The sequence below is a fragment of the Pseudophryne corroboree genome, chromosome 9 (assembly GCF_028390025.1).
Source record: "Pseudophryne corroboree isolate aPseCor3 chromosome 9, aPseCor3.hap2, whole genome shotgun sequence".
NCBI lineage: Eukaryota > Metazoa > Chordata > Amphibia > Anura > Myobatrachidae > Pseudophryne > Pseudophryne corroboree.
The window spans coordinates 381966403-382038491 of record NC_086452.1 but is presented as its reverse complement, the minus strand read 5'-3'; the positions used below and the strand labels follow the sequence as shown (position 1 = coordinate 382038491).

At 46.8% G+C, this 72089-nt stretch overlaps 1 protein-coding gene across 1 annotated transcript; it reads right to left on the bottom strand.

Moving 5' to 3' along the window:
• Positions 1-24542: 24542 nt before the first annotated feature.
• LOC134957059 (uncharacterized) lies at positions 24543-60950 on the bottom strand. The gene is made up of 4 exons (XM_063938826.1): positions 60846-60950; positions 56216-56343; positions 38817-39616; positions 24543-24987 (listed from the first exon to the last, which is right to left on the bottom strand). The coding sequence occupies exons 3-4, from the start codon at positions 39591-39593 to the stop codon at positions 24685-24687; spliced, it is 1080 nt and encodes a 359-aa protein (XP_063794896.1). The 5' UTR covers positions 39594-39616; positions 56216-56343; positions 60846-60950; the 3' UTR covers positions 24543-24684.
• Positions 60951-72089: the final 11139 nt, after the last annotated feature.

The window sequence follows — 72089 nt, the reverse complement described above, 5'->3', positions numbered from 1 at the left end:
CCTCACCATTCAGTATCAACGGGCAGATGCTAGGTTTTTTTAGATTTCCTAAAATCTATCACAACCTCCTTAGTTTTCTTACCGTTTAATAAGAAGTTATTTTTTACCCCCCACTCAGCGAGTCTTCTCACTTCCTCTCTATAACTACTCTCATCTCTGCCAGTTATCAAACCCACTAAAGTGGTATCATCCGCAAACTTTATCACAGAGATTGTTTCCGAATTAGACTCACAGCTGGAGGTATACAAGGAATATAAGAAGGGGCTTAGAACACAACCCTGCGGAACTCCTACATTTAATACCAGTTCCGAAGACAAGTCAGAGCCCAGTGTAATTACTTTTCTCCTAGTCCATAGTGTATACTGGGCGCCTGCCTCAGTGCTTCGTTCCTGCTTACCTGTGTAAGTATTTGGTTGGACCAGCGTTGCGGTCCCGTTATGTTGTTGGGATAGCTGTGCTATCCTGGTTAGGTTGGTGTTGCTATCCTCTGTTCTGGTTAGTGCCCTCCTTTCGTTTCTGGTTGTGTGTTGACTTGTTGCCTCACTACTGTTGTATTGTTCTTCTCTCAATTTTCCTGGACTGGGTCGGGTGGGAGGGGCATGGAGGGGAGGAGCCAGATCACACATACACACATTAAAGGATTTAAAGTGCCAGGCTCCAGTGGACCCGATCTATAGCCCATGGTACTAAAGGACAAGACGCCAGTATCCACTACGGACTAGGAGAAAAGGAATTACCGGTAGATATTAAATTCCTATTTTCTGTGAACTCGACCGACTATTATATAAAAAGACCCCCTAAGGTTAAGTTAAGCAAACCAGGGACGTGCAGTCAGGGGAGGCAGTGCCTCCCTTGTCATTAAATGGATTACAAGAATACAGAGAAGATACTTATGACATGTTCTGTGTCATAAGTATCTTCTCATAGTAACCTAATCTTTTTTAGCATAAAAAAAAGATTTCGGAGGCACCTTGAACGGTGCCTCTCGCTGCTAACTGTAAATGGCCGGAAGCAGGGGGCGGGCAGCGGGCGTGGCCATGCAGAGGGCTGGAAAAGCCCATTAAAAAAAGCATTGAAAGCGGCACCTATAGAGGTGCCTCAGTGCAGCAGGGACGCGCTTTCAGCCCATGAAAGCACGCCCCTGTCACAGTGATTGGCAGGGCCGGATTAACAATGGGGCGGGTGCAGGGCCGGATTACCGCAGCAGCCATCAGTGGACTTGTCTGCTGGGAGGACGAGTGACTCCGGCTGTCCTGTCCTGTGACCCCACTGCCTGGCAGCTGCCTCGTTCGGTGCTTGCTGCTGAATGGTAGGAGGATGGGGTGGGTATTTATTAAAGGGGGCGTGGCCACGGGTCCGTGATTAGGCCACGCCCCCGACTTCTCCTGGTCGTTTGTATGTGTCCCTGCCTACTCCTGCTGCGTCCGGAAGGCTTAGTGACTGACTGGGGGAAACGTGGGGAGAGTGGAAGGGCAGAGGAGAACAGGTATGTGTGTTGCTAAGTACAGGCTGGGTGTGTGTAGGGACTGGGGTGAACAGGGTGTGTGGCTGGAGGGGACAGGGTGTGTGTCAGTGTACATTGGGACTGGGGAAACTGGCTGTGTATATGTGTAGGACATTGAGGGGGGGGGCTGGTGTGTGTGGTGATATGGGCATGTTGCTGGGGTGGGTTGCTCACTTGGAAGCTATGCTCAGGCGGGTGATCTTCACGTCTGTGGATGCTCGGTCCTTGTGCATTCGGCTGCACTATGTGCACTGAGAGGGGCTTTGTTGGCTGCGTTGTTGGCTGTGGGGGAGGGATGCGGGGAGGGTCGCTGCTCGTCCGGCTCAGGGGATCCCGCCAGTGGCGGTTCTATGTGCTGGTGGGCGTCCCAGTCACCTCACCAGCGCCATCAGCACCCATCTGCTGCCCGCATCACAATGCTTCCTGCTGCCGGCCGGCTGCCCCCAGTCCTGGCCACTTCCTCCTGACGGCCACCCCACCGTCCTCTTTTGGCCGATTCCTGCTGCCAGCCGCCCCCTGGCCACTTACCACTGCCGGTCGCCTCCTGCCATTACTCACTCATGCTCAGCTTCAAGCTGGGTGGAATTATGAGAACATAGAGCCAAGGGACCACAGGCGCCGGATGTGAGTGACGGCTAGCTGGTGCAGTGTGTTTAATGGGCTACCTGGTGCAATGTGTATAATGGGCTACCTGGTGCAATGTGTATAATGGGCTACCTGGCGCAATGTTTATAATGGGCTACCTGGCGCAATGTTTATAATGGGCTACCTGACGCAATGTGTATAATGGGCTACCTGACGCAATGTGTATAATGGGCTACCTGACGCAATGTGTATAATGGGCTACCTGGCGCAATGTGTATAAGGAGCTACCTGGCGCAATGTGTATAAGGAGCTACCTGGCGCAATGTGTATAAGGGGCTACTGGGTGCAATGTGAATAGTGGGAAACCTGGTGAATTGTGTATAAGGGGCTACCTGTGTATAATAGGCTCTACCTCATGCAGTGTGTATAATGGGCTACCTGATGCAATGTGTATAAGAGCTACCTAGTGCAATGTGCCCCTGAGGCAACTAGGTTGTGGGGAGCGCCACCAGCAAATTTGATCCTGCGCTTTAGCTTACCTGCTACAGAAAGCAGACACTAGGGGGTATATTTACTAAAGGTTCTAAAAATGAAAAGTGGTGATGTTGCCCATAGCAACTAATCAGATTCTGTCTGTCATTTTCTAGAATGCAATAGAGAAACGATAGAGAGAACTTGATTTTTGTTGCTGTGGGTAACATCACCACTTTTCATTTTTAGAACCTTTAGTAAATTTACACCTAGGACCCAGAGCGGCTTTGACTCAGGCAAGCAACAATGTGTGGCGGGCCCTGCGTGACACAACCCCTAGTCACAACCCCCGCTGTTGCTGGTCACATCCCCTGCGACGGTACACAATAGGGCCTTCATAGATTTCAGCTCCAGGCCCATGTGGTCCTTAATCTGGCACTGGTAATTATGCAGCAGCAGCACTGACAGTGACCTGCATGCGGCTGTCACTGTCAGTGTTGCTGTTACAGGGAGAGACGAGAGAGATAGTGCCAGCCAGTGTCAGTGCATGTAAGTGTTTAGTTTATACACACTGCCACACCACTGCTTTATTCTTGTTGTCCACTGTCCAGGTCTTTCAGTACCTTAATAGCGCCACAACCGCGGCCCTGCTAAGTTAATGAAAGCCCTGAACAACATTGAACAACAATTATACATTAATGTCCCCCCCCCCCACCCCTGCCTTCCCCACTCCAATTCCAACTTGTTTTTTTTTTTATTCATTAAAATTCCCTACACAACACATACACAAATACACTTTGCGGCACGGATCCCGGCGTTGGGCTGTAGAGGGCAGCGGCGGCGGGCGGCATGACTTGACTTGTGCGGCGGAGCCGGGCAGCGGGACTTATGCGGCGTTGGGAGTTATGCAGCCGCGGCGGGGCTTGTGCAGTGGAGGTAGGCAGCGGGACTTCAGCGGCGGCGGGACTTCTGCTGCGGGACTCAGCGGGCATTTTGGCTGCAGGTCTGGATCATGGATCTAGTCCCTGCAGCCATTAGGGCACCATAGTTGAGGGCTTTGCCACTTTCAGAAATGGCGCTGAAGTGCAGAGCCATTTTTGAAATACAAGATGGCCGCCGCGAGCCAATCACGGCTCGCCGCGTCATCACCCCGCCCCCCGGCCAGTGCCTCACCAGCAACTGACCTCACCGCACGCCACTGTAGCAAACAATATATATGGAACATGCTGGCCTCGTGGACTCCAGAGTAGTATTATTTATTATATGGGTGCAGGGTGTTCAATATGGGTCACCCGGGACCCGTGTGCACCACACACCCATTATAGATGCACCACTGTACCTGTTTTTCTGCTAAGAAAATATGCAATTTACCTATTCCTAGAAATGATATATCTACTGCCACAGAATTACAGTAGTGTGTGATATAAAAGTCAGAAAGAGGAAACACTGCTGATAACTGGGACCCAGTCTTGGTTAAGATTCATAGGCAAGAAAAATCTTTTCCAGTCTGCATTACTATACGTCTATAACTGATGTATTGATTTAGGGCCTAATTCAAGGTTGATTGCAAAAGCAAAATCTTCCGCTAATGCGCAAAACCATGTGCACTGCAGGTGGGGAAGCTATAACATGTGCAGAGAGAGTCGTGGATACCCATAGATTGAGAAAAGCCTGTGGCATCGGGATTCCGATGTCAGCATTGTGATGTCCATGATCCCGACCAGCGGTTTAGTAACCGCTTCCTGAAATTGTATACATTAGTAGTAAAACCGAAACAATTAACTTCAATGGCCTCATAGCTGCGATTATCTATGATTCATTCAAATCATTTTTAGAATTGTAAATATAAGTGCTGAATCAGAAAGTGACACATATGCAGCGTCGACAGCAGCAGGGGAGTCACAGAGTGATTGTGATGTCATAACTGCCAGCTGACACTGTGACAGAGCAGACAGGACAAATCAGTATTAAGGCTGCTGCCTGGGAGTCAGGACTACTACCAGAATCTTCCTGCGTTCATTTGCCAATGTTGTGACTGAGGCTGGCATCCATGATCTGACAGCTGTGACCTCACCTATCTCCATCAGGACGCAGCTATTGGATAACAAGAACTTGTTTACGAAGACTCTTTGGCTTGTGTGCTGTTACCGGGTGTTGGTGACCATGGTTAGCGGAGACGCAGCAGGTAAATGTGGTTGCGATATCACTGATTGATGGGAATTACTAGTAAGCAGTGTTAATTTTATCTATGAAAATTTTGACTAAAATTTTTACTGTATTCGGCGGCTACAGTTTATTTGAAAATTAGACTAAAATGAAAACTGAGATCCACTGACTAAATCTTAACTAACACAAAGCAAAAAAAGTGACTAAGACTAAAAATAAATTAAAAATCCTTGTCAAAATTAACACTAAGTAGGGTTTTACATTTTTTAAGAACAATTATATGTTCTGGACATTCGCAGAAAATAAATATGACCTGCTATAAAGGAAATAGGATTGTGTATTGCACATGTTTGTTCTAACAAATTTAAGGCATTCATTTATATATAATATGGGAGCACTATGGTAAGTCCGACTCCCTATTTAACACATTCTCAGCCTACCGAGTCTAGATTAAAGGTATGCAAACTTCAAGGGAATTTTAGAAAAAGGTTCTTCAGCAAAATCTATTACAGTATAATTAAACTATTTGCAAAAGTTATAACTAATTAAAACATTGACTCAAATTAGACTAAAATTAAAACTGGTGCCAAAAAAATTCTAAGCTATATACTGACAGACAGAATGCAGCCCAAATAACACTGCTGTAGAACTACATGCTCCAGCATGCTCTGCAAAGTCACAGGTTGGTAGGGCATGCTAAGATTTGTGGTTCCACCAAACTTGGCAAGCAACAGATCTGTACTCCATTGATGGTGCCCAGGTAGGGGCAGGCTGTGTCACTGATATGCAGGATCAGCGGCTCTAGGTTGAAGACCGGGTGAGCAGCAGCTGATTACTTTCTATGTCTTTCAGGTTCTTCAGCAGGAAGCTGCCAAAGCCAGGATACCCCAAGGACTGATTGGATGAGCGCAGGAAACTTTAACTCAGAACCGGGACAAAAGAGACAGTGAATCTGCCCATTGGTTGAGGGGTACAAACTGCCACTTCCCCGCATGCAGCACGTCACATAGTACTTTTGCATAGCTATTTTTATGGGGGAGAAGGCATGACACACCTATCAAAAGCCCCCCCTCAGCTTTGGCCACACTGCTCCCAGTGCCCTGGCTGTGAGGGCAATGTATAGAGGTGTGTGCAGAGACAGAACTCTGGGAGGCAACGGAGTCATCTGCCGCCGGGCTCCTGCTCTGAAGGGGGGCACCTCTCCTCCCATTCTGTGACACCATTGAATTAAGTTAATTGATAGCTGTCGCTGTGTTTTCAGTGTCCAACTTCCTCACTGGTCCCTGCACGTTACAAGTCACACCCTCTTTATTATACTGAATATACACATTTTACAAGTGTCACACCCAGGATTAGAAACCACAACCTATTACACTGGAAGCAGACACCTTACTGATGAAGCTGTTGGCTCCTGTATAGGAAATATGAAGATACTTCTCTGACAATTACAAGTAACTTCATATAGTTAGAATTCTCATGCTTCCTCTACAGGAGCAAATAGCTCTATCAGTAAAGTGTCTGCTGTTAGTGTAACAGGTCATGGGTTTTAATCCTGGGTATGACTGCTAAGAAATGTGTGATTTAAAATAAAAGACAATTAAATGTATAAATACTAGTGATGAGCGGGTTCGGTTTTACTTGGTTCTCAAAACAGAACCTTATTGGCTATCCAAAACACGTGACATCCGTGAGCCAATAAGATGCCGTTTTGAGAACCGAGTAAAACCGAGTAAAACCGAACCCGCTCATCACTAATAAATACAGTATATACATTTTTTCAGATCTCTCTCTCTCTCTCTCTCTCTCTCTCTCTCTCTACACACACATTTATTTATCTTAATATAGGAAATAGGGGGGCACCAATATTTATCTTGCCTCCGGGCAACTGTGATGAACTTACGCCAGTATTTACCCTGCACAGCCAGTATTTACCCTGCACAGAAACAAAATAACCCACCCAAATCTAACTCTCTGCAAATGTTATATCTGCCCCCCCCCCCCCTGCAGTGCACATGGTTTTGCCCAACTGCTAAAAAATTTCCTGCTGCGATCAACTTGGAATTACCCCCTATATTCTGCTAAGAGACGCACCTCCAACCAAATCTATTAAATATTTTGTGCTTACACAATCCAAATATCCTTTCTTATCGTTTGGTTAATACTAAAAAAAATCATATCATTTTTGCAAGAGACCTGTACATAGTCTTCCAGACTGGTTGTCTCCCCTGTGACTACATGTCCATTAGATCCACCTGGGACCATCCAAACCTTTTTACAATCTCTTAAAATATCTTTGTGTCCACCTCTTAGTTTCCTGGCAACACCTCGTGTCTGCTGAGAAAGTCTGCAGCAAAGTTGTCTTTTCCTGGTACATACAGAGCTTACAGAGAACTGAGATGACACTCTGTCCAGTCTAAAAAATTTTGTCACTGCTAACAGCATTCTACTCTTGGCGTCACCTTGTCGATTTAAACACGGTACCACTGCCACGTTGTCTGAGAATACTTTTAGACAGCTTTATGCGTTCCAAATTGCCCTAATTTCTCGCTGGTTTGAAGTGCTTATCTTCTCCTGAGAAGTCCAGTAACCTTGACAACCTTTTTGCAATAGACGCACTACCAAACCTGTTGCGCTTGCATCGTTTGTAAATACCAACCAGCGGAGTTCTGCCAAGGGAGTTCTATAATTGATCCAGACTTGTTTATCAAGACAAAGTCTCTTGTAGCTTGACATAGCTTTATCTGGTAATTCAAGAAGGTTCCTTCTCGGCTGTACTTCAGCAAGTTCTATTGTAACTTTCTCATCCTCCATCTTGCTCAAAGGATATGTCTATGTTTGAGGATATTATTCCCAGCAAACGTAGTCCAGTATGTAATGTCACATGCTTGTACCAATGTAGCCAGTTCTTGAATCTTTCCACACCTCTCTTGTTACAGAGGGACTACATACTGTAGTATCCACGTGTACCCCCAAGAACTGTATTTGTCGAAGTGGATTTAACCGAATTCTCTCCCAGTTTATTATCCTTCTGTAATACTGAGGGATCTATAAAGTCCTGTACACAGCATCCTTCATTGTTTATTTTGACTTTTCAGCAACATAGTAAGTTGTTCAAATACAGCAAAACTTCTATCCCTTGTGTTCTTCTAAGTATTAAGTGACACAAAGGAGCTTTGTAAATGTTCTTGGGGATGTTGTCAATCCAAAGGGAAAACACGTGAAATGAAGAGGTTTTCCCTTGGATGCAGAATCTGAGATATTTTCGATGTTCCCTGCATACCACGACATGAGAATAGGCATCTTTTAGATGTATTGATGCTATAGAATGCTCCTCTTGATAAATAACTTGATGGGTAATATCCACCCCATCATAAATGATCCCAAATATATATAATTTTTATTGTGACTTGTACCACATTTATAACAAACAATAGTAAAGGGAATTGGTACTTTAATTTTATATTTGACATCCTCAGTAAAACTTCTTAAAACAGTCAAAATAGATTTCAGTGTTTCCATAGGAAGCCTTATCTTCACCAAGCTGTCTTGAGATCCAGAATAGTTCTGAACCTCCTGTGTACTTTTCTAAAAGAAATATATGAGAGTAAAACCTTAATTTATCTTGGATGACTTGACAAAATCTCCACAGCCTTTGAGCTAATTTCTGTATACTGTCATAGCACCGTGACTTTCAAGTTCACAACTGTAACCTCAGTTTTCACAAAATGATTCCTTCTTAGAACCCCAGCAATTCCATACGATACCTTTGAGATAATACATACTGAACTAATCTGTTCTGCACATATTCCTAGCAATGCCTGGCAAATTTCAGAAGACTGCCCCCTACTGGCACAGATGCAGGAGACCCATAGTAGTTATCATCGACTGCCTCTTCTGAAGGTTTGGCAAATGGACTGCCTCAGCCTTCCTGTAGAATATCTACCACCATAGTGCCATGCTGGCACAAAACATCTGGCTTCTAAAAAATTGCTGAATAGAAGATGGCATAGGATACCTAATTCTATCCTGAGGTAACTTTCAGCCTGCTACGAAACAGCAGGAAGCTTTCATAAGCAAAGAAAGCAGACTATTCCTTCTATGTAGATCTGCTGCTTGTAATTCCCAAATGGTCTCCCAGTCAAATACTAACCATGCCCAACACTGCTTAGCTGCCAAGAACTGAAGAGATTGGGCATGTGCAGTGTATTAGAAGCTGTGACAAGGAAGCTTTAGTAACATCAGTTTTAGTAAAAAAGCTGCTGTATACAGTATATGAAAATTATACTATAATATTATATATATCCACATACTTTTTTTTATTATTGATTTCTTTTTTCAATGCTACAATACAGCCCTGCTCATTGCAGGGGACTGCGAGGACCAGTTGCCAGGATGGGCTCCCCCAGTAGTAACTTCTAAAACAACCTCTGCTGCTGCAGTATCAGCTCTAGGTATTGTTAATAAGTTTAGGAACTGCTCATCATAAACAGATACATATGATAAATTCTCTTGGTATCACCCAGGCATTTGTAAACATTCTGCCATCATAATCAAAGTCCATACTAGTTTGAATCTGGATCACAATTTCGGTTCAGACTTTTTATAATATACACTGCTTAGCTTCCAAGATCATACAGATTAAGCATATCCAGTTTGGTATGCTGAAGTTTGGTATATTTTTCTTGATGGACTGATCGCATACTGGTGCAGATGAAATTAACAAGTCCAGGGTATAGCCCACAACTCCTTAATTGGCAATTAGCCCAATTAGACAACGCACAGAATATGAGGTGTGCTGAATGCACTATAAGGAGAGTGATCTTTAACCACTTCAATACAGGTACAGCTTCTTGCATCCTGACTTCTATACACAGCACAAATAAATGAGGTTTCTTATAAGTTTTCTTCTTAGCTCCAATGCAGGAGACACAATGCAGCATAGGATGGTAACCAGACTATATATCCTGACTAACTGGCCCTACACACTCGGCGATGTGCCGCCGAGCTGCCCGACCGCCGATACGGCTTACGGGCGAACCGGCGGTGGGGGGGCAGTGATGGGGGGAGTGAAGTTTCTTCACTCCCCCCGTCACTCGGCTCCATAGACGTGCAGGCAAATATGGACGATCTCGTCCATATTGGCCTGCATGCACAGCCGACGGGGCACCAGCGATGAACGAGTGCGGGGCCGCGCAACGTTCATCGCTGGTGCCTCCACACTGCACGATATGAACGTTATCTCGTTCATTAATGAACGAGATCGTTCATATCGTGCAGTGATGTCGGCCAGTGTGTAGGGCCCATTACACTATATTAATAAAGTGCCCTCTATGAGGACTTACCTTTTTTTTGGGCACATACAGGCTTTTGGGGAGAAGCCTTGCCTTCATATTGCCATAGGCTTGTAGCATAAATTGGAGGGACCAGCAGTTCCATTATTTCTCGGTGCACAGCACCATTTTATCTGCCTGTGACCCCTAACTTGGGGCGGGCGTATGTTCAGACCATCTTCCTGGGACAGCCACCAGCCATCACATGCACCTCTGCCTGCTGCTCTGCAGGGCCAGAGCAAGGAAGCATAGAAACACGTAGCTGTAAATGGAGAGAGGAAAGCCAGCAGCAATCCGGCTTTGTAAGAACATACAGACAGGCACTTACTTGACTGCCCTTAAAAACTGCCGTGCACCAGCCTCTCCCCAGGGTGGCACCCCATCCAGACTGCGGCTATCAAGAGGCGCATACACTGGGTATAGATAATGAGGTAAGCCCTTGGAACAAAATAACAAACAACTACACTGTCCTGCCTAGGAGACAGGAAAAAAGACTGAGGAAGGGGAGGAGTAGCTCTATATACCCTAAGTAGGCGGTCCCTGAAGTGTAAAAAAAACTTCCTGTCTAGAACTAGGGGGATATATATGAACAATGGCCCTCATTCCGAGTTGTTCGCTCGGTATTTTTCATCGCATCGCAGTGAGAATTCTCTTAGTGCGCATGCGTAATGTTCGCACTGCGCATGCGTCAAGTAACTTTACTAAGAAGAAAGTAATTTTACTCACGGCTTTTTCGTCGCTCCGGAGAACGCATTGTGATTGACAGGAAATGGGTGTTACTGGGCGGATGTACGGCGTTTTAGGGGCGTGTGGCAGGAAACGCTACCGTTTCCGGAAAAAACGCAGGCGTGTCTGGAGAAACGGTGGGAGTGCTTGGGCGAACGCTGGGTGTGTTTATGACGTCAGCCGGGACCGAAAAGCACTGAATTGATCGCACAGGCAGAGTAAGTCTGGAGTTACTCAGAAACTGCTAACTCGGTTTTGATCGCAATATTGCGAATACATCGGTCGCACATTTAAGATGTTTAGATTCACTCCCAGTAGGCGGCGGCTTAGCGTGTGTAACTCTGCTATAATCGCCTTGCGAGCGAACAACTCGGAATGAGGGCCAATATATCCACTGTGGACTGAAACATTGCTCCCTGAGCTGGTAATTATATATCAGTGTTCAACATTGTTTTTTTTATATATATTACATTTTATATTCATATCTTAAGCTACATATAATAAATTGTCTTTGACAAATGTATTCTTATTCAAGCACTCCCTTGTGATATTTTACATCATTGTTTTTTTATTTAATTTGGAGTATTGCAGAATACTCGTATGGGAGCTGCAATATAATATATTATACTTAAATCTATAAAGTTCACCTAATTTGTTATTAATCAGTTTGTCAACAGAGCGCCTGATCTAATAATTGTACATTTTTATAATTGTTATTTGGTCTATACTGCACACAGGTAACTGCGAAGTGTAGCTAGAATTGCACACTGATTAATGCAGGCAGTAACAGACAGCTCCAATTTCCCTCTCCCATCCATGGCACCCCGATTCCCCCTCCCCCACACAGGTTCCCCTCACTTGCTCTCTCCTTACTGCTCCAACTCCCCTTCATCCCCCACACAGGTTCACCTAACTTATTTTACCCTCACAGTTCCAAACTTACCAGCACTGGCACTCCCCTCCCCCACACAAGTTTCTGTCACTTTCGCTCCCCTCACAGCTCCAACCCCCACAACTGGGCATCCCCTGAACCCCAATGACACACATATTCCCCTCACTTGTTCTCTCCTCACAGCTTCAAAGTCCATTGCCTCCATCTATGACACCCCAACCCATCCCTCTGCCACACAAGTTTTCCCTAACTTGCCCTTCCCTCACAGCTCTAAACTCCACCCATTCATGACACCCTGACAAACCCCACCCCCCCTTCTCATACAGGTTCCCATCTCCTGCTCTCCCTTCACTCACAGCTCCACCCCCCATCTGTGGCAGCCACCAACCCACCTCTCCTCCACACAGGTTTCCCTCTCCTGCTCTCTCCTCTCATACCTATAAACCTCCCATCTACAGCACCACCCCACACAGGTTCTTCTCTCCTGCTTTCTCTCCTTTCACAGCTCCAAATATCCCTCATCTTTAGCATCCCTAACTTCCCCCTTTCTCCTCACACAGGTTCAACTCTTCTGCTCTCTCATCCTCACAGCTCCAAACTTCCCTCCATCCGTGGTACCTGTGATGCTTTCTCCCCCTAACACAGGTTCCCCTCTCCTGTTCTCTTTCCTCACAGCTCCAAACATGCCCTCCATCTGCACCACCCCCAACCCCCTTCTTCCCCCACACATGTTCCCCTCACTTGCTCTACCATCACAGTTCCAAACCCCCCATCCTGAAGCACCCCCTACCTACCCAACACAGATTATCCTCACTTGCGCTCAACTTCTGTTATATTATTATGTTATTATGATGTTATGTTGCTATGTTATTAAGATATTATATTATTATTTAATGATGTTGATATATTACAATGTTATAATATGTTGTGTTGTTATGCAATGTTATTATGTTGTTGTTGTTGTTATTATTATTATTATGTTGTTGTAGTTGTTATTAAGTATGTTATAGTATGTTATGTAATCATGCTATATTATATTATTACGTGAAATTATTTTATGTTATGTTATTATGTTGCTATTTTATAATGTTATTTTTATCTTGTATTGTTATATTGTTATTATGTTGATGTTATTTAGTGATGCTGTTATGTTGTATTATGTGATGTTATTATGTTCTGTTGTTTTTTGTTGTTATATCATAGTAACATAGTAACATAGTATCTGAGGTTGAAAAAAGACAATTGTCCATCGAGTTCAACCTATTTGTGGTGTCCTATGCATGATGATTTGACTAAAATTTCTGACTGATACTGCTGTCAGCCGTTGCATTTTATCCCTATTTATAGTAACTATAATGCATGACTATGCACCATACCCCTGGATATCCTTATCCAATAGGAATTTATCTAACCCATTCTTAAAGGTGTTGACAGATTCCGCCATTACAACTCCCTCGGGCAGGGAATTCAAAACACGTATTGTCCTTACCGTGAAAAAGCCTTTACGCCGTATTGTGCGGAATCTCCTCTCCTCTAACCTGAGCGAGTGTCCACGAGTCCTCTGTGTTGATCTAACCAAAAACAGGTCCCGTCCAAGCTCTGTGTATTGTCCCCTTATATATTTGTAGATGTTGATCATATCCCCTCTTAGTCTCCGCTTTTCCAATGTAAACATGCCTAGTCTTTCAAGCCTTTCCTTGTATTCCATTGTCTCCATGCCCTTAATTAGTTTGGTCGCCCTCCTTTGTACCTTTTCAAGCTCCAGGATATCCTTTTTGTAGTACGGTGCCCAGAATTGTACACAGTATTCAAGGTGTGGCCTCACTAGTGATTTATATAACGGGAGTAATGTTATTAATTTGTTATGTTATATTGTTATGTTATGATATTATTGTTATATTGTGTTGTTGTGATGTTATGATACATTGTAGTTATTGTGATGTTGTTGTTGTTATAATTTGTTTTGTTATATCATGTTATTAAGTTATGTTATTATGTTGTTATATTATTACGTAAAGTACCGTATATACTCGAGTATAAGCCGACTTTTTCAGCACTTTTTTTTGTGCTGAAAAAGCTACCTCGGCTTATACTCGAGTCAGTGCACAGTGACACGGAGTGCAGTGTGACAGGGAGTGCAGTGTGACAGGGAGTGCAGTGTGAAGGAGGGACACGGAGCGCACAGCGCGCGGCTCTCCTGTGTCCCTCCTGCATCTCTGGCGGCAGCGGCGGGTCTATTAAAGGAAGTACCTGTTCGTGACCTCTGATCACGAACCGGCACTTCCTTTAATAGACCCGCCGCGGCCGCCGGAGATGCAGGAGGGACACAGGAGAGCCGCGCGCTGTGCGCTCCATGTCCCTCCTTCAGAAGAGAGCGCGGGATCGACGGAGGGATAAGTAACAGCACTGGGGGAGCATATTTGGCACTTGGGGAGGGGGCATATCTGGCAGCAGCATGAGGACACATCTGGCAGCAGCATGAGGGCACATCTGGCAGCAGCATGAGGGCACATCTGGCAGCAGCATGAGGGGCACATCTGGCAGCAGCATGAGGGCATATCTGGCAGCATGAGGGCATATCTTGCACATCTGACACTGTGAGGCATATTTGGCAGCATGAGGGCATATCTGGCACATCAGGCACTGTGGGGCATATCTGGCAGTATGAGGGCATATCTGGCACTGTGGGGGCATATCTGGCACTGTGGGGGCATATCTGGCACTGTGGGGGCATATCTGGCAGTATGAGGGCATATCTGGCACTGTGGGGGCATATCTGGCACTGTGGGGGCATATCTGGCAGTATGAGGGCATATCTGGCACTGTGGGGGCATATCTGGCAGTATGAGGGCATATCTGGCACTGAGGGCTGTGTACGGCTAGAGCTGCATTTCCCACCCTAGGCTTATACTCGAGTCAATAAGTTTTCCCAGGTTTGTGTGGTAAAATTAGGTGCCTCGGCTTATATTCGGGTCGACTTATACTCGAGTATATACGGTACATTATGATGTTATGATACTGTTATGTTCATTAAGTTATGTTATTATGAGAAGTTACTATGCTATGTTATAATGTTGTTATGTTGTGTTCTAGGTGATTATGACTAGAAATGTAAGTAGGGGCTCCCCTTTTATTTGATCATAGATTTTTTTGTAGCCGACCAGTCATGATCTATGACCCTAAGGATGGAGAAGACCTGTTTCATAAAATCAGCCTTAGCCATTCCCGGTGGGATACAGTAACTCCTCATAGCATAACATTAGCCACTGCTTATTGACTCTGGCCAGGTCGGTTTGTTCCAGCTTCCCAGGCATTAGACAATACCTATAAGATGAAAGGTCTGAACACCCACATAAATAAAATGTGAAGAGTTTCGAAGTCTTGCCTCTAGATGCAGAGAAGGCCTTGGACCATCTTTTTTTGTCCATTTATTTTTTAATACCTTCACAAATACAGTTTCCACTGTACATTTCCTCAAGATTTAGTTGCATTCCCAACCTCTATGGAGAAGACAGATCAAGCATTTTTTTTCTTCATGTTTGCAATTTTTGCTTTTTATATATATATATATATATATATATGCAGAACAAATGAGGCTGCACTCAGAGTCTGATACAAATAGTGAATAGTGTATTGGCAAAAGAGTTGACGTTTCGGGGACGTGCTCCCCTTCCTCAGAACAATCTAAACAGTGCAACATGTGAACAATAAATACCCAACTTACCCCATGATCCTCCCCCACCAGCATGCATCCTCGACACGTTGCCCGCGGCTCCGATCAGGCACCTCCGGCTTCCGGCGGCGGGGCGGAAGTGACGCGATGGTGCCCGGCTTGGTGATCATGGTAACGGTATGCCTGACCGCCCGCTGTGCTCCCGCGGTCCCATCAGCTGCCCACAGCCGGGCGGATGTGACATCATGGAACCCGACTCGGTTGCCTAGGAAACACTGAAAAACATACACACAATAATTCATAAATGGTGCCCAAATGTTAATCAGTGCACAAAACAGGATAAAGTATAAAATCCAATATTAAAAAAGGACAAGTGTTAAGCTCATCAGCTACTACAAATATAATTATATAAATATATAAAGAATTAAAATCAATTTATCCGTGTAAGCACACAACTATTGCACATGTGTGCACAAATCCCCTACCATACTGACTACAAAATATGTCTAAAATCTTAAAAAGAAGGTGTACACCATATGTTTAGAAAACCATATTGCGCTAGCTAATCCATGTGAATTAGCCTTTGAACTATTTCTTTTATATTACAACCATTTAAAAAAAAATATATACCAGGGCAGAAACACAAGTATGGGCTCATTAATAGTTTTCTGCATTACAGGTCTAATCAGGGCCGGCTCCAGGCCTACTAGCACCCTGAGCGAGAAAATTTCAAAACGCCCCCTCCCATACTCTGTGTGCGCCGAAGGCGCGCTCCTGGAAAAGTGGGTGTGGCCTCCTGGAAAAGTGGGTGGGGCCTCGCAACTTCATATTATCAAACTATAAATAAATATATTTTCACACCCCCTCTACGCACACAATTAGCAGCCTTACTCATAACAGCTACAGTAGTGTTCCTTACACACAATGTCTCCAGTATAGTGCCAGCTACACATAGGGGGAGATTCAAATGTTTGAAAAGTTGGTTGGGTGTCCCAACTGACTTTTCAAACATTTGAATCTCCTCCATAATGTCTACAGTAGTGCAGTGCCAGATAGACATGATATACACCCCAGCAGTGCCAGATGCACATGACATGCCCCCCAGCAGTGCCAGATAGACATGATATACACCCCAGCAGTGCCAGATAGACATGACATGCCCCGCAGCAGTGCCAGCTACACATGATATGCCTCCCAGCAGTGCCAGCTACACATGATAGTGTTCACTCTAGGATTTTTTTAGGGCAGGGTGCTGATCACAGGGAGGGCACATTTTTAAGTTAGAAGGGCAAAATTATGTACATACCGTAATGCTTGGTGCTCCGTTCGAAATCATGGACAGTGCGCGCCGAAGGTGTGCACCAAAAATTTAGGGGCGTTGCTTCGTGGGGAAGGGGTGTGGCCACATAATAGTCGCAATTCGCATTACACCACACAGTAGTGCCGCTATTACACATTGCACCAGGTAGAACCTCCTATACACACTGCGACAGGTAGAGCACATTATACACTTTGCGCCAGGCAGAGCACGTTAGACACTTTGCGCCAGGCAGAGCACGTTAGACACTTTGCGCCAGGCAGAGCACGTTAGACACTTTGCGCCAGGCAGAGCACTGCAACACATTGCACCAGGTATTGCACTGAGACACGGGAACACTACATGATATGCCCCCCAGCCGTGCCAGCTACACATGATATGCCCCGCAGCAGTGCCAGATGCACATGACATGCCCCCCAGCAGTGCCAGATAGACATGATATACACCCCAGCAGTGCCAGATAGACATGACATGCCCCGCAGCAGTGCCAGCTACACATGATATGCCTCCCAGCAGTGCCAGCTACACATGATAGTGTTCACTCTAGGATTTTTTTAGGGCAGGGTGCTGATCACAGGGAGGGCACATTTTTAAGTTAGAATGGCAAAATTATGTACATACCGTAATGCTTGGTGCTCCGCTCGAAATCATGGACAGTGCGCGCCGAAGGTGCGCATCAAAAATTTAGGGCCGTTGCTTCGTGGAGAAGGGGTGTGGCCACATAATAGTGGCAATTCGCATTACACCACATAGTAGTGCAGCTAATACACATTGCACCAGATAGAACCTCCTATACACACTGCGACAGGTAGAGCATATTATACACTTTGCGCCAGGCAGAGCACGTTAGACACTTTGCGCCAGGCAGAGCACGTTAGACACTTTGCGCCAGGCAGAGCACGTTAGACACTTTGCGCCAGGCAGAGCACGTTAGACACTTTGCGCCAGGCAGAGCACTGTGACACATTGCACCAGGTATTGCACTGAGACACGGGAACACTACATGATATGCCCCCAGCCGTGCCAGTTACACATGATATGCCCCGCAGCAGTGCCAGATGCACATGACATGCCCCCCCAGCAGTGCCAAATGCACATGACATGCCCCCCAACAGTGCCAGATGCACATGACATGCCCCCCAGCAGTGCCAGATACATAAATGCCCCCACAGTGCCAGATACATAAATGCCCCCACAGTGCCAGATACATAAATGCCCCCCACAGTGCCAGATACATTAATGCCCCCCACAGTGCCAGATATGCCCCCACAGTCCCAGATAAATGACCCCACAGTGCCAGATACATTAATGCCCCCCACAGTGCCAGATACATTAATGCCCCCCACAGTGCCAGATACATTAATGCCCCCCCCCCCACAGTGCCAGATAAATGCCCCCACAGTGCCAGAATAATGCCCCCACAGTGCCAGATAAATGCCCCCCAAAGTGCCAGATACATTAATGCCCCCAGGCCCCCACAGTGCCAGAAATGCCCCCACAGTGCCAGATACATTATTGCCCCCCACAGTGCCAGATAAATGCCCCAACAGTGCCAGAAAAATGCCCCCACAGTGCCAGATAAATTAATGCCCCCCACAGTGCCAGATAAATGCTCCCATAGTGCCAGATAAATGTCCCCTCAGTGCCAGATACATTAATGATCCCCACAGTGCCAGATACATTAATAACCCCCACAGTGCCAGATACATTAATGACCCCCACAGTGCCAGATAAATGCCCCCCACAGTTCCAGATACATTAATGCCCCCAGGCCCCCACAGTGCCAGATACATTAATGCTCCCCACAGTGCCAGATATGCCCTCCACAGTCCAGATATGCCCCCATAGTGCCAGATAAATGCCCCCACAGTGCCACATATGCCCCCAGTACCTGCTGTGCTGACTATGAGGGAGGGGGAGTGCTGCTGTGCGTGCTGCCTGTGCGAGCCGCTGCCTGAAACAGAACTGTGCGCGCTGTGCGGCGCCGGTGTCTGACATCAGACGCCGGCGCTGCATAGCGCGCACAGCTCACTGACAGGAGGCGCGGGAGGACAGCTGCTGCAGGCTACAGGACAGGGCCGGCTACAGGCTCCGACATGGCGGCGCCAGCATGCGGTGCCCTTTAAGGGTGGCGCCCTGCGCGGCCGCTCGAGACGAACATGCCTCGAGCCGGCCCTGGGTCTAATAATACTCCAAAATCATACAGGATTCACATATATTCATAAAAAGTGTATGAGACCCAGTGACTCATTCAGCCCTTTAGGACGTAACGTCTGAAGTCTGAATATCCATCGGGATTCCAGTTGCAGTAATTTCCTCCCCCTGTCGCCCCCTCTGGCTGATTCAGGGACATGGTCAATGACTCTATGTCTTAACATGGCCATGTTGTGCTTTTGTTCTAAAAAATGTCTGGCTACTGGTTGTTCTGCCACCCCTGAACTTAAAGCATTACGTATTGCCTGTCTGTGTTGTGCCATACGAGTTTTGAACTGGCACTCGGTCTTCCCAATATAGTAAGTGCCACACGGGCACATGATGACATATACCGCACAAACTTGGTACTACACGTTAAGGGCCACTTGATGGGAAACTTTTTACCTGTAAAAGGATGCGTAATGAAATCCCCAGGTGACATGAACAGGGACGTGCAGTCAGGGGAGGCAGGGGAGGCAGTGCCTCCCCTGTCATTAATGAGTAAAATAATACAAAGAAGATACTTATGACACATAAGTATCTTCTTTATTATTTTACCTATCATTATATATGTTCAAATCACTTTGGGAGGCACCGATCGTGGTGCCTCCCGTAGTGATTAGGAAAAGTATGGGGAGCGGGGGGCGGGCACAGGCGGGCCCTAGCAATGGGCTGGAAAAGCCCATTGAAATAACATGGGAAAGCGGCACCATTAGTGGTGCCGCTTTCCTGCAGGGACGTGCTTTCAACCTATGAAAGCACGTCCCTGTGAGTGAGGCCACAGTGATTGGCCAGCGGATCCGTCACTGGATCCGCTGTCAATCACTGTATGGGGCGGCATCGGTACCTGCGGAGGTGCGGCGGCGGAGGTACGGGAAGCGGCGGGCCGGGCGGCGGAGGTACGGGATGCGGAGGTACGGGATGCGGAGAGGCGGGCGGCGGTAGCGGCGGCGGTAGCAGAGTTTTGGCAGCGGAAGCGGTACCCATTTCAAAAATGGCGCCTCAGCGTCATTTTTGAAATTCAAGATGGCCGCTGCGAGCCAATCATGGCTCGCCGCGTCATCGCCCCGCCCCCTCCCGCTGACTTATATAAGTCAGCGCGAGGCAGCGGCTGTCAGTCCGACGGCGGAGGAGGAGCGGAGAAGAGCTCCTGAAGACGCCGTGGAAGTCCTGGATGGGCGGCGGCTATGCAAAAGAGCTTAGCAGCCGCCGCCCACCAGGTGAAGATGCTGGAAGTCCTGGGAAGGCGGCGGCCATGCAAAAGAGCTTAAAGGCCGCCGCCTCCCAGGTGAAGACGTCGTGGAAGTCCTGGATGGGCGGCGGCTATGCAAAAGAGCTTAGCAGCCGCCGCCCACCAGGTGAAGACGCCGGAGGAAGACCCCAGAAGCCCTGGGGAGGTGGCGCCCTCCCAGGTGAAGACGCCGGAAGCCCTGGGAAGGCGGCGGCCATGCAAAAGAGCTTAAAGGCCGCCGCCCCCAGGTGAAGACCCAGTTTAATAAAGAATTTTTAAAGAATGTGTTGTGTTTTTTTAAAAATATTTTCTTTACAGGTGGACTACAGGTGCCAGCGGGCCCTTTATGTCCGGGCATGCTGGCACTTGTGGTTCTCCAAGTGCCAGCATGCTGGGGCAGGCTTGCTGGGACCTGTAGGCCACCTGTAAAGAACAATATTACTATTCTTTGCAGGTGGACTACAGGTGCCAGCGGGCCCTTTATGTTCGGGCATGCTGGCACTTCTGGTTCTCCAAGTGCCAGCATGCTGGGGCAGGCTTGCTGGGATCTGTAGGCTACCTGTAAAGAACAGAACATACAATGAACCCCGCACCCACCGCCACCAGGGGTGCGGGGCATAGCACTGGGCTATCAGCCCAGTGCTGGTTGTTGCTCGGGAGGGGGGACCCCATTTTGATTTTTTGGGGACCCCACTTTCCGAGGAATTCCAGCCCTGGGCTGACTGGTTTGGGGGGTGTTTAATGGCATGGCAGGGGGACCCCACACTGAGTGTCTCCCCTGCTATGGCATTATCCCCCCTGGCTGGTTCTGCCTGGTGCTGGTTTTAGTGGTGTGGGGGGACTGCACTTTTTTTTTTTTTGGGGGGGGGGGGCGAGTTTAGCTGCAGTGCCTCCCCAGGCCCTGACCTCACCGCACGTCACTGGACATGAATGTACACGTAGTGCAACCAAGGCACTTGTGTAGCACCCATTTTTTTTCGTCAGGAAATGTGTAGGTGCTGTTTTCGTATTTGTAATGTCAGTCTTCACAACTAAATCCCTTATACTGCGCCCTCTCGTGAAACTGGGCATCAGCCTCTTTTTATACAAGTTGGGAAGATCCATATCAGATGACACAATGGGCCAAAGCTTTTTGGCTGCATTGGTTGTGCGAGTACTAGATGAGTTAAACTCATTAACCCATGTGATAGCACTATCTGATTTCTGTGCCACCTTGGGATTCAACAGAACACTTCTATCCTTGAGAAGGGCCTTCTTCCTGGCCTTAATAAAAGCTGCCTGGGGTACCCTCTTTGTCTCATACACTTTTTATGAATATATGTGAATCCTGCATGATTTTGGAGTTTTATTAGACCTGTAATTCAGAAGACTATTAATGAGCCCATACTTGTGTTTCTGCCCTGGTATATATATATATATTTTTTTAAATGGCTGTAATATAAAAGAAATAGTTCAAAGGCTAATTCACATGGATTAGCTAGCACAATATGGTTTTCTAAACATATGGTGTACACCTTCTTTTTAAGATTTTAGACATATTTGTAGTCGGTATGGTAGGGGATTTGTGCACACATGTGCAATAGTTGAGTGCTTACACGGATAAATTGATTTTAATTCTTTATATATTTATATAATTATATTTGTAGTAGCTGATGAGCTTAACACTTGTCCTTTTTTAATATTGGATTTTATACTTTATCATGTTTTGTGCACTGATTAACATTTGGGCACCATTTATGAATTATTGTGTGTATGTTTTTCAGTGTTTCCTAGGCAACCAAGCCGGGTTCCATGATGTCACATCCGCCCGGCTGTGGGCAGCTGATGGGACCGCGGGAGCACAGCGGGCAGTCAGGCATAGCGTTACCATGATCACCAAGCCGGGCCCCGTCGCGTCACTTCCGCCCCGCCGCCGGAAGCCGGAGGTGCCTGATCGGAGCCGCGGGCAACGTGTCGAGGATGCACGCTGGTGGGAGTCATGGGGTAAATTGGGTATTTATTGTTCACATGTTGCACTGTTTAGATTGTTCTGAGGAAGGGGAGTACGTCCACGAAACGTCAACTCTTTTGCCAATACACTATTCACTATTTGTATCAGACTCCAAGTGCCGCCTCATTTGTTCTGCATTGGTATTCTGGGGCAGACCCCCAGGTGGAAGGCACAGGAGCAAGGAATTTTTTTGCCATTACAGGAGTGCCGGAGTTTCTACGTGGGATATATATATATATATATATATATATATACATGCAAAGGGCATATAGATTTGTACAGTGTTCTGGACCAGAGCCCGATTCAGATTAGTACATAAACCCGTTGGTGCAGGTACTAATCCAATGTTTGTGGTTCTATGCAAGCGCAGAAAATGTCTTGAGTGATCGCTCGCAGCCCCCCTTAATTGACATGCTTTAGCGCTTGTGGAGTATTATAGGTTCCCGACTAAAAAAATTAAGCCTATTGCGTGCATGTACATGGACAGACTAGATGGCCCAAGTGGTTCTTATTTGCCGTGAAAGTTTATGTTTCTATGACTTCCTGGACCTGGCTGACCAGCATACAGACTATGTTAGGTGTGCTCTAAAGTGTGGTTTCTCAACAGGTTTGAAGATTCGACTTTAGTAAATCAGTGGGATGCAATCCATAGTTGCCTACCCTCCCGCATTCTGCAAGATACTCCCTGAAATAGCAGCAATCTCCCTGACTAGTCCATCAATATCCCTGATTGCACCTTATCCCCAATGTTCAGCTGGAAAAAAAAGAAATCAGAGATACACACATTAGAATGGGCTCATAACTACAGTTTCCCTGCATTGGTTATAAGGCACAATGATCCCTATGGCTACATGCACTTTAAATTAGTTTTCTCATGGCCGCTTACAGTATATGGAACCTCCTGTAAAACACAATACACAAACAAATAATGAAAAATATCAGTGTCTTTTCATCAACATGTAGATTTTACTAACTTTGGGGCTCATTTACATTTGGATGTAAGCCATGTTTAGGACACGCCTCTCAGATGTAGCAGTACACGTCCGCGCTGATAGGTGTTAATTTCACAATCTCCCTGAAATGCTTTTTCAGAAGTAGGCAAGTATGATGCAATCCTGCCGGGAAACCATAACAAATATGCCTGGATTTCCAACCCCACTGCCTAGTAAATTTACCCCCTAGAGAGGGAAAAATACAGTTCAATTTTGACAAAACTGTTTGCTCATCTCTGTATTCATACTGTATTCTACAGCATATGTTGTGCGAAATTCATACAGATTGTTAACAAAAGAGTGATTCTGTTTTGTTTTATTCAACAATGTTTTCAATCATTAAAATATTAAAAAACAATATTATTTTTGAAGCTTTTAAAGTGCATTGTGAAAAGTATTGCATGCTATATTCATATGGTTATGCCGAAACAAGCACTTTTAACAAAGCAAATAAAACTGTCTGCATTTTGCATGTAGTCTTTTAATAAGTCACAAAAATGAATAAAAAATGTATTTGTTAAAAATAACAGTTATTTGCATAAGCTCAATGCATTGCTAAACTTACATGTTGTAGATATATGTGCTAGGTGTGAATTGTTTAAAAAAATTAATTGTTTAGCAATTCATTTGTGATCTACAGTATTTTCATTGGGTGTGAGTCGCACACAATGCCAACACGCACATAAATTAGCATGTTTATTGTAACTACAATTTTTATTTGCCATAATAGAATATGTATAAAGTAACATATTAAAGAAGCAAATTGAGAAAAATCACAAGGCATGGCTAAATTTCTGAGTCTTAAGGCCCGTACACACTGGTCGATATATCGGCCGTTCTCTTGAACGGCCGATATATCGCGGGAGCGTCGGCCAGTGTGTACGGCCGATACGTCTGTGAACTTCGTCGTTCACAGACGTATCGCGTCGGCCGCGCAGCACAGCCGACGGCCAATATATCTACTGATACATTGGCGCGTCGCTGTGTGTGTACGGGGCGGTCGGCCGACCGCCCGAAAACATGCTGCGGCGGCCGGCGGGGATTGACAGCTGAACTGGGCGGGCGTGTGTACACGCCCGCCCAGTTCATGACGTCAGTCCCCGACGGATCGGGCAGTGTGTATGCTGAACACACTGCTCGATCCGTCGATAGATATATCTGCAGATCAATTGATCTGCAGATATATCTACTAGTGTGTACCCACCTTAAGACATGCAAAACTGTGCCATACATGGCGGGATATAGCAAAGATGTATGTGGACATATGTACATGCGTCTAGACCACTAAGATGTAGCACAGTGCATGTAACTCACAGTGGGGCAGATGTATTAACCTGGAGAAGGCATAAGGAAGTGATAAACCAGTGATATGTGCAAGGTGATAAACACATCAGCTAATCAGCTCCAATATGTAAATTAACAGTTAGAAGCTGATTGTCTGGTGTGTTTATCACCTTGCACATATCACTGGTTTATCACTTCCTTATACTAAACAGACGCACAAATATATTCCGCCTGGTCGGTATGTTATGGGAGTGTTGGGGGCACGTTCCATGAGTGTTTGCAAACTGAGATGCTCTATCGTGTAAACTGAAGGCCATACTCTGACAAGCTTACAAAATGACACAGATTTTAGAAGTGTCTTGGCCTGTTGGTTCGTCTTTTACGGCTAATTTATCATTTATTGTGTAGATAGACTCGAACTCGCGTTGCTTTGATCGGTTCCCTGTATGGTCGCTGGGCTGTGTAGCCTTTTCTTGCAGGTGTGTGACTCTCTCCGATTTTTGGCACAGTCTCCGGGATCTGATAAGCTCCTCTGTCAGCAGGAAGATTTCCTCTTCTTTCTGCGCATTGTCTCTGTGCAGCTCTGCTACTTTTTCTTTTAAATACTCATTGCTTTCCTGGGCTTCCCAAAGCTGCAGGGCAAACAGAACAATGAAAAAATCTGCATGGGGTGGTTTGGAAACCAGCTAATTGTTGTCTCTTAGCTCAGGATTATTTTCTTATCATTTACCAATACATGTACAATAAAGTGGTAATAAATTATTTTTACATTCCAATAAGATGAAAAAGATCTGTTTCATGTAATATGTAGGGTTCATTCTCCAATATGGTACAAAATCAAAATCATTAATATCCAAAGTGATGCAGTTATATCATCACCAAAAAGCGCACTTAAGAGGAATGGTACAGTATATGTGATTACTTGGCAACCCAACTAGCAGAGTCATAAAAGCAAAGCAAGTGTAATTCAGTTAATTAAATTATTATTTGTATATTATTCCAACTTGGCAAGGCATACATTTTTTACTTGCTTCCCTTGGTCCGTTATTCTGTGCCCTCAAAGGGGGTCATTCTGACCCGATCGCACGCTGCAGTTTATCGCAGCGCAGCGATCGGGTCAGAACTGCGCATGCGCTGGCACTGCAGTGTGCCGGCGCATGCCAGACAGTCAAAGGCCGTCGCTGAGCTACGATCGCCTCTGCCTGATTGACAGGCAGAGGCAGTCGCTGGGCGGGGGCGGAATGGTGGTGTTTGGCCGTCGTTTTGTGGGCGTGGTCCAGCCAACGCAGGCATGGCCGGACCGTGCGGGGGGCGGGCCGCAGCGACTGCATGACGTTACACGCAGCCGATGTGGGCCGGAGAGCGACGAGTAGCTCCCGGCCAGCACGCTAAAGCTGCGCTGGCCGGGAGCTACTCCTAAAGTGCAAAAGCATTGCCGCTGTGCGATGCTTTTGCACTTCTGTGTGTGTGGGGAGGGGGGGGGGGAGGCGGCACTGACATGTGGGGCTGGATAGCCCTGTGCTGGGCGTCCCCCCGCATGTCTATTGTCATGATCATAGCCCTGCAAAATTTTGCAGGGCTACGATCAACTCGGAATGACCCCCAAAGTTTCTTATTCACCATTGTTAGTAGCCTGTTTAAAACAAATCAATCCAAGTGGCTAGTGTATAAATACAGACAGTGTATAAATACAGACCCTGGTACTAATGGATAGTGGATAAAGTAGATTATTAACATGACAGCTAGTGTAAAATCAGATACCAGTCCTGGTCTTTAGTGTGAAATGCAGACTGTACTGTAGTCCTGGTAGCTAGTGTATAAAGCAGACCACAGTTTTGGTGGCTAGTGACCCTGGTGGCAACCCCAGTCATGGATGCTACTGTGAAAAACGGACAGTGGTCTTAGCAACTATTATAAAAAATTGGCCATGGCATACCTCAGTCCTGATAGCCAAGACCCAAGTCCTGGTGATTAGTGTGTAAAGCAGATCCAAGTCCTGGTGGTTAGTGTGTAAAGCAGACCCATGTCCTGGTGGTTAGTGTGTAAAGCAGACTCATGTCCTGGTGGTTAGTGTGTAAAACCAAGACCCAAGTCCTGGTGATTAGTGTGTAAAGCAGATCCAAGTCCTGGTGGTTAGTGTGTAAAGCAGACCTATGTCCTGGTGGTTAGTACATGAAACCAAGACCCAAGTCCTGGTGATTAGTGTGTAAAGCAGACCCAAATCCTGGTGGTTAGTGTGTAAAGCAGACCCAAGTCCTGGTGGTTAGTGTGTAAAGCAGACCCAAGTCCTGGTGGTTAGTGTGTAAAGCAGACCCAAGTCCTGGTGGTTAGTGTGTAAAGCAGACCCATGTCCTGGTGGTTAGTACATGAAACCAAGACCCAAGTCCTGGTGATTAGTGTGTAAAGCAGACCCAAATCCTGGTGGTTAGTGTGTAAAGCAGACCCAAGTCCTGGTGGTTAGTGTGGAAAGCAGACACAAGTCCTGGTGGTTAGTGTGTTAAGCATACCCAAGTCCTGGTGGTTAGTTTGTAAAGCAGACCCAAGTCCTGGTGGTTAGTGTGTAAAGCAGACCCATGTCCTGGTGGTTAGTACGTGAAGCCAAGACCCAAATCCTGGTGGTTAGTGTGTAAAGCAGACCCAATTCCTGGTGGTTAGTGTGTAAAGCAGACCCATGTCCTGGTGGTTAGTGTGTAAAGCAGACTCATGCCCAGGTGGTTAGTGTGTAAAGCAGACTCATGTCCTGGTGGTTAGTGTGTAAAGCAGACTCATGTCCTGGTGGTTAGTATGTAAAACCAAGACCCAAGTCCTGGGGATTAGTGTGTAAAGCAGACCCAAGTCCTGGTGGTTAGTGTGTAAAGCAGACCCAAGTCCTGGTGGTTAGTGTGTAAAGCAGACCCATGTCCTGGTGGTTAGTACGTGAAACCAAGACCCAAGTCCTGGTGATTAGTGTGTAAAGCAGACCCAAATCCTGGTGGTTAGTGTGTAAAGCAGACCCAAGTCTTGGTGGTTAGTGTGTAAAGCAGACCCATTGGTAGCATAAAAAGTACACCCAGGTACTTGAGATTAGTATAAAAATTAAAGCCAAGTACTGGTTGCCAGTGTAAAAAACATACATCTGTACTGATGGACAGTAAAAAAAAAAAACAGACCCAAGATCTAGTGGCTTGTGAAAAAAAAAATGGATTCCAGTCTCCGTCAAGGTTACCAAAAGAAATAGAAGTCCACCAGTGGTTGTTTTTAATAAAAATTTATACAAATTAGTCACCTATTTTTTGTTAATGGTAAAAGCAAAGCCCAGAGCTAGCAACTACTGTCCTCAGCTCTGATGGATAATATAGAAAGCAGGTCCTAGTCCCGGATCTAACATAAAAAACAGACCAGTCAGTATGTAAGTCATTCCAGGCCTCATCACTCAGCTGTCTTGTCTCCCCACTCCACTGTCATATTTTACTGACTCCCAGTTGAGTGTAGAAACTCTATAATTTTTTATTTAGAATACCAGTTCCTCATCTTGCTGTAGACTCCCACTGTCTATCAGAGTTCTCTGCAGAAGAACCAACTTTACATTATCAGCACTCTGTTACTTTATCACCACTCTGATTACTGCGTGCATCATTGATACCACAGATCGAATACCAGTTTCTCATCTTGCTGTAGACTCCCACTGTCTGCCAGAGTTCTCTGCAGGAGAACCAACTTTACATTATAACCATTCTATTACTGTATTCATCATTGAGACCACAGAGCAATTGTGGTACCCCTGTCCCAGCAGGAACCCCTGCAAGATTGCCCTAGAGATATCAGAGATTCCCTCAGACTATTCAAGATTCTGACAACACAGGGTTAATGGAACAAGAGGGGCACTAGGACCCAGGGAAGGCAGACTCAGCTCTGAAGCAGGAAAGGAAAAGCCCTGCTATTTTGATAAACCCCTGACCTGTGTGAGGAGTGAGCTGAGCAGTTGCAACATTACATGTGTGCAAAGAAGGAAACAGGAGCTGCAGTGTGGAGAGCGTGCAGGAGGGCCAGTGTGTGGACACACGTGGCGCGGAGCAGGAGTGACGCAGAGGCGGTGTTCCCGGAGCAGGACAAGGGGTCAGAGCTGAGTGCGGCAACGCAGAGCGTCCACACTAGCGTGACCCAGGTTTAGAGACAGCCAGGCAGTGATCGCTTCCACAGAGGCCTACTACGCACAGGCAGCTGCCGAGCGGGCGAGACTACAGTGACCAAGGGATACTGTGTGTCAGGGATCGCGACATCCAGCTGGAGCTGGCAACTCGGGAAGGTACTGGGCATTAGCACTGTCACCACAGAACTGAGCCAGGGACACTGGGCATCAGCACTGTCACCACAGAACTGAGCCAGGGCCACTGAGCATCAGCACTGTCACCACAGAACTGAGCCAGGGCTATTACAAAGACACATGTCTCCCCTTCTCTCCTTCCATATCTCATATTAATACTGGGTTACCTGCCCAAAGGCAGATTCTGCTACCCAGCAACGGTGAATGGGACAGTGACTGTGGGTGTAAACCCTATTTACAGAAATAGAGACTTAAATCCCTGCGCACAGTTCGGGGTTTTGTTTACCACACACTTGCAAGTGTTAGTGATAAAAGGTGTACCATTGCTAGCCTAAGATAGTGAGTGGGACATACTAGTATTAATAGCACTGTTGTGATATGTTATATAAGCTATAGATAAAGTAACTCACTTACTGTTGATGAGACCACTGTACTGAGCGTGTTGTGTTTGTTACAAGTACAGAAGCAGTATTGAAGTGATTTGTTTATTTACCAGATGTCTGACAGCATAGAGAAATTCAGGGGTTCTCGCCCCAGTGACGTAGTACACATGCAGATTGTAACAGTTGTGGAATAATAAAAGACCATTGTCACAGCGCCGCCGCGGTCTCCATACTTACCCCTCCGGGCGCGCTGGGTCTCCGTGCGGCCGTCCTCGCTGGTGGTTTCCGGCGTCCAGCGCTCCGTCCGGCCAGCGTGTGCGCTCGACGTCCACGGGAGGTGCGGGTGACGTCATCGGTATCTCCACCAATCAGGCCCTGGCGGGAAGTTCAAATTCAGAAGCCGGGCAATGCTCCGGCGCCTGAGTATCATCGTTGCTGCAACTGTGGTGGTGATCTCCAGAGCTCCCGTTTCTCCATGCTTCAGCATCTCCGTGCTTCCCAGCACCTCCGTGCTTCAGCATCTCCGTGCTTCCCAGCACCTCCGTGCCTCAGCATCTCCGTGCTTCCCAGCACCCCCGTGCCTCAGCATCTCAGTGCTTCCCAGCACCTCCGTGCCTCAGCATCTCTGTGCTTCCCAGCACCTCCGTGCCTCAGCATCTCCGTGCCTCCAGTGTCTCCGTGCCTCAGCATCTCCGTGCCTCAGCACCTCCGTGCCCCAGCACTCAGCACCTCCGTGCCTCCAGTGTCTCCGTGCCTCAGCATCTCTGTGCCTCAGCACCTCCGTGCCTCAGCACTCAGCACCTATGTACCTCAGCACTCAGCACCTCCGTGCCTCAGCACTCGGCACCTCCGTCCCTCAGCACTCGGCACCTCTGTGCCTCCAGCACCTCTGTGCCTCCAGCACCTTCGTGCCTCCAGCACCACTGTGCCTCCAAGCATCTCAACGTCTCTAAGCGCCTCAGCGCCTTCAAACACCTCAGTAACTCTAGCATTTCGGTGCCTCTAGCACCTCAGTGCCTCCAGCACCCCAACATCGCTCACAGTAAGCTTTTGGTACTCTCCACCAATTCATCAGCACCTTTACAAGTCTTGTCTTTCAGGAGACCTTCAAGCATTCACCCGTGCCTCCTGCCTACCATCCTAATCCTGTATGAGGAAGACCTACATCCGGCCATCTCTACTGCGACCCAGTAGCGGTTCCTCTTCCCGGTCACCGGAAGAAACCCCGAGTCCACAACACTTCCAAACCAGCACAGTGATAGTATACTCAGGCCACATGGACCCGGGGAATCGGAACACAGAGTCAAGCGCCATCCAAAGTTTGGCTTCCCGAGTTCAGTCTCAAGAGGCGACACAGGGTCAGGTGATGCAATATCTCCAGGAATTGTCCGGCCGATTGGATCAAATCCAAGCATCCTTAGCCTCCGCAATTCCGGCTCCAGCTCCCGTAACTACTCCAGTTGCTGTTTCCAGTAATGTCCAACCTCCGGCCGGTACCAGGTCACGTCTTCAGCTTCCTACTCCTTCCCGCTATAATGGGAACCCAAAGAATTGCCGTGGATTTTTTAATCAGTGCGAGGTGCACTTCGAGCTGCTCTCTCATAACTTCCCTACGGATCGCTCTAAGGTAGCGTATATCATTTCCCTGCTTGAAGGGTCAGCGTTGGATTGGGTGTCTCCGTTGTGGGAACGATCTGATCCCGTGGTTTCCAACTAAACCAACTTCATCACGTCCTTTCGAAGAATCTTCGACGAGCCCGGCAGGATGACCACTGCTTCTTCCGACTTGCTCCGTGTTCGTCAGGGCTCCCGTTCCGTGGGTCAGTACGTGGTTCATTTCCAGACCATTGCCTCTGAATTGCGCTGGAATAATGACGCTCTGAGAGCTGCCTTCTGGAACGGTCTCTCCGACCGGCTGAAAGATGAGTTGGTCACAAGGGATCTGCCGGATCCATTAGAAGAGTTGATTTCCCTTTGCATCAAGGTGGATCTTCGGATGCAGGAGCGTGGACTTTCCAGGTCCGGAATCCTACTCCTAGACTTGTGGCTATGCCTAGCTCGGACGAGCCCATGCAAATTAACCGATCCCGACTGTCTCCGGAAGAACGACAGCGTCGTCGTGAGGGTAAACTTTGCCTTTACTGTGGAGCCGCAGATCATTTCCTCAAGTTTTGTAAATCCCGTCCGGGAAACGGGCAGGCCTAGCTTGTTCCGGAGGAGTCAAGCTGGGGGTTACGACAAAATCTTCTCCAATTTTGGACTGTTTGCTTCCTGTAACTTTAGTCACCGATTCAGCCTCCAAGTCTTGTGAAGCCCTGTTGGATTCCGGAGCTGCGGAGAACTTCGTTTCTTCCTCCTGTGTCCAAAGCATGGATTTAAAGTTACGGCCTATCGAGCGGCCTATTTCGTTGACGGCTATCAACGGTACTAGAATTTCCAAGGGTCTCATAATGTGTCGCACAGAGCCAGTTAAGCTTCAGGTCGGGGCTCTACATCAAGAAAGTCTGGAACTCTTGGTGATTCCAGAAATGCATCACGATCTGGTCCTTGGAATGCCTTGGCTGAAAATTCATAATCCCCACATTGACTGGAAGTCTTCCCAAATTCTTTCTTGGAGTTCCTTTTGTCACGCTAACTGTCTCACTCCCGTTTGTCCGCTCCGTGTCTCTTCTAAGACGGATGAAGAGCATATTCCGGAGGCGTATCAAGGGTACAAGGATGTGTTTTCGGAACAAGCAGCTGATCTGTTACCACCTCATAGGCCTTGGGACTGCCCTATTGACCTTGTCCCAGGGAAGACGCCACCTCGTGGTCGCACATATCCCCTGTCTCTTCCCGAGACTCAAGCTATGTCGGAATATATTAAGTCCAATCTGCTCAAGGGATTTATTCGCCCCTCTTCCTCCCCTGCTGGAGCGGGCTTCTTTTTTGTGAAGAAGAAGGACGGGGGGTTGAGACCATGTATCGACTACCGCGGCTTAAACTATATCACTATCAAGAATAAATACCCCTTGCCACTAATCACAGAGTTATTTGATAGGGTTCGTGGCGCCCGCATTTTCTCCAAACTCGACTTGAGGGGAGCTTATAATCTTATACGCATCCGAGAAGGGGATGAATGGAAGACTGCCTTCAATACCCGGGATGGGCATTACGAATACCTGGTGATGCCGTTCGGTCTTAGTAATGCTCCTGCTGTTTTCCAGGGATTCGTCAACAAAATCTTCTGAGACATGTTATATCTGAGTGTTGTGGTATATTTGGACGACATACTGATTTTTTCCAAAAATCTTGTTGAGCACAGGACTCAAGTCAAAGAAGTGCTCCACCGTTTACGAGAGAATCATCTCTATGCTAAGCTTTCCAAATGTACCTTTGAAGTAACATCAATTCCGTTCCTCGGTTATATCATCTCAGGGACGGAGCTTCGCATGGATCCGGAAAAGCTCTCTGCCATTTGTGACTGGACTCAGCCTCTCTCTTTAAAAGCAATACAAAGATTCCTGGGCTTGGCGAATTACTACAGGAAATTCGTTAGAGGTTTCTCCACCATTGTTGCGCCCATTACTGCCTTGACGAGAAAGGGCTCTAATCCGAGTTTGTGGCCTCCTGAAGCCATTGAGGCCTTTTCCCACTTGAAGTTAGCTTTCATGTCTGCTCCTGTTCTCCAACAACCAAATTTCGATGAACCTTTCTTCCTAGAGGTTGACGCATCTTCAGTCGGGGTTGGGGCCGTTCTCTCTCAGTACTCCTCTGATAAGAAATTACATCCGTGTGGCTTCCACTCTCGTAAATTCTCTCCGGCCGAACGAAATTACACTATTGGAGACCAGAAACTTTTGGCAATTAAATCCGCCTTGGAAGAGTGGAGATACCTCTTAGAAGGGGCTAAACATGTGTTTACCATTTACACGGATCACAAAAATTTGCTGTACATCAAATCCGCACAATGCTTGAATCCTCGCCAAGCGAGATGGGCACTTTTCTTTACTCGATTTTCTTTTGTTATCAAGTACCGGACCGGGACTCTCAATATTAAAGTGGATGCGCTGTCCCGTTCACAAGTTTCCACAGACGAGGATGAATCTTTTGAGCGGAGTTTAATTCTAAATCCAGTTTCTGTCTCCGCTGCATTAACTACTCCAGCTCCTCCTCCTGGAAGAATGTCCGTACCTGCTAGATTCCGGCCAAGAATATTACAGTGGGGCCATAACTCCAAGTTTTCCGGTCATCCCGGTGCCCAGAAGATGTACAAGTTTCTGCAAAGGTCTTACTGGTGGAACACCATGAGGAAGGATGTACAGGATTACGTTAATTCTTGTCCACAGTATACACAACATAAATCTCCTTGCCTGCCTCCTGCTGGGTTGCTTCATCCTTTGCCTATTCCTGTGAGACCCTGGACTTACATTTCCATGGACTTCATCACTGACTTGCCCTGTTCCAAGGGTTGCAACACCGTCTGGGTGATCGTCGACCGTTTTTCGAAGATGGCACACTTCGTTCCATTGACTGGTCTACCGACAACTCCGAAACTAGCTCTACTATTCATCCAAGAACATTTTCGGTTGCATGGGTTGCCACAGGAAATAGTCTCTGATCGTGGGGTACAGTTCACCGCAAGGTTTTGGAAAGCCCTCTGCTCAACTTTACAGATTAAACTTAAGTTTTCCTCCGCTTATCATCCCCAAACGAATGGACAAACGGAACGAGTCAATCAAGATCTAGAGACTTTCCTTCGTCTTTATCTCTCCCCTTCACAGGACAACTGGGTGGAGTTGTTACCTTGGGCGGAGTTTGCCCATAACCATTCGTTTCATTCTTCCACTGGTGAATCTCCATTCTTCGTCAACTACGGGTTCCATCCACGTGTTCCGGAATTACCAAGCCTTCCGATAGAAGAGGTTCCAGCTGTAACGTCCACTCTACAACACTTCGGACAAATTTGGAGTAAGATTCATGCTAATCTTAAGAAGGTTTCAGTCCGGTACAAGTTCTTCGCAGATAAGAAACGGCGAGCCGCTCCTCAATACAAGGTTGGTGACAGGGTATGGCTGTCCACACGTAATCTCCGGTTGAAGGTGCCCACCATGAAGTTTGCTCCAAGATTCATCGGTCCTTACCCTGTGCTACAAGTCCTAAATCCTGTGGTCTGTAAGCTGGGTTTACCTTCTCACCTACGTATACCAAATGCCTTCCATGTTTCTCTTCTTCGTCCTCTCGTCCTTAATCGTTTTCATTCAAAGACCTCTAGCCCCACCTCAGTGCAGACTGAAACAGGAACAGACTTCGAGATCAAAACTATTCTAGACTCTCGTTACCTTCACAAGAATCTGCAATATCTGGTGGAATGGAAAGGATATGGTCCTGAGGAGAGAAGTTGGATAAAGGCTTCTGAGGTCTCGGCTCCTCGACTAATCCGGATTTTCCATTCTAGACACCCTACGAAACCAGGAAAGTGTCCAGGGGCCACTCCTAGAGGAGGGGGTACTGTCACAGCGCCGCCGCCGTCTCCATACTTACCCCGCCGGGCGCGCTGGGTCTCCGTGCGGCCGTCCTCACTGGCGGTTTCCGGCGTCCAGCGATCCGTCCGGCCAGCGTGTGCGCTCGACGTCCACGGGAGGTGCGGGTGACGTCATTGGTATCTCCACCAATCAGGCCCTGGCGGGAAGTTCAAATTCAGACGCCGGGCAATGCTCCGGCGCCTGAGTATCATCGTTGCTGCGACTGTGGTGGTGATCTCCAGAGCTCCCGTTTCTCCGTGCTTCAGCATCTCCGTGCTTCCCAGCACCTCCGTGCTTCAGCATCTCCGTGCTTCCCAGCACCTCCGTGCCTCAGCATCTCCGTGCTTCCCAGCACCCCCATGCCTCAGCATCTCAGTGCTTCCCAGCACCTCCGTGCCTCAGCATCTCTGTGCTTCCCAGCACCTCCGTGCCTCAGCATCTTCGTGCCTCAGCATCTCCGTGCCTCAGCACCTCCGTGCCCCAGCACTCAGCACCTCCGTGCCTCCAGTGTCTCCGTGCCTCAGCACCTCCGTGCCTCAGCACTCAGCACCTCCGTGCCTCAGCACTCAGCACCTCCGTGCCTCAGCACTCAGCACCTCCGTGCCTTAGCACTCGGCACCTCTGTGCCTCCAGCACCTCTGTGCCTCCAGCACCTTCGTGCCTCCAGCACCACTGTGCCTCCAAGCATCTCAACGTCTCTAAGCGCCTCAGCGCCTTCAAACACCTCAGTAACTCTAGCATTTCGGTGCCTCTAGCACCTCAGTGCCTCCAGCACCCCAACATCGCTCACAGTAAGCTTTTGGTACTCTCCACCAATTCATCAGCACCTTTACAAGTCTTGTCTTTCAGGAGACCTTCAAGCATTCACCCGTGCCTCCTGCCTACCGTCCTAATCCTGTATGAGGAAGACCTACATCCGGCCATCTCTACTGCGACCCAGTAGCGGTTCCTCTTCCCGGTCACCGGAAGAAACCCCGAGTCCACAACACTTCCAAACCAGGTCAGTGATACTGATCGCATAGCCCTATTGTTACTTGCTCCTTGAGTCCCCAGCAGGTGTCTCTGAACTGCCGGATAACAAGAACTGGGTTTCCCCGCACCGATAAGGTAATCACACTCACACTCGGGCCGGGTGTGTCACACAATTATCTAAATCCAGTGACTAAAGGTGCGTACACACTGGGCAATAAAACAGATGATATCGCTCATTTTCCTTCTTCTGGGCGATATTGTTTGTAATATCACCCAGTGTGTATGCTACAGACAATGAACGATGCGTGGTCCCACGCATAGCTATCGTCCCCCACTGTCGGCTGTGCATGCAGTTCAATTTGGACTTATCATCCAAAACTGCATGAAAGGGCCGGTCGTGGCATGACGTCACTGAGTGATATCTTTAATGATATCGCTCAGTGTGCATGCAAAAAGTCGGCGGATGGGACCAGGAGGGGAAACACTATGTGATAATGCTCACTGAGCGAATCACATAGTGCATATGCACCTTAAGACACATTCAGGACAGGTGAAAAGTCAATTCCACATTTAAGTTTCACATATAGGGGGGGAGTTCAATTAGTGGTGATAAAGTTTTACGTTTTCGAGTGTTAACTTATCGCACATATCGCCGTTAAATTCACTTAACATCTGTTGTTGAGTGTTAACTCATTGTGCAATCCAATTAGAGAATTAGTGTTAAGTGTTTCAACAGATAACTCTTGCTTGTTTTTCATGTGTTAAGTATAGGTGAAAATGAGGAAATCTGCCTCTACCCCAAAAAAGACGAACTAATATTTGCTAACAGTATAGAAGTCTATTAGTGGCCATAATAAAAGCATTTGGGGTTCTTATAGAACAGGGGTTCTCAAACTCGGTCCTCAGGACACCACACAGTGCATGTTTTGCAGGTAACCCAGCAAGTGCACAGGTGTATTAATTACTCACAGACACATTTTTAAAGGTCCACAGGTGGAGCTAATTATTTCACTTGCGATTCTGTGAGGAGACCTGCAAAACATGCACTGTGTGGGGTCCTGAGGACCGAGTTTGAGAACCTGTGTTATAGAATTATAGAAAGCAAGTGTTTTTCTGCAAAATAAATGCTCTCCTTAAATTATGGGTGCATAAAAATGCCTTTAATTATATATCTGTGTCATTTTAAGCTGCTTTAATAAAAAAAAATAAAAAATAAAAAAAAACCCTCTAACACCCACCTGCTATCTTAAACACACCTCTGCCATTCTTAAAGCACCCCCATATACCTGTCCCACATTTAACACAGTTTCTTGCATTTTTCATATTTTACCCCAAAAAATGACAAGTCATTCTTGGCCAAATTAAGATAATTAAAACACTCTAAGTGGATAATTCATCATTAGGGAGGGTGTACCTTAAAACAGGGATTTTCCCCAACTTTTCACCTTCTCAGAAGGTGGTGAAAAACAATTTGAGCTAAATCCTATTGAGAATTTTCGCATGTTTACTTCATATGCAATTGAATTGGGTGAAAACCACTTTTCATGAAAAGTCAAAACTTTTCACAAGCAACTGAATTCCCCCTATAGCCTGATTAGCAGTAAGACAGTTATTGGGAGCTTGATAAGGCAGCAGCTTTTCACTTACTGTGGGATATAGCCTGTATAAGTACCATTACTTTAATATGTGCAAACTATCAGAAATATATATTTATTGGATGCAGTCATAATGTCAGTTATGTTGACATTGCTGAAATGTAGACATTGATTGTCGGCATCTTCAGAATGTCAACATGCTCACACCAGCATGTTAAATGTCGACATTCTGCAGGGAGCGGAGGGTGAGGGTTAGGCTGTAGCTGCAGAGGGTTAGGCAATGGAAGGGGCAGTTTAAGGTTAGGCTCTACAGGGATGGTTGAGATATGTGAGGATTAGCCTACGGGAAGGGTGGTTTAAAGTTAGGCACTATGGGGAGGAATAGGCTATAGGGGATTAGGATTAGTCACTAAAGATGTGAGGGTTAGAGTCAGGCACTAGGGGGAGGGTTAGGAATAGGGATTAGTAATTCTTACCACCTCACAATGAGCCGTAAATTATGAGGACATCTCTGCCTGACCCAAAAGTCACCGCTGGGCACACCGGACTCGCCGAACTCAGCAAGTCACCATTAGACCACCAAGAACGTTTTGTCAACATTTTAATCATGTTGAGATTTCATCAGTGTCGACATGATGAATGTCTACGTGGGCAACATCAACATGCCAAGTATGTTGACATTATGACTATGTTGATGTCCTCATCCTTGACATGATGAATGGAGACAAAACATACCACATCTCATAGTTACTATTAGGTCAAGATTGTATTGACTAGGAAACAGGTAGTTTTTAATGTATAAAAAAGATTTAATAAAAGCTAGATCATTTATGGACAGAGCCTCTAATGTCAGAAGTTGTGACTATGATATCAGCCTATGATATTGCAGGTTACTATATTATCAGTTTCAAGCTGATTCAAACTAATGAAGTTGACAAAAAAATGTAACGTATAAAATTAAAGTGTTTATTCCTCTATCAATGTAATTGTTAGAACATAACCTGCAGTAACTTTAGAAAAATACTAATCATTTGTAGATTATAGTTCTATTGTCAATTTATTTTTTTCTTAAAATGTATTATGTGAGAAATATATATGTACAATTAATTTTATTCTGGTATCTTTTAAAAAAAATCTTATGTATAGCACATTTTTTTCTTTAGCAATCTGAATATTTCGGGATGGTATCAGAATACCAACAATCGGGATCCTGATGGTCAGAAACCTGAACACTAAATCCCAATGGATCCCATGTAATATTTTAACCCAAGCCCACCCAACCTGCAACCTAACCGTCCTCTCCTGCAGCCTAACACCTTACTACCCCTGCCCCCCCTCTGCACGCAGCCTAACCCTTCCCCCTAACCTTAATCCCAGTACTTACCGATGGGTCCGTCGGGATTCTGACCGTCAGGATTCTGCTGACCTTATTATGTCTGGATCCTGAGCGCATCCCGAACATTTAATCTACTAGCAATACATTACAAATGTTTTGCCTTGTAAATATTTGGATTATAAATTATGCTTGCTGACTGCTGTCACATACATTTACCTCAATAGCCCCATAAAGTGTGTATCAGTTTTTTATGAAGGTCAGATTTGAGTCTATCAAATGGTACCTGCACCACCCAGAAACTCAAAGGAAGATTTATCAATTGTTTTTGTGCAATGTTTTGGAAAGATATTTATATCGGAAGAACTTACACTCCAAGCCAGTTTCCTGGAGTAGTGTCTTAGCTCTTCCATTTGCTCTAGTTTGAAGTGACACTGGGAGAGAAGCTCAATCAAATATGAGGTTTCTGCTTCTTTTTCATCGCCCAGGATTATATTCTCTTTCTCTCTTAATTCTGAGAACTTCGAATCATTTTCATCAGAGCTCGATTCATTGTTACGTTCTGATCTTGGGTGTTCCAGCGCAAGTTGGTGATTATTATATTTCAGCTTCAGATCAAGTAGTCTGAGATTCCTCAATGTTTTCTGAAGAGGAAGGCAAATTCTCGCATTGCTATGTGCTGGTTCCATCTCTACTGTGAGGTGGGGAACTGTCTGGCCAACATCCAACTGTTTGTCATCTGAAAGTGTTGGAAACTCTCCCTCAGTTAGGGACTCTCCACCTCCTCCAGTCCAGTATGTTGTGTTCTTTTCAATGCACATTATAGGTTCATCCACCAAAAAATTTAATTGCTTCTCGTATTCCCTAACATCTTCCACACAAGAGTGTTGAAGAACCACAAAGTCTTTTCCGGTAGTATCTAGTGACATCATATCCTTCATCTTCACTTCTAGTGAACTTTCAGAAAGTTGGCTTGTATCCTCCTCATTGTGGGAGGTGTGATAGTCATCCTCCTGTCCGGTGATTATGTCATCATCTCTGAACTCATCACTAACAATAAGGTGCGTGGGATTTAGTCCATTTACTAAAATATCTTCATCATAATGGAAACCTGTCCTTTCTTCCCACAATGTAAATGAGCTCTCCATGTGTGCTAAAATGTTTACTCAACCTGTAAAAGATAGGAAAAAGAAATAATATTCCTACTTACAGACATGTATTTCAAATGGCACTCATAAATTTGATAAATGTTAAGAAATTTTGAGGGCATGTGTATAATTTATTCACATCATTGCTGTTTAGGCCAACTGGGGTATATGTGAACTGCTCAACTAGACATCTAGCAAGCCATGCACCTGCTTTGTTTCATTTTTATTACTGTTATGCATGACCCCAAACGTTAGAGAGAGGGACAGAGTATAACTTTTTCTATTTCAGTTGCCCATAACGATAACATGAAATTCCTGCCCATGAGCTCAACTTAGTTGTAGGTGGGTGTTGATTACAAAATTATCTAAGTGACGACACATAGTTTTGATTTTGCAATCATATTCTCCAGTTGATAAGATGGTACTAACATTACTATCTGATGTATAGTGCATACATGCCGACATCCTGGCTGCTCTCTCCGGGAGAGAGCAGCCAGGTCGGCTCAGCAGGGGGGCGGGGCGGTGTTATGACACGGATAGGGGGCGGGGCGGAGGCAAAACGGGGCGGGCGGAGGCGGAACAGGGGAGGGGTTACCGCGGCACTTCATTTAAGCCACGCCCCCTGCTATGTAATGCCGCGATTACCGGCATTATACAGCAGGGGGCGTTGCTATGATGACGCGATTCAGCAAGAATTGCGTCATCGACTGCCCGGACCGCCCACTTTACTCACTAAGTGGGCGGCCGGGCAGGGGGGCCCCTAAAAAATCGTGAGACTTGCCTGCTCTTCCGGGGGGGCGGGAGGGTCACCCGATTTTCGGGAGCCTCCCGCCCATTCCGGGAGAGTAGGCAAGTATGGTATAGTGCTGGCCCATCCAGGTTACTCGAACAACTGCTGTAAACCACATTCTCTACAGTACCTCAAAGGCTGGTTAGAGAAAAAACGTGGGATTCCAGAACTCAGTGATGTGCTCAGGGCCGGAGCAAGATTTCTCAGCACCCTAGGCAAATGCTTCCCTACAAAAGCTCATCCCAATCTTTGTGTGTGTGACCCTTGCATATACTTTATCTCTTCATTAACCTGATGCTTGTTATTCCAGCTCATTATAATCTAATAGGTAATGTATTTAATATTGCTAAATATGTTCTCATATGTTGTTCGCACAATATTCCTCATACGTCCTAGAGGATGCTGGGGACCACATCAAGACCATGGGGTATAGACGGGATCCGCAGGAGACATAGGCACTCTTAAGACTTTTCATTGGTTGTGAACTGGCTCCTCCCTCTATGCCCCTCCTCCAGACCCCAGTTTTAGAAATGTGCCCAGGCAGACTGGATGCACTCTGAGGAGCTCTACTGAGTTTCTCTGAAAAGACTTACGTTAGGTTTTTTATTTTCAGGGAGAACTGCTGGAAACAGACTCCCTACTTCGTGGGACTGAGGGGGCAGAAGCAAAACCAACTTCCTAAAGAGTTTCATGGCTCTGCTTCTGGCTGACAGGACAGCATTAGCTCCTGAAGGGTACTGAACGCTAGCCTTGCCTAGATGCTCACTCCCACAGCACGCCGCCACCCCCCTCGCAGAGCCAGAAGTCAGAAGACAGGTGAGTATGACAAGAATGAGCTTCTATCAAGTAAGTGACGGCTGAGGTACGGCGCGGCTGGCGGGAGCGCAGCGCGCCATTGCTGCCCACACACACAGGCACTGCAGGGTGCAGGGCGCGGGGGGGCTCCCTGGGCAGCAAGAAATATACCTCAAACTGGCTAAAAGGGGGCATAAGATGCCGCTGGCACAGCCCTACCCCTGCCAGTATAAATATTATGATGTATGCTGAGTGTAAGGAAGCGCCATTGTGGGGGCGGAGCTTCTTCCTCAGGCAGCCAGCACACTACTCAGTGCCCTTTTCTCTCTCTCCTCAGGCTGCAGAGAACACGCTGGTCCTCTCCTCCACTTCTGACAAGTACAGGGTGCTATTAAGGGGGGGCACAAAGCGATTGTGGTGCAATTAATAGTGTGAATTAATGTTTAAAAGCGCTGTTTGGCTGTGGGCATTCTGTGTTCACAGGCATAGCATACTGGCGCTGGGATTGTGAACTGGCTGCTCCTATACTGTGTCCCTCTGACAGATTTTACTGTGGGTCTGTCCCCAAATAAGTCCCAGTGTGTCTGTGAGTGTGCTGTACACGTGTGAGGCATGTCTGAGGCAGGGAGTTCCTCCCCGGAGGAAGCCATTTTAGGGACACAGAGTTGTAATGTGGTGGCGCTACCGGCACACCAAGAGCCTGCATGGGTGAAAGAGATACGTGACAGTATGCATCTGATTAACCGAAGATTAGATAATCGAAGGCTGCATGCTGGAGAAAATCTGTGGAAGATGTGTTTTTTCAGGATGCTGTTATTCCTTTTGCAGGCTGCCCCCCTGGGTCACATAAGAGACCATTCGCGAATGTTGTACACACGGATACCGACACGGACTCTGATTCTTGTGTCGACGATAGTGACTCCAGAGAGATAGATCATAAATTGGCTAAAAGTATACAATATATGATTGTGGCTATAAGGGACGTGTTGGAGGTTACAGAAAGCACTCCTGTACCTCAGGAGAAAGCTTATTAATGTAAGGAAAAGAAATCCAAAAGCTCCCTTGCGGGAGGCCGCTCGGGTGGGGGCACGTCTGAAACTCTTCAGCCAGGGTTGGATTCTGTCTGGCCTGGATCCCTGGGTGTTGCAAATAGTATCCCAGGGATACAAACTGGAGTTTCAAGACGTTCCTCGATGCCGATTTTTCAAATCGACCTTGCCAGTTTCTCCGCCAGAAAGAGAAGCAGTAACAGCGGCAATCCAAAAATTATGTCAAGACCAGGTCATAGTCCTGGTACCGTTGTCACAACAAGGGCGGGGTTTTTATTCAAGCCTCTTTGTTGTTCCGAAGCAGGACGGCTCGGTCAGACCGATCCTAAATCTAAAAGACCTGAACAAGTTCAAGATGGATTCAATCCGGGCGGTGATTGCCAGTCTGGAGGAGGGGGACTACTTGGTGTCGGTGGACATAAAGGATGCTTAACTGCATGTTCCCATTTATCCTCCTCACCAGGCTTATCTGAGATTCGCGGTTCAGGATTGCCATTACCAGTTCCAGACGTTACCTTTTTCAGTCTCTCCACGGCGCCGAGGGTATTCACCAAGGTGATGGCGGAGATGATGGTCCTCCTTCGTCAAAAAGGAGTCAATATAATTCCTTATCTGGACGATCTCCTGATAAAGGCGAGATCCAGGGAGAGTTGTTACAAAACATATCACTCTCTCTGTCAATACTCCAACAACACGGGTGGATCATAAATTACCCAAAGTCACAATTGGAACCGACGACAAGGTTGTCTTTCCTCGGGATGATTCTGGACACAGAAGTTCAGAGAGTATTTCTTCCGGTGGAAAAGGCTCTGGAAATCCAGAAAATGGTAAAACAGATATTGAAACCATCGAGTGTGTCGATCCATCAGTGCATTCGGTTGTTGGGGAAGATAGTGGTGGCCTATGAGGCCATACAGTTTGGCAGGTTCCATGCTAGAGTATTCCAGTGGGACCTGTTGGACAAGTGGTCGGGGTCACACCTACACATGCACCGAAAGATAATCCTGTCGTCAAAAACCAGGATTTCGCTCCTGTGGTGGTTACACAGCACTCACCTGCTAGAGGGACGCAGGTTTGGGATACAGGACTGGGTCCTGGTAACCACAGATGCAAGTCTCCGGGGCTGGGGAGCAGTCTCTCAGGGAGAAAACTTCCAGGGACGTTGGTCACATCAGGAAGCCTGCCTTCACATAAACGTACTGGAGCTAAGAGCCATTTACAACGGCCTTCAAAAAGCGGTACATCTTCTTCAAGATCGTCCCGTGCAAATCCAGGCGGACAATGTAATAGCAGTTGCGTACATAAACAGGCAGGGCGGAACGAAAAGCAGAGCGGCAATGGCAGAGGCGACAAAAATTCTCCGCTGGGCAGAAAAACATCTACAAGCTCTGTCAGCAATGTTCATTCCGGGAGTAGACAACTGGGAAGCAGACTTCCTCAGCAGAGACGATCTCTATCCAGGAGAGTGGGGCCTCCACCAAGAAGTCTTTGCAGAGGTGACAAGTCTTTGGGGAGTTCCTCAAATAGACATGATGGCGTCTCGCCTCAACAAGAAGCTTCAGAGATACTGTTCCAGGTCAAGAGACCCTCAAGCAGTAGCAGTGGATGCACTGGTGACCCAGTGGGTTTTCCCGTCAGTGTATGTCTTCCCTCCACTTCCGCTGATCCCAAAAGTACTCAGGATCATAAGAAAAACAAGGGTTCGAGCAATCTTCATTGCCCCAGACTGGCCGAGGAGGGCTTGGTACCCAGATCTTCAGCAGTTGCTCATAAAAGATCCTCGGCCTCTTCCTCTTCGAGAGGACCTGCTGCAGCAGGCGCCGTGGGTGTACCAGGACTTACCGCAGCTACGTTTGACGGCATGGCTGTTGAGCGCTGTATCCTAGCCAGGAAGGGTATTCCCAAGGAAGTCATCCCCACCCTTATTCAGGCCAGATAAGTAGTAACGTCGAAACATTACCACCGTATTTGGAGAAAATATGTGTCTTGGTGTGAATCCAAGAAAGCTCCTACGGAAGAGTTTCACTTAGGGCGTTTCCTCTATTTTTTGCAGGATGGTGTGGAGGCGGGCCTACGATTGGGATCAATCAAGGTCCAGATTTCGGCCTTGTCAGTGTTCTTCCAAAAGCAGTTGGCCTCTCTTCCAGAGGTTCAGACCTTCGTGAAAGGGGTTCTGCACATCCAGCCTCCATTCGTGCCTCCAGTGGCATCATGGGACCTTAACGTGGTATTGCCGTTCCTTCAATCGGATTGGTTTGAGCCTCTACAAAAGATAGAGTTGAAGTTTCTCACTTGGAAAGTGGTGATGCTTTTGGCTTTGGCATCTGCAAAACGGGTGTCTGAATTGGGGGCCTTGTCTCACAAGAGCCCTTACCTGATCTTCCATGAAGATAGGGCAGAGTTGAGAACTCGACAACATTTTCTTCCTAAGGTGGTTTCATCTTTTCACATAAACCAACCTATTGTAGTGCCAGTAGTTACTGACACATTCACTGAATCAAAATCTCTGGATGTGGTTAGAGCTTTGAAAATCTATGTTGCTAGAACGGCGCATATACGGAAAACAGAGGCTCTGTTTGTCCTGTATGATCACAACAAGATTGGCTGTCCTGCTTCCAAGCAGACTATTGCACATTGGATTAGAAATACGATTCAGCAAGCGCACACTACGGCTGGATTGCCATCACCGACGTCGGTGAAGGCCCATTCCACTAGGAAAGTGGGCTCATCCTGGGCGGCTGCCCGGGGGGGGTCTCGGCATTACAACTGTGCCGAGCAGCTACTTGGTCAGGGTCAAACACATTTGCTAAGTTCTACAAGTTTGACACCTTGGCCGATGAAGACCTAAAGTTTGGTCAATCTGGGCTGCAGAGTTGTCCGCACTCTCCCGCCTGCACTGGAGCTTTGGTATAAACCCCATGGTCTTGATGTCGTCCCCAGCATCCTCTAGGACGTATGAGAAAATAGGATTTTGATACCTACTGGTAAATCCTTTTCTCCTAGTCCGTAGAGGATGCTGGGCGCCCGTCCCAGTGCGTACCTTACCTGCAGTTTAGTTATTAGAGTTACACAAGTTGTGTTATCTTAGTTTTTCAGCATGTTGCTGCAATTCTTTCATGCCTGTTGGCATGTGTTATGTTGAATGCCATGTGTGCGGCATGGTTGAGGGTGTGAGTTGGTATGTATCTCACCACTAGTATTAAAGTTAGTCCTTTCCTCGAAATGTCCGTCTCCCTGGGCACAGTTCCTATAACTGGGGTCTGGAGGAGGGGCATAGAGGGAGGAGCCAGTTTGCACCCAATGAAAAGTCTTAAGAGTGCCCATGTCTCCTGCGGATCCCATCTATACCCCATGGTCTTGATGTGGTCCCCAGCATCCTCTACGGACTAGGAGAAAAGGATTTACCGGTAGGTATCAAAATCCTATTATTTTTGTCCTAGGAGGTCTCAGCGATTGCCCCTAGATGCTGGTGCCCTAGGCAGCCGCCTAAAGCTGTCTAATGGTAGCACTGTCCCTAGATGTGCTACAAGCTCCAGTTCAGAGCTTATGCTTACTGTGAAACAAGTGAGGCAGTGAAATATTGGGAGGACCCTGGAAAAAGTTGCTGCCTCACTTGCTTCACAAAACACGGTCTGAACAAGAGCTTGTAACACATCCCTAAATGCAGACTATCCAATTTTTAATACAAATATTTAATGTATGTCCCCAATTATTTGAACAAATCAACATATATTATAGTTATTTGTAACCTACCCACAACTGTGACTTAAAAGATAGTAATCTAAACTCCCAAATAACCCTTCCATCTTTGATCATTCCAATACCTGTACTATTGCAATATAACATGGCAGGCAGCTAAAATACAGTTGATATTTCTTTGCAACAATGTTAGTGCAAATTTACCTGTAGCATTTCAAAGAAGGTTTTTGTATGCGCAAGTGCTTTTAATCAACCTGTGCTGTTAATATACCCTGTACGTTCCTCCATTAGAAGCAAGGGAGCAGCTTTAATCTCTCCTGTGTTATGCTAATATGCCTGTTGCACAGGTTGGACTTTTTTCCCCATAGGTAATCTGTAACTATAGTGGGGTGCAAGGGGTGCCACTGCTATGGGGCCCAGAGGCTTATGGGGGGCTGGGCCCAGGTTATAAAGTACATACCTATGCCCCAGATTTGCCTGCTAAGCAATTGGGTCTGACCCATTGCCCAGCCCGAATTGTGTGACATTGCATTTTCAGTGAGAGGAGAGTGTAATGGATGTTACAATCTGATCTGCTCATTGTAATGTGGAAGGCACTATAATGTTACAAAATAAGAACTGGGGTACTTTAATATGGCACAATATGAAATGGAGGCACTATAGTGTGGCATGGAACTGGGGCACTGTATCGTGGCATAATTTGAACTGGAGGGCAGGGGCCCGTTCAACATGTTGCTATGGGGTCCACAAAGTTCTTGTTACACCCCTGATCTTGTGTAATCAGATCTTCCTCTCTTGCCGCTATACATATGCTGCATCACTTTGCAAATCCCCACACTGGTTACCCATGTCTTTCAAAAAATAGGATTTTGATAACCTACCGACAAATCCTTTTCTCCTAGTCCGTAGAGGATGCTGGGGACGACATCAAGACCATGGGGTATAGACGGGATCCGCAGGAGACATGGGCACTCTAAAGACTTTTCATTGGGTGTGAACTGGCTCCTCCCTCTATGCCCCTCCTCCAGACCTCAGTTGTAGGAACTGTGCCCAGGGAGACTGACATTTCGAGGAAAGGAATTACTTAACTAGTGGTGAGATATCTACCAACTCAAACCCTCAACCATGCCGCACACATGGCATTCAACATAACACACGCCAACAGGCATGAACCAATTGCATCAACATGCTGAAACCAAGATAACACAACTTGTGTAACTCTAATAACTAAACTGCAGGTAAAGTACGCACTGGAACGGGCGCCCAGCATCCTCTACGGACTAGGAGAAAAGGATTTACCGGTCGGTTTAAAAATCCTATTTTCTCATACGTCCTAGAGGATGCTGGGGACGACATCAAGACCATGGGGTCTATACCAAAGCTCCAGTACGGGCGGGAGAGTGCGGATGACCCTGCAGCACCGATTGACCAAACTTTAGGTCCTCATCGGCCAAGGTGTCAAACTTGTAGAACTTAGCAAATGTGTTTGACCCTGACAAAGTAGCTGCTCAGCAAAGTTGTAATGCCGAGACCCCCCGGGCAGCCGCCCAGGATGAGCCCACCTTCCTAGTGGAGTGGGCCTTTACCGACGTCGGCAACGGCAATCCGGCCGTAGTATGAGCTTGCTGAATCGTATTTCTAATCCAATGTGCAATAGCCTGCTTTGAAGCAGGACAGCCAATCTTGTTGTGATCATACAGGACAAACAGAGCCTCTGTTTTCCGTATACGCGCCATTCTAGCAACATAGATTTTCAAAGCTCTAACCACATCTAGAGACTTTGACTCAGTGAATGTGTCAGTAACTACTGGCACTACAATAGGTTGGTTAATGTGGAAAGAAGAAACCACCTTTGGAAGAAAATGTTGGCGAGTTCGCCATTCTGCCCTATCTTCATGGAAGATCAGGTAAGGGCTCTTGTGAGACAAGGCCCCCTATTCAGACACCCGCCTTGCGGATGCCAATGCCAAAAGTATCACCACTTTCCAAGTGAGAAACTTCAACTCTATCTTTTGTAGAGGCTCAAACCAATCCGATTGGAGGAACTGCAATACCACGTTAAGGTCCCATGGTGCCACTGGAGGCACGAATGGAGGCTGGATGTGCAGAACCCCTTTCACGAAGGTCTGAACCTCTGGAAGAGAGGCCAACTGCTTTTGGAAGAACACTGACAAGGCCGAAATCTGGACCTTGATTGATCCCAATCGTAGGCCCGCCTCCACACCATCCTGCAAAAAATGGAGAAAACGCCCTAAGTGAAACTCTTCCGTAGGAGCTTTCTTGGATTCACACCAAGACACATATTTTCTCTAAATACGGTGGTAATGTTTCGACGTTACTCCCTTTCTGGCCTGAATAAGGGTGGGGATGACCTCCTTAGGAATACACTTCCTGGCTAGGATACGGCGCTCAACAGCCATGCCGTCAAACGTAGCTGCGGTAAGTCCTGGTACATGCATGGCCCCTGCTGCAGTAGGTCCTCCCGAGGAGGAAGAGGCCGAGGATCTTCTATGAGCAACTGCTGAAGATCTGGGTACCAAGCCCTCCTTGGCCAGTCTGGGGCAATGAAGATCGCTTGAACCCTTGTTTTTCTTATGATCTTGAGTACTTTTGGGATCAGCGGAAGTGGAGGTAAGACATTCACTGACGGAAAAACCCACTGGGTCACCAGTGCATCCACTGCTACTGCTTGAGGGTCTCTTGACCTGGAACAGTATCTCTGAAGCTTCTTGTTGAGACGGGACGCCATCATGTCTATTTGAGGGACTCCCCAAAGACTTGTCACCTCTGCGAAGACATCTTGGTGGATGCCCCACTCTCCTGGATGGGAAATGTGTCTGCTGAGGAAGTCTGCTTTCCAGTTGTCTACTCCCAGAATGAATATTGCCGACAGAGCTTGTAGATGTTTTTCTGCCCACCGGAGGATTTTTGTCGCCTCTGCCATTGCCGCTCTGCTTTTCGTTCCGCCCTGCCTGTTTATGTATGCGACTGCTGTTACATTGTCCACCTGGATTTGCACAGGACGGTCTTGGAGAAGATGTACCGCTTGTTGAAGGCCGTTGTAAATGGCTCTTAGCTCCAGTACGTTTATGTGAAGGCAGGCTTCCTGATGTGACCAACGTCCCTGGAAGTTTTCTCCCTGAGAGACTGTTCCCCAGCCTCAGAAACTTGCATCCGTGGTTACCTGGACCCAGTCCTGAATCCCGAACCTGCGTCCCTCTAGCAGGTGAGAGCTGTGCAACCACCACAGGAGCGAAATCCTGGTTTTTGACGACAGGATTATCTTTCTGTGCATATGTAGGTGTGACCCCGACCACTTGTCCAACAGGTCCCACTGGAATACTCTGGCATGGTACCTGCCAAACTGTATGGCCACGTTACCGCCACCATCTTCCCCAACAACCGAATGCACTTATGGATCGACACACTTGATGGTTTCAATATCTGTTTTACCATTTTCTGGATTTCCAGAGCATTTTCCAGCGGAAGAAATACTCTCTGAACTTCTGTGTCCAGAATCATCCCGAGGAAAGACAACCTTGTCGTCGGTTCCAATTGTGACTTTGATTAATTTATGATCCACCCGTGTTGTTGGAGTATTGACAGGGAGTGGGCTATGTTTTGTAACAACTGCTCTCTGGATCTCGCCTTTATCAGGAGGTCGACCAGATAAGGGATTATATTGACTCCTTTCTGACGAAGGAGGACCATCATTTCCGCCATCACCTTGGTGAATACCCTCGGCGCCGTGGAGAGACCGAAAGGTAACGTCTGGAATTGGTAATGGCAATCCTGAACCACGAATCTCAGATAAGCCTGGTGAGGAGGATAAATGGGAACATGCAGGTAAGCATCCTTTATGTCCACCGACACCAAGTAGTCCCCCTCCTCCAGACTGGCAATCACCGCCCGAAGTGATTCCATCTTGAACTTGAACCTTTTCAGGAAGCAATTCAGATCTTGTAGATTTAGGATCGGTCTGACCGAGCCGTCCGGCTTCGGAACAACAAAGAGGCTTGAATAAAAACCCCGCCCTTGTTGTGACAACGGTACCAGGACTATGACCTGGTCTTGACATAATTTTTGGATTGCCGCTGTTACTGCTTCTCTCTCTGGCGGAGAAGCTGGCACGGTCGATTTGAAAAATCGGCATGGGGAACGTCTTGAAACTCCAGTTTGTATCCCTGGGATACTATTTGCAACACCCAGGGATCCAGGCCAGACAGAATCCTATCCTGGCTGAAGAGCTTGAGACGTGCCCCCACCCGAGCGGCCTCCCGCAAGGGAGCTCCAGCGTCATGCTGGGGATTTGGCAGAATTAGTTGTATTTATTGGGCCAAAAGGACTGCATTTGCGGGTGATGTCTTTTTTTCCGGTGCAGGCGCAGAGTGCAAAAGTGTCGACTTACCTGCGGTAGCCGCCGAGACTAACGCATCCAGGCCATCGCCAAATAAGGCCTCACCTTTATATGGGAGAGCCTCCATGTTTCTTTTGGAATCTGCATCCGTGTTCCACTGGCGAATCCACAACGCCCGCCTAGCCGATACTGCCATGGTAGCGGCTTGTGAACTCAAGAGTCCAATATCCTTCATTGCTTCCAGCATGTAGGCGGCAGCGTCCTTGATATTCCCTAATTTAAGGAGAATCTCATCTTTATCAATCGTGTCAATTTCTGATGACACGCTTTCTGACCATTTTTCAATAGCGCGACTCACCCATGCGCAGGCAATAGTGGGCCTGAGCAGTGTACCATTGGTAACTTAAATGGATTTCAATGTCGTTTCCATTTTGCGGTCTGCCGGCTCTTTAAGAGTAGCCGTGCCAGGAGCAGGGAGAATTACCTTCTTTGTCAACCTGGAAAGTGCACTGTCTAACACAGGGGATGACTCCCATTTTTTTCCTGTCTTCAGCCGGGAAAGGATAAGCTATGTGAATCCTTTTGGGAATACGAATTTTTTTATCAGGATTCACCCACATCCCTTCAAACAGAGCATTTAGTTTGTGTGAAGGAGGCAACGTGACTTTGGATTTCTTTTTCTTACATAAAAAAGCCTTCTCATGAGGTACAAGAGTGCTTTCTGTAACCTCCAACACGTCCCTTATAGCCATAATCATATTTTGTATACTTTTTGCCAATTTATGATCTATCTTTCTGGATTCACTATCGTCGACACAAGAATCAGAATCCGTGTCGGTATCAGTGTTTACAACATTTGCAAATGGTCTCTTATGTGACCCAGAGGGGCCGCCTGCATAAGGAATAAAAGCATCCTGAAAAATCACATCTTCCACAGATTTTCTCCAGCATGCAGCCTTAGATTCACACTTATCCAATCTACGGTTAATCAGATGCATACTGTCACGTAGCTCTTTCACCCATACAGGCTCTTGGTGTGCCGATAGCGCCACCACATTACAACTCTGTGTCCCTAAAATGGCTTCCTCCGGGGAGGAACTCCCTGCCTCAGACATGCCTCACACGTGTACACCACACTCACAGACACACTGGGACTTATTTTGGGGACAGACCCACAGTAAAATCTGTCAGAGGGACACAGGATAGGAGCAGCCACTTCACAAACCCAGTGCCAGTATTGCCTGTGAACACAGTATGTCCACAGCCCAAAAGCACTTTTAAATAGTAATATACACTATCAAATGCACCACAATCGCTTTGTGCCCCCCCTTAATAGCACCCTGTACTTGTCAGAAGTGGAGGAGAGGACCAGCGTGTTCTCTGCAGCCTGAGGAGAGAGAGAAAATGGCGCTGAGTTGTGTGCTGGCTGCCTGAGGAAGAAGCTCCGCCCCCACAATGGCGCGTCCTTACACTCAGTATACTACATAATATTTATACTGGCGGGGGTAGGGCTGTGCCAGCAGCATCTTATGCCCCCTTTTAGCCATTTTGAGGTATTTTTCTTGCTGCCCAGGGCGCCCCATCCCCCGCCAGCCGCGTCGCACCTCAGCCGTCACTTACTTGATTGAAGATCATTCTTCTCATACTCACCTGTCTTCTGACTTGTGTGCCTGTGTGTGGGCAGCAATGGGGCGCTGCGCTCCCGACAGCCGCGTCGCACCTCAGCCGTCACTTACTTGATTGAAGATCATTCTTCTCATACTCACCTGTCTTCTGACTTCTGGCTCTGTGAGGCAGGTGACGGCGTGCTGTGGGAGTGAGCATCTAGACACGGCTAGCGTTCAGTACCCTTCAGGAGCTAATGGTGTCCTGTCAGCCAGAAGCAGAGCCATGAAACTCTTTAGGAAGTTGGTTCTGCTTCTGCCCCCTCAGTCCCACGAAGCAGGGAGTCTGATGCCAGCAGATCTCCCTGAAAATAAAAAAACTAACATAAGTCTTTTCAGAGAAACTCAGTAGAGCTCCTCAGAGTGCATCCAGTCGACCTGGGCACATATCTAAAACTGAGGTCTGGAGGAGGGGCATAGAGGGAGGAGCCAGTTCACACCCAATGAAAAGTCTTTAGAGTGCCCATGTCTCCTGCGGATCCCGTCTATACCCCATGGTCTTGATGTCGTCCCCAGCATCCTCTAGGACGTATGAGAAATAAACAGTTCACTACCATGTCGGATCAAACACTAACATGGCATTCAAATCTTTGATCCATCTCTGAAAGTTCATATTTTTATAAGCACTCACCCTACTCCAGACTATGGAGGTCATTCCGAGTCGTTCGCTCGGAAAATTTCTTCGCATCGCAGCGTTTTTCCGCTTAGTGCGCATGCGCAATGTCCGCACTGCGACTGCGCCAAGTAAATTTGCTATGAAGTTTGGATTTTTACTCACGGCTTTTTCTTCGCTCAGGCGATCGTAGTGTGATTGACAGGAAATGGGTGTTACTGGGCGGAAACAGGCCGTTTTATGGGCGTGTGGGAAAAAACGCTACCGTTTCCGGAAAAAACGCGGGAGTGGCTGGAGAAACGGAGGAGTGTCTGGGCGAACGCTGGGTGTGTTTGTGACGTCAAACCAGGAACGACAAGCACTGAATTGATCGCAGATGCCGAGTAAGTCTGAAGCTACTCTGAAACTGCTACGAGATGTGTAATCGCAATATTGCGAAGCTTTCGTTCGCAATTTTAAGAAGCTAAGATTCACTCCCAGTAGGCGGCGGCTTAGCGTGTGCAATACTGCTAAAATCGCCTTGCGAGCGAACAACTCGGAATGAGGGCCTATGTTACCCACACTATTGCCCTGTCACTCTCAATGCATTTTTTAACCTATTACCCATGGGTGGCCTATCAGTGGCTGGAGCCTCAGTTGCAAGAATGTCTGCAGATGTTTTACCATCTGTAACTTTGAAAGGAACCCTTGATGAAAGGATCATAGGTATAGAAGCTAAGTTTTGTACACAGAATGGAAGTCCAAATTGCAGGGTAATACCAGATATGAGCGTAATCAAGGAAGCCTGGCTTGGTATACAGGATATAGTACAGTATATGAATTGTAGAAGCAAAACTATGCATGGCAGAGTAATATAGGAATATAACAGGAAAAGTATGGAGCAATAATTCAGGAGAACCATATTGCAAGGGTAGCGATATAAGAGAAGGCAATAAGAATAATATGATCAAAAGGTACACAATTGCTACACAGGATGCAATGATTTCAATAATAAAAGCACCAGGTATAGCTATGATAACCAGTCACAGCTTCGCTGGAGCATCTGGCATTGTCACTGCTACAGAGGACTACAATTAAACCACTTGCACATTCATGTGCGAATAGGTTGCGCAAGCTATGCCGGCACTGGCAAAATTTCAAAATGGAAAAACTGTCGAGAATGGTAGCAGCCGGCAAGCTGCTGGAAATTATTGCATAACTGAGGCATGGCTGTCATGAACACATCACCAATGATTACAGCTATCCCAATCTCCACGCTGAAGGTCCTGACTTCTCACTAAGCTTTGTTTTCATGTCTGCATTTATTTTATCTACCTTGCATTTCCCTATTTATGTTGTCCTGTTTTCCCATTTTCTGCAGAGCACTGTTACACTTTAATCTTTTTCCCCTGCCCATATGTATTGTTTATCCCAACAAACTATTTGGAATACATTGGCTAGACTCATTGTCTTTCTGAGCAGCTGGTATTCTCTGTCAGATCATACGTATATTGGCAGCCTGTATCTCTTAATTGGGTCCGGTATGAAATTCCAACAGTCGGGGTACCGGCGGTCAGGAGACCAATGCTGGAATCCCGGCATCGAAGCAGCGAGTCCCCTTGCGGGCTCGCAGCACTCGCCATGCTTCAGGCCCGGTGGTGAGCTTTGCTTGCCAGACTATTATATTCCTCCTTGGGTGGTGGCTAGGACCCACCACATGAGTGGGAAAATCAGGCTGCGGTCACTATTCCTACCACCGGCTTTTCCCCTGTTGTCAGCATTCCGGCGTCGGTAGTTCAACCGCTAGAATCCTGCCATTCGGGAAATTAACTGTGTCCCTCTGAATCAAATATACTTCTACTAACAAAGATGTAATCAAAACAGCACCTACATACAATGGGACCCGGGTCACCTGTTCACACTGCCCCGTTACCCGGGTGTTTCCGAAGTCTAACTCTGCTCGCTACCCAGGTTGCATTCCCGGGTCACAGGACCGGAGGTTATTTTTCTGAGACCCTTTTACAACGCGCCGCAACCCGGCAATAACCCGGGTTATTGCAGCAATGTAAAAGGGGTAAAATAATCGTGGCTATAAGTGGGCTCTATTTATTTCTATTTCAAAAATAATAATAATTAAAAAAAATTATAAGTTGAATCAGTATATTTCTGTTATTTTTTCCCATTATTTTTCCATGTTCTAAAATAGGTCACAGTGTTAGTACTACAAATGCCAGCATACTTTGACACTTTAAGGGAGTAGGGCATCATGGGGCCAGTAGGGCAACATGTAAAAGTGCTACAATATCACTTCAATGTTAAAAACCACCACTCACCAGGGGTATAGCGTTTCTATAGCAGCGGCATATTTTGCAGGCATGTTCTACCCCTAGTGAATACAGCCCTGTACTGACTGGCCTAGATCTGTTTAATAGGGGCTAATTTATTACAGAACCTGAAGCTAAAAATTCATCAGTAGCTTTAGTAATCATGCAATACCCAGAAAGAGATGCAGATACAGTGGTGCAAGTAGAAATATTTTCTTAGTGGTACGGAGTGCCAAAAATGGGCGTGGTCATGTTTTGTGAGGGGGCGTGGTTACATGCTGCTAGTGGGAGTGGCTACATGACACTAGCGGTGTGTCCACATGACAGCCCCTTTTTTGGGGGGAATCTGGAGGCAAGGCTAAAAAAATATAGTAATGGTTCCGGTATAATAGACATATACAGTGATGCCCCAAATTTAATAACAATATATAGTAATGCCTCCATTATAACAGGAAAATACAGCCACTGTCGCACTCCCAGTAACCCTGACAAAGTGGGAGGAGCCGTCATGCTGCCAAGCACCAAGGTCTTGTTGCTATGTGGCACATTCTAATTATGGTACAGGTTGAGTATCCCTTATCCAAAATGCTTGGGACCAGAGGTATTTTGGATATCGGATTTTTCCGTATTTTGGAATAATTGCATACGATAATGAGATATCATGGTGATGGGACCTAAGTCTAAGCACAGAATGCATTTGTGTTTCATATACACCTTATAAACACAGCCTGAAGTCAATTTTAGCCAATATTTTTTATAACTTTGTGCATTAAACAAAGTGTGTGTACATTCACACAATTCATTTATGTTTCATAGACACCTTATACACACAGCCTGAAGGTCATTTAATACAATATTTTTAATAACTTTGTGTTTTAAACAAAGTTTGTGTACATTGAGCCATCAAAAAACAAAGGTTTCACTATTTCACTCTCACTCAAAAAAGTCTGTATTTCGGAAAATTCCGTATTTCGGAATATTTGGATATGGGATACTCAACCTGTAATAGCAAAGTGTGTGGCAGGTGGTACTGAGTACCCTCTTCCAAATTCTTAAGGGTACTCCGTACCCGAGCGTACCTGCATACTTGCACCACTGTGCAGATACAGGTTCCTTTTCCCATGCCTGTCAGTCAGACTTTTTTTTTTTTGTTTTACAAAAACTGCACACAAACATTTCTGAACATTTTGTTAGAATCCCAGTCAAGTGAATGGAGGAGCATCTAAGGAGCATACAAGAACTTCAGTTACACTCCAAATTAAGCCTGTCTCTCTGAATGCATTCTTTAGTGTTTGCGCACATTATAACATGCCACAATTATTTGCCTTTTAAAAGATAATATGGAGACCTACCTGAAATTCAGTTATAAAGGCCCTGTTACAGTCTCTTCATCTTCCGTTCTTGTGCAGTTCCGCTGAAGGTGATCTGATGGACCCTCTCACATAACAAGGATTGTGTTACACTTTCTATGCTCTGAAAACTGAGACACACATGCAGTAATCTAGTAACCGTTAACTGTTTCCACTGTCTGGCCAGCTGGCATTCAAATAAATGAGAGAGCTGATGTGCTGGCATCTTGACCACTTACTGAAGCGTAATATTTTTTGGGCAAAGCCAGGGGTGGGTAGAGTGTGGTGCGTCGCACTATTTTCTTTTGGCAAAGTATTATAAAATGTTAAGCACATCATTTTATAAAATTGCAAGTGGCGGAGACTCACAAAATTCTACTCTCGCCCTTCTGCTCCTGCATAACAATAAGTAGGGAAGGGAGAGACATTTTTTTTTGGAAGACCTAATGTGCATGGACATGAGGTGTGATGGGCAAAAAAAAATAGGATTTTAATTACCTACCGGTAAATCCTTTTCTTGTAGTCCGTAAGGGATATTGGGAATCCATTTAGTACCATGGGGTATAGATGGGTCCACTTGGAGCCATGGGCACTATAGAAGTTTGATAACGTGTGCTGGCTCCTCCCTCTATGCCCCTCCTACCAGACTCGGTCAAGGAAACTGTGCCCGAGGTGACGGACATACTTTGAGAGAAGGAAATAGATAAGGAAAGTGGTGAGATTTCGAAACAGCACAACCATAACAAGAGGAAAGCCATGCAAACCAAACTTGAAAACAGAGACAGCAACAGCTGAACAAATTGTAAACAAGTAACCGTGCAGGAAGAACAAGGCACCGGGCGGGCGCCCAGTATCCCCCACGGACTACGAGAAAAGGATTTACCGGTAGGTAATTAAAATCCTATGTTCTCTTACGTCCTAGGGGACTCTGGGAATCCATTTAGTACCATGGGGAAGTACCAAAGCTCCCAAACCAGGTGGGAGAGTGCTGAGGTTCCTGCAGAACAGATTGACCAAACTTAAGGTTTTCAGAGGCCAAGGTATCAAACTTGTAAAACGTGGCAAACGTGTTCAAACCCGACCAAGTAGCTGCTCGGCAGAGTTGTAATGCAGAGACAGAGGTTCTAGAGGTAAACCACGAAAACCAGCGGCTGCTGGTTCACAGGAACAGAGCTCCGCTTCTGCCTCCTCAAAGCCTTCCGCATGACGGTGGGAAGGAACACTCTCTGAAACTCTGTGTCCAGTATCATTCCCAGGAAATTAAGCTTCTGCATTGGTTCCAGTTTCAGATTTTGGTAGGTTCAGAATCCACCCATGATCCAAGAGTAATCTGGTTGTGTTCTCCAACAACCGCTCCCTGGACGCAGTCTTTAACAGAAGATCGTCCAGGTAAGGAATTACGTTCCCTCCTTGTTTGCGGAGTAGCAGCATCACCTCTGTCATCACTTTGGTGAACACCCTCTGTGCCGTGGATAGGTCGAATGGCAGCGCTTGGAACTGATAGTGACAGTCCAACAGCGCAAACCTGAGATAAGCCTGGTGTGGCGGCCAAATAGGAATGTGAAGGTAAGCATCCTTGATATCCAGAGACACTAGGAATTCCCCCTCTTCCGGACCTGAGATCACTGCTCTCAGAGACTTCATCTTGAACTTGAACACTCGTAAGTATGGGTTCAATGACTTGAGGTTCAGAATCGGTCTTACCAAGCCGTCCAGTTTCGGTACTACAAACAAACTGGAATAGTAACCCTTGTTTTATAGATGAGGTGGAACTGGAACAATGACCTGGGTCTGTAACAGTTTTTGAATGGCGTCTTGTAAGGTTATTCTTGCCTCTTGTGAAACTGGTAAGCCTGATTTGAAGTATCTGTGAGGTGGGAGATCCTGGAACTCCCGCCTGTAGCCCTGGGATACAAGGTCTATGACCCAGGAATCCTGGCAAGATCTTGTCTAGGCGTTGACTGAAGAATTTCAGCCGGGCTCCCACCTGCCTGTCTCCCAGGCATTGTGGTCCACCGTCATATGGAAGGCTTTGAGGAGGCAGAGGCGGAGCTCTGTTCCTGTGAACCAGCAGCCGCTGGTTTTCGTGGTTTACCTCTAGCACCTCTGGCAGCGGTAGAAGAGCCTCTGGCTTTGCCCCGAGACTTTGCAGTCTGAAAGGACTGTAAATTGGGTCCTAAGTAGGCCTTCCTAGATGGCGGAGTTGCAGAAGACAGAGAGGTGGATTTACCCGCAGCAGCTCGTGAAATCCACTTGTCGAGTTCATCGCTGAATAAGCCCTCACTTGTGAAAGGCAGGCCTTCCACACCTATTTTGGAGTCCGCGTCAGCAGTACACTGATGTAGCCATAATCCCCTGCGTGCCGACACTGCCATAGCTGTGGTGCGTGCATTAAGCAAACCTATCTCCTTAATGGCTTCAAACATAGAGTTCGCAGAGTCTTGTATGTGTTGCCGGAGTAAAAGAATTTCCTTTTGAGGTAAGGTGTCTAATCCCTCAATTAAATTACCAGACTACTTAGCAATGGCTTTGGTAATCCACCCACATGCTATAGTGGGTCTCTGGGCCACTCCAGCAGCTGTATACAAAGATTTGAGTGTAGTCTCAATCTTACGATCAACTGCATCCTTTAGGGAGGCTGCACCAGGCACAGGTAATACTATTTTACGTGAGAGCCTGGAGACTGATGCATCCAGTATCGGTGGATTTTCCCATCTTTTCCTATCCTCAGGAGGAAAAGGAAAAGATGATAACAACCGCCTAGGAATTTGAAATTTCTTATCTGAATTAACCCACGGTTTTTCAAAAAGGGTATTTAGTTCCTTTGACACAGGACAAGTGGCTGACGATTTTTTTCTATACATTAAAGAAAGATTCCTCGCACACCTCTGTCACCTTATCAGGAATATATAGGACTTCCCTTATAGAGTCTATGAGAGCCTCAACACCTTGCAACAGAGTACTCTCCCTCACCTTTATGTGCACCTCACCTTCCTCCATTTCTGACCCATCATTATCAGCATTAGAATGCAGGATATGGGCCAAAGAACGTTTTTGTGGACAAATGGTAGAGGACTGAGACACTTGTCTGAGTACTGAGTCCTTTTGCATAAACTCAGTCATAGACTGTCTTAAGTATTGCATCTCCTTCTCATTACGAGATCATTTAGTAGAGATGGTGGAGATCATCCTCCGAATGGAAACCAGCCATGCTGGCTCCGTAACACTAGCCTGAGATGGAATACTACACTGAGTACACACTAGTGAACCCCCTGGTGAAGAGAAACACTGTGCTTTGCATGATACACACTCTTTGCCTTACATACTGCAGTATTAACAGCACACACACAGGAAAAGGTTAAAAGCACAATTAACCCACAAAGAGCCTTTACCGAGAGACACAGAAAGAGGATAGAACCAGCATACGGTGCCCTTATCGCTAAAGCCAAGATTAGGGACTTAGGTGGTCATTCCGAGTAGAGATGAGCGGGTTCGGTTTCTCTGAATCCGAACCCGCACGAACTTCATGTTTTTTTTCACGGGTCCGAGCGACTCGGATCTTCCCGCCTTGCTCGGTTAACCCGAGCGCGCCCGAACGTCATCATGACGCTGTCGGATTCTCGCGAGACTCGGATTCTATATAAGGAGCCGCGCGTCGCCGCCATTTTCACACGTGCATTGAGATTGATAGGGAGAGGACGTGGCTGGCGTCCTCTCCATTTAGATTAGGAGAGAGAGAGAGAGATTGACCTGAGGCTGATACTGTAGAAGAGAGTGCAGAGTTTAGTGACTGACCACAGTGACCACCAGCAGTGCAGTTGTTTTATTTAATATATCCGTTCTCTGCCTGAAAAAAACGGTACACACAGTGACTCAGTCACATACCATATCTGTGTGCACTGCTCAGCCCAGTGTGCTGCATGCCTGCATCATCTATGTATATATTATATATCTGACTGTGCTCAGCTCACACAGCTTATAATTGTGGGGGAGACTGGGGAGCACTGCAGTGCCAGTTATAGGTTATAGCAGGAGCCAGGAGTACAAGACAGTCACATACCATATCTGTGTGCACTGCTCAGCCCAGTGTGCTGCATCATCTATGTATATATTATATATCTGACTGTGCTCATCTCACACAGCTTATAATTGTGGGGGAGACTGGGGAGCACTGCAGTGCCAGTTATAGGTTATAGCAGGAGCCAGGAGTACATATTATATTAAAATTAAACAGTGCACACTTTTGCTGCAGGAGTGCCACTGCCAGTGTGACTGACCAGTGACCTGACCACACTGACCACCAGTATAGTTAGTAGTATACTATATTGTGATTGCCTGAAAAAGTTAAACACTCGTCGTGTGACTTCACTTGTGTGGTGTTTTTTTTTTTATTCTATAAAAAACTCAAGTCAGTCAGACTTTTTTTTTTTTGTTTTACAAAAACTGCACACAAACATTTCTGAACATTTTGTTAGAATCCCAGTCAAGTGAATGGAGGAGCATCTAAGGAGCATACAAGAACTTCAGTTACACTCCAAATTAAGCCTGTCTCTCTGAATGCATTCTTTAGTGTTTGCGCACATTATAACATGCCACAATTATTTGCCTTTTAAAAGATAATATGGAGACCTACCTGAAATTCAGTTATAAAGGCCCTGTTACAGTCTCTTCATCTTCCGTTCTTGTGCAGTTCCGCTGAAGGTGATCTGATGGACCCTCTCACATAACAAGGATTGTGTTACACTTTCTATGCTCTGAAAACTGAGACACACATGCAGTAACCTAGTAACCGTTAACTGTTTCCACTGTCTGGCCAGCTGGCATTCAAATAAATGAGAGAGCTGATGTGCTGGCATCTTGACCACTTACTGAAGCGTAATATTTTTTGGGCAAAGCCAGGGGTGGGTAGAGTGTGGTGCGTCACACTATTTTCTTTTGGCAAAGTATTATAAAATGTTAAGCACATCATTTTATAAAATTGCAAGTGGCGGAGACTCACAAAATTCTACTCTCGCCCTTCTGCTCCTGCATAACAATAAGTAGGGAAGGGAGAGACATTTTTTTTTGGAAGACCTAATGTGCATGGACATGAGGTGTGATGGGCAAAAAAAAATAGGATTTTAATTACCTACCGGTAAATCCTTTTCTTGTAGTCCGTAAGGGATATTGGGAATCCATTTAGTACCATGGGGTATAGATGGGTCCACTTGGAGCCATGGGCACTATAGAAGTTTGATAACGTGTGCTGGCTCCTCCCTCTATGCCCCTCCTACCAGACTCGGTCAAGGAAACTGTGCCCGAGGTGACGGACATACTTTGAGAGAAGGAAATAGATAAGGAAAGTGGTGAGATTTCGAAACAGCACAACCATAACAAGAGGAAAGCCATGCAAACCAAACTTGAAAACAGAGACAGCAACAGCTGAACAAATTGTAAACAAGTAACCGTGCAGGAAGAACAAGGCACCGGGCGGGCGCCCAGTATCCCCCACGGACTACGAGAAAAGGATTTACCGGTAGGTAATTAAAATCCTATGTTCTCTTACGTCCTAGGGGACTCTGGGAATCCATTTAGTACCATGGGGAAGTACCAAAGCTCCCAAACCAGGTGGGAGAGTGCTGAGGTTCCTGCAGAACAGATTGACCAAACTTAAGGTTTTCAGAGGCCAAGGTATCAAACTTGTAAAACGTGGCAAACGTGTTCAAACCCGACCAAGTAGCTGCTCGGCAGAGTTGTAATGCAGAGACAGAGGTTCTAGAGGTAAACCACGAAAACCAGCGGCTGCTGGTTCACAGGAACAGAGCTCCGCTTCTGCCTCCTCAAAGCCTTCCGCATGACGGTGGGAAGGAACACTCTCTGAAACTCTGTGTCCAGTATCATTCCCAGGAAATTAAGCTTCTGCATTGGTTCCAGTTTCAGATTTTGGTAGGTTCAGAATCCACCCATGATCCAAGAGTAATCTGGTTGTGTTCTCCAACAACCGCTCCCTGGACGCAGTCTTTAACAGAAGATCGTCCAGGTAAGGAATTACGTTCCCTCCTTGTTTGCGGAGTAGCAGCATCACCTCTGTCATCACTTTGGTGAACACCCTCTGTGCCGTGGATAGGTCGAATGGCAGCGCTTGGAACTGATAGTGACAGTCCAACAGCGCAAACCTGAGATAAGCCTGGTGTGGCGGCCAAATAGGAATGTGAAGGTAAGCATCCTTGATATCCAGAGACACTAGGAATTCCCCCTCTTCCGGACCTGAGATCACTGCTCTCAGAGACTTCATCTTGAACTTGAACACTCGTAAGTATGGGTTCAATGACTTGAGGTTCAGAATCGGTCTTACCAAGCCGTCCAGTTTCGGTACTACAAACAAACTGGAATAGTAACCCTTGTTTTATAGATGAGGTGGAACTGGAACAATGACCTGGGTCTGTAACAGTTTTTGAATGGCGTCTTGTAAGGTTATTCTTGCCTCTTGTGAAACTGGTAAGCCTGATTTGAAGTATCTGTGAGGTGGGAGATCCTGGAACTCCCGCCTGTAGCCCTGGGATACAAGGTCTATGACCCAGGAATCCTGGCAAGATCTTGTCTAGGCGTTGACTGAAGAATTTCAGCCGGGCTCCCACCTGCCTGTCTCCCAGGCATTGTGGTCCACCGTCATATGGAAGGCTTTGAGGAGGCAGAGGCGGAGCTCTGTTCCTGTGAACCAGCAGCCGCTGGTTTTCGTGGTTTACCTCTAGCACCTCTGGCAGCGGTAGAAGAGCCTCTGGCTTTGCCCCGAGACTTTGCAGTCTGAAAGGACTGTAAATTGGGTCCTAAGTAGGCCTTCCTAGATGGCGGAGTTGCAGAAGACAGAGAGGTGGATTTACCCGCAGCAGCTCGTGAAATCCACTTGTCGAGTTCATCGCTGAATAAGCCCTCACTTGTGAAAGGCAGGCCTTCCACACCTATTTTGGAGTCCGCGTCAGCAGTACACTGATGTAGCCATAATCCCCTGCGTGCCGACACTGCCATAGCTGTGGTGCGTGCATTAAGCAAACCTATCTCCTTAATGGCTTCAAACATAGAGTTCGCAGAGTCTTGTATGTGTTGCCGGAGTAAAAGAATTTCCTTTTGAGGTAAGGTGTCTAATCCCTCAATTAAATTACCAGACTACTTAGCAATGGCTTTGGTAATCCACCCACATGCTATAGTGGGTCTCTGGGCCACTCCAGCAGCTGTATACAAAGATTTGAGTGTAGTCTCAATCTTACGATCAACTGCATCCTTTAGGGAGGCTGCACCAGGCACAGGTAATACTATTTTACGTGAGAGCCTGGAGACTGATGCATCCAGTATCGGTGGATTTTCCCATCTTTTCCTATCCTCAGGAGGAAAAGGAAAAGATGATAACAACCGCCTAGGAATTTGAAATTTCTTATCTGAATTAACCCACGGTTTTTCAAAAAGGGTATTTAGTTCCTTTGACACAGGACAAGTGGCTGACGATTTTTTTCTATACATTAAAGAAAGATTCCTCGCACACCTCTGTCACCTTATCAGGAATATATAGGACTTCCCTTATAGAGTCTATGAGAGCCTCAACACCTTGCAACAGAGTACTCTCCCTCACCTTTATGTGCACCTCACCTTCCTCCATTTCTGACCCATCATTATCAGCATTAGAATGCAGGATATGGGCCAAAGAACGTTTTTGTGGACAAATGGTAGAGGACTGAGACACTTGTCTGAGTACTGAGTCCTTTTGCATAAACTCAGTCATAGACTGTCTTAAGTATTGCATCTCCTTCTCATTACGAGATCATTTAGTAGAGATGGTGGAGATCATCCTCCGAATGGAAACCAGCCATGCTGGCTCCGTAACACTAGCCTGAGATGGAATACTACACTGAGTACACACTAGTGAACCCCCTGGTGAAGAGAAACACTGTGCTTTGCATGATACACACTCTTTGCCTTACATACTGCAGTATTAACAGCACACACACAGGAAAAGGTTAAAAGCACAATTAACCCACAAAGAGCCTTTACCGAGAGACACAGAAAGAGGATAGAACCAGCATACGGTGCCCTTATCGCTAAAGCCAAGATTAGGGACTTAGGTGGTCATTCCGAGTAGAGATGAGCGGGTTCGGTTTCTCTGAATCCGAACCCGCACGAACTTCATGTTTTTTTTCACGGGTCCGAGCGACTCGGATCTTCCCGCCTTGCTCGGTTAACCCGAGCGCGCCCGAACGTCATCATGACGCTGTCGGATTCTCGCGAGACTCGGATTCTATATAAGGAGCCGCGCGTCGCCGCCATTTTCACACGTGCATTGAGATTGATAGGGAGAGGACGTGGCTGGCGTCCTCTCCATTTAGATTAGGAGAGAGAGAGAGAGATTGACCTGAGGCTGATACTGTAGAAGAGAGTGCAGAGTTTAGTGACTGACCACAGTGACCACCAGCAGTGCAGTTGTTTTATTTAATATATCCGTTCTCTGCCTGAAAAAAACGGTACACACAGTGACTCAGTCACATACCATATCTGTGTGCACTGCTCAGCCCAGTGTGCTGCATGCCTGCATCATCTATGTATATATTATATATCTGACTGTGCTCAGCTCACACAGCTTATAATTGTGGGGGAGACTGGGGAGCACTGCAGTGCCAGTTATAGGTTATAGCAGGAGCCAGGAGTACAAGACAGTCACATACCATATCTGTGTGCACTGCTCAGCCCAGTGTGCTGCATCATCTATGTATATATTATATATCTGACTGTGCTCAGCTCACACAGCTTATAATTGTGGGGGAGACTGGGGAGCACTGCAGTGCCAGTTATAGGTTATAGCAGGAGCCAGGAGTACATATTATATTAAAATTAAACAGTGCACACTTTTGCTGCAGGAGTGCCACTGCCAGTGTGACTGACCAGTGACCTGACCACACTGACCACCAGTATAGTTAGTAGTATACTATATTGTGATTGCCTGAAAAAGTTAAACACTCGTCGTGTGACTTCACTTGTGTGGTGTTTTTTTTTTTATTCTATAAAAAACTCATTCTGCTGACAGACAGTGTCCAGCAGGTCCGTCATTATATAATATATATACCTGTCCGGCTGCAGTAGTGATATATATATATTTTTTATATCATTATCATCCAGTCGCAGCAGACACAGTACGGTAGTTCACGGCTGTAGCTACCTCTGTGTCGGCACTCGGCAGTCCATCCATAATTGTATACCACCTACCCATGGTTTTTTTTTTCTTTCTTCTTTATACATACATACTACTACATCTCTTTATCAACCAGTCTATATTAGCAGCAGACACAGTACAGTACGGTAGTTCACGGCTGTGGCTACCTCTGTGTCGGCACTCGGCAGTCCGTCCATAATTGTATACCACCTAACCGTGGTTTTTTTTTCTTTCTTCTTTATACATACATACTACGACATCTCTTTATCAACCAGTCTATATTAGCAGCAGACACAGTACAGTACGGTAGTTCACGGCTGTGGCTACCTCTGTGTCGGCACTCGGCAGTCCGTCCATAATTGTATACCACCTAACCGTGGTTTTTTTTTCTTTCTTCTTTATACATACATACTACGACATCTCTTTATCAACCAGTCTATATTAGCAGCAGACACAGTACAGTACGGTAGTTCACGGCTGTGGCTACCTCTGTGTCGGCACTCGGCAGTCCGTCCATAATTGTATACCACCTAACCGTGGTTTTTTTTTCTTTCTTCTTCATACATACATACTACGACATCTCTTTATCAACCAGTCTATATTAGCAGCAGACACAGTACAGTACGGTAGTTCACGGCTGTGGCTACCTCTGTGTCGGCACTCGGCAGTCCGTCCATAATTGTATACCACCTACCCATGGTTTTTTTTTCTTTCTTCTTTATACATACATACTACTACATCTCTTTATCAACCAGTCTATATTAGCAGCAGACACAGTACAGTACGGTAGTTCACGGCTGTGGCTACCTCTGTGTCGGCACTCGGCAGTCCGTCCATAATTGTATACCACCTACCCGTGGTTTTTTTTTCTTTCTTCTTCATACATACATTCTACGACATCTCTTTATCAACCAGTCTATATTAGCAGCAGACACAGTACAGTAGGTAGTTCACGGCTGTGGCTACCTCTGTCGGCACTCGGCAGTCCGTCCATAATTGTATACCACCTAACCGTGGTTTTTTTTTCTTTCTTCTTCATACATACATACTACGACATCTCTTTATCAACCAGTCTATATTAGCAGCAGACACAGTACGGTAGTTCACGGCTGTAGCTACCTCTGTGTCGGCACTCGGCAGTCCGTCCATAATTGTATACTAGTATCCATCCATCTCCATTGTTTACCTGAGGTGCCTTTTAGTTGTGCCTATTAAAATATGGAGAACAAAAATGTTGAGGTTCCAAAATTAGGGAAAGATCAAGATCCACTTCCACCTCGTGCTGAAGCTGCTGCCACTAGTCATGGCCGAGACGATGAAATGCCAGCAACGTCGTCTGCCAAGGCCGATGCCCAATGTCATAGTACAGAGCATGTCAAATCCAAAACACCAAATATCAGTAAAAAAAGGACTCCAAAACCTAAAATAAAATTGTCGGAGGAGAAGCGTAAACTTGCCAATATGCCATTTACCACACGGAGTGGCAAGGAACGGCTGAGGCCCTGGCCTATGTTCATGGCTAGTGGTTCAGCTTCACATGAGGATGGAGGCACTCAGCCTCTCGCTAGAAAAATGAAAAGACTCAAGCTGGCAAAAGCAGTAGCACCGCAAAGAACTGTGCGTTCTTCGAAATCCCAAATCCACAAGGAGAGTCCAATTGTGTCGCGATGCCTGACCTTCCCAACACTGGACGTGAAGAGCATGCGCCTTCCACCATTTGCACACCCCCTGCAAGTGCTGGAAGGAGCACCCGCAGTCCAGTTCCTGATAGTCAGATTGAAGATGTCAGTGTTGAAGTACACCAGGATGAGGAGGATATGGGTGTTGCTGGCGCTGGGGAGGAAATTGACCAGGAGGATTCTGATGGTGAGGTGGTTTGTTTAAGTCAGGCACCCGGGGAGACACCTGTTGTCCGTGGGAGGAATATGGCCGTTGACATGCCTGGTGAAAATACCAAAAAAATCAGCTCTTCGGTGTGGAACTATTTCAACAGAAATGCGGACAACAGGTGTCAAGCCGTGTGTTCCCTTTGTCAAGCTGTAATAAGTAGGGGTAAGGACGTTAACCACCTCGGAACATCCTCCCTTATACGTCACCTGCAGCGCATTCATAATAAGTCAGTGACAAGTTCAAAAACTTTGGGTGACAGCGGAAGCAGTCCACTGACCAGTAAATCCCTTCCTCTTGTAACCAAGCTCACGCAAACCACCCCACCAACTCCCTCAGTGTCAATTTCCTCCTTCCCCAGGAATGCCAATAGTCCTGCAGGCAATGTCACTGGCAATTCTGACGAGTCCTCTCCTGCCTGGGATTCCTCCGATGCATCCTTGCGTGTAACGCCTACTGCTGCTGGCGCTGCTGTTGTTGCTGCTGGGAGTCGATGGTCATCCCAGAGGGGAAGTCGTAAGCCCACTTGTACTACTTCCAGTAAGCAATTGACTGTTCAACAGTCCTTTGCGAGGAAGATGAAATATCACAGCAGTCATCCTGCTGCAAAGCGGATAACTGAGGCCTTGACAACTATGTTGGTGTTAGACGTGCGTCCGGTATCCGCCGTTAGTTCACAGGGAACTAGACAATTTATTGAGGCAGTGTGCCCCCGTTACCAAATACCATCTAGGTTCCACTTCTCTAGGCAGGCGATACCGAGAATGTACACGGACGTCAGAAAAAGACTCACCAGTGTCCTAAAAAATGCAGTTGTACCCAATGTCCACTTAACCACGGACATGTGGACAAGTGGAGCAGGGCAGGGTCAGGACTATATGACTGTGACAGCCCACTGGGTAGATGTATGGACTCCCGCCGCAAGAACAGCAGCGGCGGCACCAGTAGCAGCATCTCGCAAACGCCAACTCTTTCCTAGGCAGGCTACGCTTTGTATCACCGGTTTCCAGAATACGCACACAGCTGAAAACCTCTTACGGCAACTGAGGAAGATCATCGCGGAATGGCTTACCCCAATTGGACTCTCCTGTGGATTTGTGGCATCGGACAACGCCAGCAATATTGTGTGTGCATTAAATATGGGCAAATTCCAGCACGTCCCATGTTTTGCACATACCTTGAATTTGGTGGTGCAGAATTATTTAAAAAACGACAGGGGCGTGCAAGAGATGCTGTCGGTGGCCAGAAAAATTGCGGGACACTTTCGGCGTACAGGCACCACGTACAGAAGACTGGAGCACCACCAAAAACTACTGAACCTGCCCTGCCATCATCTGAAGCAAGAAGTGGTAACGAGGTGGAATTCAACCCTCTATATGCTTCAGAGGTTGGAGGAGCAGCAAAAGGCCATTCAAGCCTATACAATTGAGCACGATATAGGAGGTGGAATGCACCTGTCTCAAGCGCAGTGTAGAATGATTTCAACGTTGTGCAAGGTTCTGATGCCCTTTGAACTTGCCACACGTGAAGTCAGTTCAGACACTGCCAGCCTGAGTCAGGTCATTCCCCTCATCAGGCTTTTGCAGAAGAAGCTGGAGACATTGAAGGAGGAGCTAACACGGAGCGATTCCGCTAGGCATGTGGGACTTGTGGATGGAGCCCTTAATTCGCTTAACAAGGATTCACGGGTGGTCAATCTGTTGAAATCAGAGCACTACATTTTGGCCACCGTGCTCGATCCTAGATTTAAAGCCTACCTTGGATCTCTCTTTCCGGCAGACACAAGTCTGCTGGGGTTGAAAGACCTGCTGGTGAGAAAATTGTCAAGTCAAGCGGAACGCGACCTGTCAACATCTCCTCCTTCACATTCTCCCGCAACTGGGGGTGCGAGGAAAAGGCTCAGAATTCCGAGCCCACCCGCTGGCGGTGATGCAGGGCAGTCTGGAGCGACTGCTGATGCTGACATCTGGTCCGGACTGAAGGACCTGACAACGATTACGGACATGTCGTCTACTGTCACTGCATATGATTCTCTCACCATTGAAAGAATGGTGGAGGATTATATGAGTGACCGCATCCAAGTAGGCACGTCACACAGTCCATACTTATACTGGCAGGAAAAAGAGGCAATTTGGAGGCCATTGCACAAACTGGCTTTATTCTACCTAAGTTGCCCTCCCACAAGTGTGTACTCCGAAAGAGTGTTTAGTGCCGCCGCTCACCTTGTCAGCAATCGGCGTACGAGGTTACATCCAGAAAATGTGGAGAAGATGATGTTCATTAAAATGAATTATAATCAATTCCTCCGCGGAGACATTGACCAGCAGCAATTGCCTCCACAAAGTACACAGGGAGCTGAGATGGTGGATTCCAGTGGGGACGAATTGATAATCTGTGAGGAGGGGGATGTACACGGTGATATATCGGAGGGTGATGATGAGGTGGACATCTTGCCTCTGTAGAGCCAGTTTGTGCAAGGAGAGATTAATTGCTTCTTTTTTGGGGGGGGTCCAAACCAACCCGTCATATCAGTCACAGTCGTGTGGCAGACCCTGTCACTGAAATGATGGGTTGGTTAAAGTGTGCATGTCCTGTTTTGTTTATACAACATAAGGGTGGGTGGGAGGGCCCAAGGACAATTCCATCTTGCACCTCTTTTTTCTTTTATTTTTCTTTGCGTCATGTGCTGTTTGGGGAGGGTTTTTTGGAAGGGACATCCTGCGTGACACTGCAGTGCCACTCCTAAATGGGCCCGGTGTTTGTGTCGGCCACTAGGGTCGCTAATCTTACTCACACAGTCAGCTACCTCATTGCGCCTCTTTTTTTCTTTGCGTCATGTGCTGATTGGGGAGGGTTTTTTGGAAGGGACATCTTGCGTGACACTGCAGTGCCACTCCTAAATGGGCCCGGTGTTTGTGTCGGCCACTAGGGTCGCTAATCTTACTCACACAGTCAGCTACCTCATTGCGCCTCTTTTTTTCTTTGCGTCATGTGCTGATTGGGGAGGGTTTTTTGGAAGGGACATCCTGCGTGACACTGCAGTGCCACTCCTAAATGGGCCCGGTGTTTGTGTCGGCCACTAGGGTCGCTAATCTTACTCACACAGTCAGCTACCTCATTGCGCCTCTTTTTTTCTTTGCGTCATGTGCTGATTGGGGAGGGTTTTTTGGAAGGGACATCCTGCGTGACACTGCAGTGCCACTCCTAAATGGGCCCGGTGTTTGTGTCGGCCACTAGGGTCGCTAATTTTACTCACACAGTCAGCTACCTCATTGCGCCTCTTTTTTTCTTTGCGTCATGTGCTGATTGGGGAGGGTTTTTTGGAAGGGACATCCTGCGTGACACTGCAGTGCCACTCCTAAATGGGCCCGGTGTTTGTGTCGGCCACTAGGGTCGCTAATCTTACTCACACAGTCAGCTACCTCATTGCGCCTCTTTTTTTCTTTGCGTCATGTGCTGATTGGGGAGGGTTTTTTGGAAGGGACATCCTGCGTGACACTGCAGTGCCACTCCTAAATGGGCCCGGTGTTTGTGTCGGCCACTAGGGTCGCTAATCTTACTCACACAGTCAGCTACCTCATTGCGCCTCTTTTTTTCTTTGCGTCATGTGCTGATTGGGGAGGGTTTTTTGGAAGGGACATCCTGCGTGACACTGCAGTGCCACTCCTAAATGGGCCCGGTGTTTGTGTCGGCCACTAGGGTCGCTAATCTTACTCACACAGTCAGCTACCTCATTGCGCCTCTTTTTTTCTTTGCGTCATGTGTTGATTGGGGAGGGTTTTTTGGAAGGGACATCCTGCGTGACACTGCAGTGCCACTCCTAAATGGGCCCGGTGTTTGTGTCGGCCACTAGGGTCGCTAATCTTACTCACACAGTCAGCTACCTCATTGCGCCTCTTTTTTTCTTTGCGTCATGTGCTGATTGGGGAGGGTTTTTTGGAAGGGACATCCTGCGTGACACTGCAGTGCCACTCCTAAATGGGCCCGGTGTTTGTGTCGGCCACTAGGGTCGCTAATCTTACTCACACAGTCAGCTACCTCATTGCGCCTCTTTTTTTCTTTGCGTCATGTGCTGATTGGGGAGGGTTTTTTGGAAGGGACATCCTGCGTGACACTGCAGTGCCACTCCTAAATGGGCCCGGTGTTTGTGTCGGCCACTAGGGTCGCTTATCTTACTCACACAGTCAGCTACCTCATTGCGCCTCTTTTTTTCTTTGCGTCATGTGCTGATTGGGGAGGGTTTTTTGGAAGGGACATCCTGCGTGACACTGCAGTGCCACTCCTAGATGGGCCAGGTGTTTGTGTCGGCCACTAGTGTCGCTTAGCTTAGTCATCCAGCGACCTTGGTGCAAATTTTAGGACTAAAAATAATATTGTGAGGTGTGAGGTATTCAGAATAGACTGAAAATGAGTGGAAATTATGGTTTTTGAGGTTAATAATAATATGGGATCAAAATGACCCCCAAATTCTATGATTTAAGCTGTTTTTTAGTGTTTTTTAAAAAAAACACCCGAATCCAAAACACACCCGAATCCGACAAAAAAAATTCGGTGAGGTTTTGCCAAAACGCGGTCGAACCCAAAACACGGCCGCGGAACCGAACCCAAAACCAAAACACAAAACCCGAAAAATTTCAGGCGCTCATCTCTAATTCCGAGTTGATCGCAGCCAGCAACTTTTTGCTGCTGGTGCGATCAACTAGTACACGCCTATGGGGGAGTGTATTTTAGCTTAGCAGGGCTGCGATCGCTTGTGCAGCTCTGCTAAGCTAAAAAAAATTCAAGTAAAACAAGACTAGCCCTGGGGCGATGCTG

Excerpts from the sequence above, each read along its gene's own strand:
- LOC134957059 (XM_063938826.1), bottom strand. The coding sequence starts at position 39,593 with ATGGAGAGCTCATTTACATTGTGGGAAGAAAGGACAGGTTTCCATTAT. Across the intron at positions 24,988-38,816 it reads CCAGGAAACTGGCTTGGAGT|CTTTGGGAAGCCCAGGAAAG; the intron begins GTAAGTTCTTCC and ends TTTGCCCTGCAG.